The sequence below is a fragment of the Leucoraja erinacea genome, chromosome 11 (assembly GCF_028641065.1).
Source record: "Leucoraja erinacea ecotype New England chromosome 11, Leri_hhj_1, whole genome shotgun sequence".
Classification (NCBI taxonomy): Eukaryota; Metazoa; Chordata; class Chondrichthyes; order Rajiformes; family Rajidae; genus Leucoraja; species Leucoraja erinaceus.
The window spans coordinates 53,764,219-53,836,307 of record NC_073387.1 but is presented as its reverse complement, the minus strand read 5'-3'; the positions used below and the strand labels follow the sequence as shown (position 1 = coordinate 53,836,307).

At 42.8% G+C, this 72,089-nt stretch overlaps 1 protein-coding gene across 1 annotated transcript; it reads right to left on the bottom strand.

The window, feature by feature from the left end:
- Positions 1 to 29,766: 29,766 nt before the first annotated feature.
- Positions 29,767 to 62,644, bottom strand: LOC129701834 (gamma-aminobutyric acid receptor subunit alpha-6-like). Its single transcript, XM_055643303.1, has 9 exons — positions 62,009 to 62,644; positions 61,650 to 61,780; positions 61,255 to 61,322; positions 60,289 to 60,509; positions 60,116 to 60,198; positions 47,988 to 48,131; positions 45,236 to 45,388; positions 42,993 to 43,243; positions 29,767 to 30,624 (listed from the first exon to the last, which is right to left on the bottom strand). The coding sequence occupies exons 1-9, from the start codon at positions 62,137 to 62,139 to the stop codon at positions 30,334 to 30,336; spliced, it is 1,473 nt and encodes a 490-aa protein (XP_055499278.1). The 5' UTR covers positions 62,140 to 62,644; the 3' UTR covers positions 29,767 to 30,333.
- Between the last annotated feature and the right edge of the window lie 9,445 nt (positions 62,645 to 72,089).

Below are 72,089 nucleotides of genomic sequence, written 5' to 3'. Positions count from 1 at the left end.
CTTTGCTTCCTGTTTGCCAGCCAGTTCTCTATCCACATCAATACTGAACCCCCAATGCCTTGTGCTTTAAGTTTGTATACTAATCTCTTATGTGGGACCTTGTCGAAAGCCTTCTGGAAGTCCAGATACACCACATCCACTGGTTCTCCCCTATCAACGCTACTAGTTACATCCTCGAAAAATTCTATAAGATTCGTCAGACATGATTTACCTTTCGTAAATCCATGCTGACTTTGTCCAATGATTTCACCACTTTCCAAATGTGCTGCTATCCCATCTTTAATAACTGACTCTAGCAGTTTCCCCACTACCGATGTTAGACTAACTGGTCTGTAATTCCCATTTTTCTCTCTCCCTCCCTTCTTAAAAAGTGGGGTTACGTTTGCTACCCGCCAATCTTCAGGAACTACTCCAGAATCTAAAGAGTTTTGAAAGATTATTACTAATGCATCCACTATTTCTGGAGCTACTTCCTTAAGTACTCTGGGATGCAGCCTATCTGGCCCTGGGGATTTATCGGCCTTTAATCCATTCAATTTACCCAACACCACTTCCCGGCTAACCTGGATTTCACTCAATTCCTCCAACTCCTTTGACCCGCGGTCCCCTGCTATTTCGGGCAGATCATTTATGTCTTCCTTAGTGAAGACGGAACCAAAGTAGTTATTCAATTGGTCCGCCATATCCTTGTTCCCCATGATCAACTCACCTGTTTCTGACTGCAAGGGACCTACATTTGTTTTAACTAATCTCTTTCTTTTCACATTTCTATAAAAACTTTTGCAGTCAGTTTTTATGTTCCCTGCCAGTTTTCTTTCATAATCTATTTTTCCTTTCCTAATTAAGCCCTTTGTCCTCCTCTGCTGGTCTTTGAATTTCTCCCAGTCCTCCGGTATGCTGCTTTTTCTGGCTAATTTGTACGCATCATCCTTCGCTTTGATACTATCCCTGATTTCCCTTGTTATCCATGGATGTACTACCTTCCCTGATTTATTCTTTTGCCAAACTGGGATGAACAATTTTTGTAGTTCATCCATGCAGTCTTTAAATGTCTTCCATTGCATATCCACCGTCAACCCTTTTAGAATTAATTGCCAGTCAATCTTGGCCAATTCACGTCTCATACCCTCAAAGTTACCTTTCTTTAAGTTCAGAACCATTGTTTCTGAATTAACAATGTCACTCTCCATCCTAATGAAGAACTCAACCATATTATGGTCACTCTTGCCCAAGGGGGCACGTACAACAAGATTGCTAACTAACCCTTCCTCATTGCTCAATACCCAGTCTAAAATAGCCTGCTCTCTCGTTATGCCCCTGTCCCACTTAGGAAACCTGAACGGAAACCTCTGGAGACTTTGCGCCCGACCCAAGGTTTCCGTGCGGTTCCGGAGGTTGCAGGTGGTTGCCGGAGGTTGCAGGTAGTGGAAGCAGGTAGGGAGACTGACAAAAACCTCCGGGAACCGCACGGAAACCTTGGGTGGGGCACAAAGTCTCCAGAGGTTTCCGTTCAGGTTTCCTAAGTGGGACAGGGACATTAGTGTGGGGGGGTCACTGGTCAATGCGGATTCGGTGGGCTGAAGGGCGTGTTTCCACACTGCATCTCTAAACTAAACTAAACTAAGCTAAAATAAACAGTGATGCTGCTTGTCCCGCTGAGTCCTGCTTGTCCAGCATTTTGTGTCTATCTTCAGTGGAAACCAGCATCTGCAGTTCCTTCCTACACATGTAGACTGTTTAGTTTAGTTCAGAGATAATGCATGGAAACAGGCCCTTCAGCCCACCGAGTCCATGCCAACCAGCAATCCCCACACACTAATACTATCCCACACACACATGGGACAATTTTATAATCTTACCTACAAACCTGTAGTGTTGATGTCCCCTGAGCGAGGGCTATATGTATGTAGTGATGTTTGTATTTAATCTATGAACCACTGTTAGATAACGTTAGTACCTCCACCAATGTAAAGCACTTCGGCCAACGAGAGTTGATTTTTGAATGTGCTATAGAAATAAAAGTGGCTTGCTTTGACTTGACTGTGTGGCTTTGAAGCGTGGGAGGAAACCAGAGCTCCTGGAGAAAACCCACACAGATCACAGGGAGAACGTACAAACTCCGTACAGACAGCCCCCGTAGTCAGGAGTGAACCCTGGTCTCTGGCGCTGTGAGGCAGCAACTCTACCGCTGTGCCACCGTGCCGCCTGTAAGCGTATGTTACGATATTTTCATATTTTATCTATTAGTCTAATTCTGTTTTAGATTTCAACCAATTCATTGAAAAGGTATTTATGTCCAATAAAGAATTTTCTGATAATTACTTGTGAATAATGTAGATTAAAGACATTTTTAATATTGGACCAAATGTATATAATCAAATACTAATAAAATGTCTTCTCTGTTTACTGTGAGTCTGGTAGTCAGTCCTTTAATGCAACAGGTTGTTAGCAGCAGACTCCCATCAGTAAGGATTTTGCTGCCAATAAATAACACTGAGGCAGGCATCTCTTTCCAGAATAACTTCAAATGAAATAATCTGCAGAGCAGAGCTGTTGTTGAATATTGGGGTAAGGGTATTGACATGGATAGAAAATTGGTTGGCAGACAGGAAACAAAGAGTAGGGATTAACGGGTCCCATTCAGAATGGCAGGCAGTGACTAGTGGAGTACTGCAAAGCTCGGTGCTGGGACCGCAGCTATTTACAATATACATCAATGATTTAGATGAAGGGATTAAAAGTAACTAGCAAATTTGCAGATGACACAAAGCTGGGTGGCAGTGTGAACTGTGAGGAGGGCTCTATGAGGATGCAGGGTGACATGGACAGGTTGGGTGAGTGGGCAGATGCATGGCAGATGCAGTTTAATGTGGATAAATGTGAGGTTATCCACTTTGGTGGCAAGAACCGAAGGCAGATTATTATTATATGAATGGTGTCAAGTTAGGAAAAGGGGAAGTACAACGAGATCTGGGGGTCCTTGTTCATCAGTCACCAAAAGTAGGCACGCAGGTACAGCAGACAGTGAAGAAAGTGAAAGGCATGTTGGCCTTCATAACAAGAGGAGGTGAATATGCAAGGAGGTCTTCTGTAGTTGTACAGGGCCCTAGTGAGACCAGACCTGGAATATTGTGTGCAGTTTTGGTCTCCAAATTTGAGGAAGGACATTCTTGATATTGACGGAGTGCAGCGTAGGTTCACGAGGATGGTGGGACTGTCATATGTTGATAGAATGGAGCGACTGGGCTTGTATACACTAGAATTTAGAAGGATGAGAGGATATCTTTTCAAAATATATAAAATTATTAAGGGATTGGACATGCTAGAGGCAGGAAACATGTCCCCGATGTTGGGGGAGTCCAGAACCAGGGGCCACAGATTAAGAATAAGGGGTAGGCCATTTAGAATGGTGGTGAGGAAAAACATTTTCACCCAGAGAGTTATGAATCTGTGGAATTCTCTGCCTCAGAGGAGCTCTTAAAGATAGCGGAGTCAAGGGATATGGGGAGAAGGCAGGAACGGGATACTGATTGTGGATGATCAGCCATGATCACGGTGAATTGTGGTGCTGGCTCAAAGGACTGAATGGCCTACTCCTGCACCCATTGTCTATTGTTTATTTACCTGCAGATGAAATTCTAATAATCTTGCAGTGGCTGCATCTCAAATATTATTCTGTAATGAAAATGCTATTATCTATCAATTCTTTGGAGTATTTCAGTCATTTATAGTGGATGACATCCACTTATGAAAAAATACCAGCAGTAAATGTAACGTTTATAAGATTAAGAGTAATTCTGCACATATTAGCGAAAGTAATTCCACGCTATGATTACAAGGCAAACAATTATATGAGGGTCATCTGACAATAAAAATCTTAAACCTCAGATTTCTGGTTAAACTGTTTTCGAATCTTTCATTGATATTAGTTTGTTATTATTCCACCCAGCCATTATTTTCCATGATAAAACACAAGCCTTTGGAGTAGCAATTCGGCAGAAGGAATGGATAGGCAACATTTCGGGTAGGGATCCTTCTTCAGGCTGACGTTTCGGATAAATGGCCTTGACTTTAGAGATACAGCGTGGAAACAGGCCCTTCGGCCCACTGAGTCCGCGCCAACCAGCGATCACCTCGTACATTAACAGCGCCGCAGCTTGCCGCCACCCCGGAGCATGCGCCCTTTTTAGGGCGAGCACCTACGTATGTCGAGCCGGATGGTATCGCCCTGCTGCGGACTTCTGCTGCCTCAAACGCAAGAAGAAGAAGAACATTAACACTATCCTGCACAGTAAGCACACTTTACCATTTTTACCAAAGCAAATGAACCTACATACCTGTACGACTGTGGAGTGTGGGAGGAAACTGGAGCACCCGGAGAAAACCCACGCAGTCACGGGGAGAACGTACAAACTCCGTACAGACAGCACCGATTGTCAGTATCGATCCCGCTCAGTATCGATCCCTCAACTCTACTGCAGCGCCAACTTGCCGCCCCTCTCAACCAAAATGGCACCTATCCATTCCTTCGACAGACGCTGCCTGACCCACTGAGTTCCTCCAGCACTTTGTAGTTTACTCACGATCCCAGCATCTGCAGTTCCAGGCGTCTCCATTTTTTTTCGCAGCCTCTCAGAAGAGGGAGAAAATGGGCATTACAGTGGGGTGCGTCAAACTGGGCAGGTTGGCTAGACTATCATCTTCTCACTGAGTCCACACACACAGGCACGGAACTTGCATCAAAATATGGAGGGGCTGGGGGACTGGCGGGACAGGCAGAGTTGAGCTGGGTTTAGCGCTGCTTGTCTGCGCTGGCTGTGGGCCTGGGGGTACCACACCCGTCTGACTCCCGACCTCTCTGGCCACCCGTGGGGGGGGGGGCACTCGGGTTGGGACAGGACAGTGCCGGAGACTCGGTCGGGATCGATCCTGGCTGCGGATGAGGCGCATGTCTGTGCCACGTCCCCCTCCTCCCATCACCGCACCCTATCCTCCGCCCCCCCCCCCCCCCCTCCCTCCACTACTCCCTCCTCCAATCATCGTGCTGAATCATCATGTCCCGCCCCCATTGCCTGCTGACTGACGTCTCTCTCATCCAATCGGCGCCCTCGATCAGCAGTCCCACCTCCACTGTCTCGTGGAAAGCGGAGATTTTAAAATCCGGATGACAAAAACTTGGGGGGGGGGGGGATGTCCCCCACCCTCGCAAAACATGGGGGGGGGCGTGTCTTCTCCGTGCCCCCCCCCCCCCCCCCCCCCCCCCCCGCCCCTTCACACACAAGATCGGAAGTTGTTCAGCCAGAGCAGGACACATTTCTTGCCATCTACACACACAATAGTGTCTGTCTCGTAGCTTGTTGTGCCTCGTGTGCGTGGCGGTGGAACGATTGGTGGAAACAACGCCGCGACCTGAACGCTCGTTCCTTGACCCCACTAGATTATCATGAAATATACAGAGTGAAACTTTTGAGTAATATCACACGTTTATTCACACAACCCAGCACCTTCCTTCTCTACACAGTTTGATGGGTTTTTTTTAAAGCTATTAATGACATAATTAGAGAAGCCGACTGGAAGTGAAAACTGAGCTTCATAGAGTTGAGCTGACATCTTCACAGTTGAAATGGCATTTGATCACTGAAATAAGGCAGGATAATGACTGTGTTAATTCAGCTCTCCTGCAAGAGCTGTTAAGGCTCAGTAACTCCTGCATGCCTGTTTACTTCGTGCCATTAGTGTTGGGGTATTAAAATTAAAATATCGGCACCAAAAAAAAAAATCCCCCGCCTCAATCTATCAAAATCCCATCATAGTTACCCCCTGGGTGGGTGAACTGGGGCAATGCCTCCAGCAGCTTTAGCTAGGCTTGCATGGGACTTCCCCCTGGGACACAGGATGCCTGGGAGAAGAGAGGAGAGGGACGACGGTTTGCGGGCCAAGCCGGTCGAGGGCGATGGGGAAGAAATTGCAGCGAATTGTGGACGCAGCCCAGACCATCGCACAAACCAACCTCCCTTCCATTGACTCCATCTACACCTCACGCTGCCTCGGCAAGGCCAGCAGCATCATCAAGGACGAGTCGCACCCCGGCCACTCCCTCTTCTCCCCTCTCCCATCGGGCAAAAGGTACAGAAGTGTGAAAACGCACACCTCCAGATTCAGGCACAGTTTCTTCCCAGCTGTTATCAGGCAAACTGAACCATCCCACCACAACCAGAGAGCAGTGCTGAACGTTTCAGCCCAAAACGTTGCCTATTTCCTTCGCTCCATAGATGCTGCTGCACCCGCTGAGTTTCTCCAGCATTTTTGTGCACCTACCATCTACCTCAGGCTATCTTTGATCGGACGCTGGCTTTACTTAGCACTGAACCTCATTCCCTTGTCATGTATGTATGCAATGGGGATGGATGGATAGTGATCATGTGTTGTCTTTCTGCTGATTAGTCAGCACGCAACAAAAGCTTTTCACTGCACCTCGGCACACGTGACAATAAACTAAACTGAAACTGAACTGAGAGTATCGAGGGCAGCTCCGGTAGAACGAACAAGCGGGAATCTGAACTTTGAACTTGATGAAATGGCGCCAAACATGGTGGCAGCGGCATTATTATCTGCAAAATGAATTTCACTGTGCAACGTTTCATTGCATATGTGACAATAAATATCCATAGAACCATTGAGCCACCGATATTTCCATTTAACGTACCCTTTCTTAGCCAATTCCTTGCGATTTTGAGCGACTTACCTGGTAGCGGTTAAGGGGGAACGTCCGGTTGAAATGGATGAGTACTTTATTTTCACATGTGACAAGTCACAGTGATATTCTCTCAAGTCAAGTCAAGTCACTTTTATTTCTAGAGCACATTTAAAAAACAACTCTCGTTGGCCAAAGTGCTTTACATTGGTGAAGGTACTAACGTTATACAACAGTGGATCATAGATTAAGTACATACATAAGTATATACATATAGCCCTCGCTCAGAGGACGTCAAGAAAGGCTTGGGAGTAGAGATGAGTTTTAAGTCTCGACTTAAAGGAGTCGATGGAGGGGGCAGTTCCGATGGGAAGGGGGATGCTGTTCCACAGTCTAGGGGCTGCAACCGCAAAGGCGTGATCGCCCCTGAGCTTATGCCTGGACCGCGGGATGGGCAGTAACCCCAAGTCGGCCGATCTGAGGGACCTGGATGTGGTGTGGTGGATAAGCAGATTTTTGATGTAGGTGGAGGCAAGTCCGTTAAGGGCTTTGTAGACATAAAGGAGGATCTTGAAATTTATTCGGAACCGCACAGGGAGCCAGTGGAGAGAGGCCAGGATCGAGGTGATGTGATCCCGTCAGGAGTCTCGCTGCGGCGTTTTGGACCAGTTGCAGGCGGGACAGACAAGATTGGCTGATGCCAGTGTAAAGAGAGTTGCAGTAATCTAGGCGGGAGGAGATAAATGTGTGGATGATCTTTTCGAGGTCATCAAACTGGAGGAATTGTTTTATTTTTCTGTGTTGCGAACCCAAGGTATGCAAAGAGTTGCCACGTAAAGGGCACCAACAATGTTACAAAGTATTCTGCGGCAGGTCGTCCTTTGATCTACGCTCCCCTCCTCTCTCCCGGCAGTTCCCACACGAGGGTTCCCCACCCGGGACCACCTTTGTTCTTCTGCCCCGCCCCCCCACAACCCCTCATGGTGGGTCCCCCTTAGTCCTTGGCTCCGTGACCTCCGGCTCCCACGTGGCCCATCCACGACCGCTGGCACCCTCAACCGCTGCTGCCAGCCTCGACCATCGGCGCCCTCGAGTAGGGCAATGCTAAGGATGCCTGAGAATGCTTTCTAGGGTATGTTAGCTTTCATAGCAAAAGGATTTGAGTATAGGAGCAGGGAGGTTCTACTGCAGTTGTACAGAGTCTTGGTGAGACCACACCTGGATTATTGCGTACAGATTTGGTCTCCAAATCTGAGGAAGGACATTATTGCCATAGAGGGAGTGAAGAGAAGGTTCACCAGACTGATTCCTGGGATGTCAGGACTGTCTTATGAAAAAAGACTGGATAGACTTGGTTTATACTCTCTAGAATTTAGGAGATTGAGAGGGGATCTTATAGAAACTTACAAAATTCTTAAGGGGTTGGACAGGTTAGATGCAGGAAGATTGTTCCCGATGTTGGGGAAGTCCAGGACAAGGGGTCACAGCTTAAGGATAAGGGGGAAATCCTTTAAAACCGAGATGAGAAAAACTTTTTTCACAGAGAGTGGTGAATCTCTGGAACTCTCTGCCACAGAGGGTAGTTGAGGCCAGTTCATTGGCTATATTTAAGAGGGAGTTAGATGTGGCCCTTGTGGCTAAAGGGATCAGGGGATATGGAGAGAAGGATTCTCCAGCAGGTACAGGATACTGAGTTGGATGATCAGCCATGATCATATTGAATGGCAGTGCAGGCTCGAAGGGCCGAATGGCCTTCTCCTGCACCTAATTTCTATGTTTCTATGTTTCTAATACTTCTACCAGCTGGTCCACGCAGGTCCTGAGGCCACGACTGGGGTCTCGATCCAGGCCAAGTTGCATTCCCATGTGTTCGCCATCAGGAACGCTGTACTGACTTCCGCTACAGCGACTTCGAGGCCAGGTACACCTGAGGCTATCAAGGTGAATGACAGCACCCCACTGATCCACTGTTCGAAACAAGCACGGAAAGGTGCTCATTGGACAGGCTAAATGCAGGAAAAATGTCCCCGATGTTGGGGGAAGTCCAGAACAAGGGGCCACAGTTTAAGAATAAGGGGGTAGGCCATTTAGGGTTGAGATGAGGAAAAACGTTGTCACCCAGAGAGTTGTGAATCTGTGGAATTCTCTGCCACAGAAGGCAGTGGAGGCCAATTCTCTGGATGTTTTCAAGAGATAGTTAGAGTTAACTGTTAGGGCTAACGGAATCAAGGGATCTGGGGATAAAGCAGGAACAAGGTACAGCTTTTGTATGATCAGTCGTGATCATATTGAATGGCGGTGCTGGTTCAAAGGGCCGAATGGCCTACTCCTGCATGTAGTTTTCTGTTTTTAATGCATTGAATTCATGTGGGAGAGACCCGTTGCTGCCAGCGATACTGCCCGACCTATCTTTGTAGCCTCTTACAGCATGCAAGCCTTGCTACAAACAGGTGACCATGTGGTTAGTCTGAGACACGAACCAGGTCTGGCATTGTGTGTGTCAATGAAGGTTCACCTTTCGTTTAATTTGATAACAGTGGTTGGTGGCATTCCTGGGAGCTCGGCAAACATTGCTGATCCCAAATAGCAATACAGAGCACCAACGCAAATTGGAGGAACAGCAGCTCATATTTCGCTTAGACAGCTTACCACCCGGCAGTCTAAATATTGCCTACTCTAACTTCAAGAAACCCTTGCTTTCCCTCTCTCCCCATCCCTCCCCCATCCCAGTTCTCTGACCAGTCTGCTTATCCTCCTGATTAAATTTTATCTGTATATACCTCGTTGTCACCCAGCTAACAATGATCTCCATTTTCCTTGAACCTCATCTCCTTTGATGTCTCATTTTCACACCTTGCCCTTCCTTATCTCTGTTCCCTTCTACCCTTACTCTCGGTCTGAAGAAGGATCTCCACCCGAAACGTCACCCACTCCTTCTATCCAGAGATGCTGCCTATCCCGCAGAGTTTCTCCAGCATTTTGCGTCTAGCCCTGGTGAATGTCTAAAGGAGGGTCCCTACCGGAAACATAATTTATCCATGTTCTCCAGAGATGCTGCCTGACCCACTGAGTTACTCCAGTACTTGGATGCCATTTTTGGTAAACCAGCATCTGCCGTTCCCGCTTTCTCTGATGAATGATTGCCTGCAGAGCATAAAATGAGGAAACGTCAACAACGAAATAATAATAATAATAATAAATTTTATTTAATGGGCGCCTTTCAGACATCTCAAGGACACCTTACATAGTAGTCGGAATAAAAACATATAATCGGAATAAAATAAGTAATAAAGACATCACAGAGACACAAATTAAAAACAGAATTCAATCCAAAAACAGAAAATCAAAAACACAGTGTGAAGAGAGAGCAGCGGCAGCCAAAGCGCGCCAGCGTCCACTCTCTCGTCATGGCAGCCATCTTGGACACAGACTTACAGGATTACAATTAGACAAAAAAATCATCCCCCCACAGTGGATAGCTGTCACAGTCTGCCCTCTCCTCATTCACATCCACTTCACCTCCCAGTACTTGACCACCGGACCCTCCTTCTCCTCACCTGCCTGCCTGCCACTCCCCTCTCATCAGCCCAACTCTCCACACCTGTTGCACTCAGTGGCCTCTGATCACCTATTAACCCGGTTATATAGACTCTCCTCACCGTTCACAAAGTGCCAGATTGTTCTCAGCATTCATGCAAGACTCTCCAGCGATTTCCCGACTGCCTACAGGGATTTGAACCTGCCTGCCCCTGACCATTCCATCCTGTCGTTTTCCCGGATATCACCTCAGCCTTCTGTCCCTGACCACAGCCTTCGTCCCGTACCTCCTGGTTTCTGTCTGCCTCTCTCCTGGGCTGTTTGGTGTATCCCTGCAACGGCTCCTCGAATTCCTGCCTGGCTTCGACTCTCCTTTCGTCTGTCCCTCGCTGGTTAGTTTGCATCATGTGTTGGATCTCCTGGTTACCGGACCTTCTGCTACCCCGACTACGTCTCCTGCCTGCCCCTCTTCGGAACCCTCGCTCAATCCTGAGCCTCTGTGTGAGTACGGTGTACCCATTCCTGTGTTACTACTCTGTGTTACAGTATCGTAATAAAGTTCATGACCAATTATACCTGCCTGATTCTGTGCTGCTATTGGGTCCAAGCTATACCCGTTACAATAGCACTGTGGGGGAAGGCACAATGTCCAGTCCCCACCCCATGTTCACCCCAAAGTCAGGCCTATTGAGGCCACCGCAATTGCCTCTACGGAGGCCCGATGTCCCTGGCCGTTCTCACCGGGTGGTCTTGCCCCGGCGCCGGGAGAGTCCTTTCGGCGGCTGGGCCACCTGGAATGGCCGCTTCCTGGTTGGAGACCGCGGCTGCCGAAGCCGATAAGGCCGCGCCGGTTTGGAGCTCCCAGGCTCCCGATGAAAAAGTCGGCGGCGCCTCTCCAGCGCGGTGACCCAGGCAAGGCATCGCCCGCTCCGCGCCAGCGCTGTGCCGCCGCCGAGGTGCTGGGCGGTCCCCGCCAGGAAAAGGCGCTCCAAGCCCGCTGGTAGGCCACGAGGACGGGTCGACGGGCAGCCCGGAGAAAAGGCTGCCACACCGACCAGGTAGGGACCTAGAAATAAAGTTCACACCTACCCCCCCCACATTAAAAAGTCCATATCCCCTACAAACAAAAAACAGGACTCACTAAAAACTATTAAAAAAAAACAAATTTAAAACCGTTCACCAAGATGGCTCCTCCCCCGATATCATGGGAGGCACCTCTGACACGGTTTAATAATCGGACACTCAAGGTGAACTATATGTTCACGGGCTTGACATTCACCTTGCCGATGTTGGAAATTCTTGCAGAAGCTGCCCTTGTCAATATAAATGATGCAGGTCGGGTTTCCACTGAATAAGCTTTGATGCGTTGCTGCTGTCCTCGTTGGTTCATGTTGCAAACTGCAGGAGTTTTGTCAATATTGAGCTGTAGTGAAAGTTCAGTTTGGTTAACGGGGCAGGCAATGCTGTTTGATCAAGGGTGTGCCATGTTTGGCATGTTTAGAGCTGCACACTGGCAGTAGACAGTCAGAACGTTGTTGCCAAGGTGGCGCAGCAGTAGAGTGAATGTTACAGCGAATGCAGCGCCAGAGACCTGGGTTCGATCCCAACTACGGGCGCCGTCTGTACGGAGTTTGTACGTTTCTCCCCGTCACCTGCGTGGGTTTTCGCCGAGATCTTCGGTTTCCACCCACACTCCAAAGACGTACAGGTTTGTAGGTTAATAGGTTTGGTAAATGTAAAAATTGTCCCTAGTGGGTGTAAGATAGTGTTAACGTGCGGGGATCGCTGGTCGGCGCGGACCCGGTGGGTGTGTTTCCGCGCGGTATCTCCAAACTAAACTTTAAAAAAAAAATGTCAAGGAAGAGAGAGGGCATAGCTTTAAGGCAAGAGGAACAAAGTTTAAAGTAGGTTTGCAGAGCAAATGTTTTAACACAGAGTGGTGGGTGTCTGGAAGACACTGCCAGGAGTGGTGGTGGAGGCAGATATGGTTGTGGCATTTAAGAGGCTTTTTAATAGACATGTGGATATGCAAGGAATAGTGGAGTATGGATCATGCACTGGGATTAACGGGATCATGTTCGGCACGGAGATTGTGGGCTGAAGGGCCTGTTTCTGTGTTGCACTGTTCCGTGTACTCTGTTCTTCCAGTATCATGTACGGCAATGTGATCTCCCCTACATTGGAGACCAAATGCAGATTTGATGATTGCTTTGTCGAATATCAGCAGTCAGTGCATGAAGCAATTCTGAGCCTCCTGTCACTGCCAATTTAATTCCTCATTCCCCAATTCTCTTCTGTTCTAAGGTAGTCCCTTAGAGTCAAGAAGATTTGCTTCAACTTGTGTGGTTTTAAAACAAGAAACATAGCAAGTAGGTGAAGGAGTAGGCCATTTCGCCCTTTGAGCCAGCACCACCATTCAATATGATCATGGCAGGTCATCCAGAATCAGTTCCTGCTTTTTCCTCATAATCCCTTGATTCCATTAGCCCTCAGAGCTCTATCTAACTCTCTCTTGAACACAACCAGTGAATTGTGCTCCACTGCCTCCTGTGGCAGAGAATTCCACAGATTCACAACTCTCTGGGTGAAAAAAAAAAAATCCTCATCTCGGTCTAACCCCTTATTCCTAGACTGTTACCCCTGGTTCTGGACTCTCCCAACATCAGGAACATTTTTCCTGCATCAAGCCAATCCTTTAAGAATTGTATATATGTCTATAAGATCCCCTCTCATCCTAAATTCCAGTGAATGTAAGCCCAGTCGATCCATTCTTTCATCATATGTCAGTCCCGCCATCCTGGGAATTAACCTGGTGAACCTACACTGCACTCCCTCAATAGCAATAATGTCCTTCCTCAAATTAGGAGATCAAAACTGCACACAATACTCCAGGTGCAGTCTCACCAGGGCCCTGTACAACAACAGTAGGACCTCCTTGCTCCTAAACTCAAATCTTCTCGCAATGAATGCCAATATGCCATTTGCTTTCTTCACTGCCTGCTGTACCTACATTTAGTGACTGATGTACAAGGACACCCAGGTCTCGTTGTATCTCCCCTTTTCCTAATCTGACACCATTCAAATAATAATCTACCTTCTTGTTCTTGCCACCAAAGTGGATAACCTCACATTATCCACATACTGCACCTGCCTTACTTCTGCCCACTCGCCCAACCTATCCAAGTCGCCCTGCTGCCTCATAGCATCCTCCTCCCAGCCACCCAGCTTTGTGTCATCTGCAAACTTGGAGATGTTACATTTAATGCCTTTGTCTAAATCTTAAATATATATTGTAAATAACGTGTCCCAGCACTGAGCCTTGCGGCACCCCACTAGTCACTGCCTGCCATTCTGAAAAGGACCCATTAATTCTTACTATTTGCTTCCTGTCTCAACCAGTTCTCTATCCATGTCCATATCCTACCCCCAATACCATGTGCTCCAATCTTTCACACTAATCTCTTGTGTTAAAGTAGTTAACAAGGTCATTGTGGGATGGAAACGCCCTACTGAAGTGGCAAAAAGTACCTGATAGGGTGAATGGATGGGTATAATATCATAGGAGATACAGCATGGAAACGGGATCTTCAGCCCATCGAGTCCATGCTAACCCATATACACTAATCCTACCATTGTATTAATGTTATCAACTTGCTTCAGACTTTATCATTCACCTAAACACGCGGGCAATTTATAACTTGCCGATATGCAGGCATTTGGCTTGTGGGAGGAAACCAGAGCACCCAGATGAGAACCAAGCGTTCACAAGAAGAACATGAAAACTCCACATGGACAGCAGCTGAGGTCAGGATTGGTGATCTGCATCATGATATCCCAACTTTTGTACTCAATGGCCTTCCCAATGAAGACAAGCATGCCAAATGCCTTCAACACGTTGTCTATCTGACCCACCACTTTTAGGGAACCATGCACCTGTACACACAGATCTCTCTGTTCTTCAACACTCTCCAGGGATCTACTATTTACTGCGTAAGTCCTGCATCGCAAAGTCTGACATAGCAAAGAACACCTCAGACTTGTCTGAATTGAAACATATAAGATTGTTAAGGGTTTGGACACGCTAGAGGCAGGGAATATGTTCCCGATGTTGGGGGAGTCCAGAACCAGGGGCCACAGTTTAAGAATAAGGGGTAAGCCATTTAGAAAGGAGACGAGGAACCACTTTTTTTTATCACAGTGAGTTGTGAGGAATTCTCTGCCTCAGAGGGCGGTGGAGGCCGATTCTCTGGATACTTTCAAGACAGAGCTAGATAGGGCTCTTAAAGATAATGGAGTCAAGGGATATAGGGAGAAGGCAGGAACGGGGTACTGATTGGGGATGTTCAGCCATGATCACATTGAATGGCGGTGCAGGCTCGAAGGGCCGAATGGCCTACTCCTGCACCTATTGTCTATTGATTATTGTCTATTGGATTAAATTCCATTTGCTATTCCTTGGAACGACCTTCCCAACTCGATCTCGATCTTGTTCCAATACCTCACTGTAGGCCACGCCACCAACTTTGATGTCATGAATAGTGACTGATATCTTTGATTACAATTTTTATTGGATATGCATGGTTAACTGGATATCGATATCTAGGACTATTTATTTTGCTTTGGGTTCCAGAATGAAACGATTTTCATATAGGTCTCAATAAAGCCCTGCTGAAACATAAATTAGTATATGGATCTTTTGAAATTTAATCTTGTCGAAGGGAAAAGGGAAATTAAACGACAACCTCTCACATGACACTGAAAAAAACAAACATTTGTTTAGTTTAGAGATACAGAGTGAACTGGGCCCTTTGTCCAACCAAGTCAACGCCAACCTGTGATCCCCGCACACTAACACTACCCCACACACTAGAGACAGTTTACAATTATATCAAGCCAATTACATAGAAACATAGAAAATAGGTGCAGGAGTAGGCCATTCGGCCCTTTGAGCCTGCACCGCCATTCAATATGATCATGGCTGATCATCCAACTCGGTATCCCATACCTGCCTTCTCTCCATACCCCCTGATCCCTTTAGCCACAAGGGCCACATCTAAAATATAGCCAATGAACTGGCCTCAACTACCTTCTGTGGCAGAGAGTCCCAGAGATTCACCACCCTCTGTGTGAAAAATGTTTTTCTCATCTCGGTCCGAAAAGGATTTCCCCTTATCCTTAAGCTGTTACCCCTTGTCCTGGACTTCCCCAACATCGGGAACAATCTTCCTGCATCTAACCTGTCCAACCCCTTAAGAATTTTGTAGGTTTCTATAAGATCCCCCCTCAATCTCCTAAATTCTAGCGAGTACAAGCCGAGTCTATCCAGTCTTTATTCATATGAAAGTCCTGACATCCCAGGAATCAGTCTGATGAACCTTCTCTGTACTCCCTCTATGGCAATAATGTCCTTCCTCAGATTTGGAGACCAAAACTGTACGCAATTAACCTACAAACCCTGTATGTTTTTGAAGTGTGGGGGGGAAACCAGAGATCCTGGAGAAAACACACACAGATCACAGGGAGGACCCACAAATTCCGTACCGACAAGCGCCTGTAGTCAGGATCGAACCCAAGACCCTGGAGCTGCAAGGCAGTAACTCTACCGCTGCGCCACCGTGCCGCCCTTAATTAACCAGATACAGAAATCCAGGAAAATGTCTTCTGCTTCGGGCACCAGAATGAAACAATTTTTATGTAGTCTCAATCAAGCCCTGCGGAAGCAAGAATTAGAATACGGATCTTTTGAAATTTAATCTTGTATATGGGAAAAGGGTAAATTAAACATCCCCTCCCATGGCACGGGAAAAACGGAACATACATGCCGCCTTTGCAATTCCTACTTCCCAATCATCTTCACTGCCAGCTGCATAATTTAGACTTTTTCAATTCTTCACACCAAAAACACATAGTACATCAGTACAGGACTACGAGACACCTTCTCTTTTCAATAATATATTCCCTCGCACAGCCAATTAGTTCAGAAACGGCTTGCCACGTTTGTCCCAGGACTGTGCACGTTCAGAGAATATCAAAGTTCTATTGCTACAGAATTCAATTATAATGGTGATACAACATTCCCTCACATTCCTGTGTCTGAAGGCTCGGATCTTGGCTGGGATTCTGTTACAATATATATTTTTTCCGTTTGATGTATGTCAGTTTTTGAAGTCACAGCGTTGGAAACAAGGATAAATACAGTTCTAATGATGAATTGATGATGCAGAGGTTCGTAGTGAAATAAATATCCCAGGAAAATGTAACATCCTGATCCATATTCTGTATATTACAGTACTCGTAGTGTAAAGTGACGTTGACTGCTACTATACTGGACCTATATTCACACAAATTGATGTAGCCTAGCTCTTTGAAATATTCTCATTCTGTAAACTACTCTGATGCTGCCGTTTCTAGTGTACGCAATAAATCAGCTCCATGTAAACTGACACGTATATATTATTGCACTGTGATAGCTGTCATTGAGAGGTACAGTTATTGCAATGCTAATTGTGAAGGAACAGTCCCTTACTGCTGCGTGCATCACTCATAGTACAGTCATTTTATGTTTAATTATGTATCAACAACATAAACAGCCTTCGGTAATGTGTGTTAAACAACACTGACATCCTTACATAATTCATTTCACAATGAATGAATGATTCTTCATTGCCACATGTGACGGGTCACAGTGAGAGTCTTTGTTTTATCCATCCAGGGTATGCAAAGAGTTGCCACATAAAGGGCGCCGACAACGTTACGAAGTATCCCGCGCTGGGTCCTCCTCTGTTCACCTCCCGCGCTCACGGCGGTACCCCCACGCCGAGCCCTCCTTTGTCCTCAGCGGCACATCTGTTTTGCGGCCCCCACGTGTCCCATCGTCGATCGCCGGCCCCCTCACTCGACAACTCATTTAGCAATCAATAATTTATGAAGATCAGATAATAATTTTTTTTTTTGTTTCACTCCTTTTCACTTGTGATTGTCATCCTGAATTGTATCAACGGGATGATATTTCCAGTCCGATTTTATAAGTTTATTTCCTCCAGCAGCATGAATAGACAATGCCAAAACTAAATTGAACATACAAAACGTAAGTAAAATATCAAAAATTGTTGGCTTTTGAGGACCAAACAATGATCTATGATCTGGTTGATAAACACAAAAAGCTGGTGTAACTCATGGAGTCGTAGAGTTATAGAGTGATTCAGTGTGGAAACAGGCCTTTCGGCCCAACTTGCCCACACTAATCCCACCTGCCAGCATTTGGTCCATATCCCTCCAAACCTTTTAAATCTTTCCCCTTCACCTTTAACCTATGTCATCTGATCCACGATTCACCAACTCTGGGCAAGAGACTCTGTGCATCTATCCAATCTATTCCTCTTATGATCTTATACACATGTATAAGATCAGCCCTTATCCACCTGCGCTCCATGGAATCGAGTCCCAGCCTACTCAACCTCTGCCTATAGCTCAGACCCGCTGTTCCTGACAACATCCTCGTAAATCTTCTCTGTACACATCCAACTTGACAACATCTTTCCTATAACATGGTGCCCAGAACTGAACACAATATTATAAATGCGGTCTCACCAACGTCTTACACAACTGCAACATGACCTCCCAACAATATGAGTTGGATGATCAGCCATGATCATATTGAATGGCGGTGCAGGCTTGAAGGGCCGAATGGCCTACTCCTGCACCTATTTTCTATGTTTCTATGTTTCTAACCTCTATACTCAATACTCTGGCTGATGAAGGCCAATGTGCCAAAAGCCTTTTTGTCCACCCGATCTACTTGCGACTTCACCTTCAGGGAGCTTTGCACCTGCACTCCTTGATCCCTCTGCTCTACAACACTCCCCAGAGGCCTACCGTTCACTGTGTAGGTTAGGAGTCAGCAACCTACGGCGGCCCGTATTCCGCAATCATCCGGCCCGCAGGTGGATTTTTTTTTCCGCAATCATCCGGCCCGCCGAACGCCCGACCCGAGCAGCGGCCGAGCTCTGGCTGTACCACATCCTGCGCAAAACCGCCAGCACGATCGCGCACCTTCTGCAAACACGTTTAGAAAGAACTGCAGATGCTGGAAAAATCGACGGTCGACAAAAATGCTGGAGAAACTCAGCGGGTGAGACATGCAAGGATCGCACGAGGCTGCCTCATCCGCTGAGTTTCTCCAGCATTCTTGTCTACCTTCTGTGAACGCGTGATTTGATGCCTACCATCCGGGGCAGGACGGGGCGGGATCCATGTGTACACGTGATAGATGTGGCCCGCCATCCGCTCACAGATATGCGTCCCGGCCCCTATGCGGAACAAGGTTGCCCACCCCTGCTTCCTTCCATGAAGCCAATTTTCCTATCCATTCAGCTACAGTATCCCATGCGATCTAACCTTCCAGAGCAGCTGACCATGACGTACCTTGTCAAATGATTTACTGGAGTCCATATACACAACATCTACAGCTCTGCCCATGTCGAACTTTTTGGTCACGTCTTCAAAATCAGATTTGTGAGACACGACTTCCCACGTACAAAACCACGCTGACTGTCCCTAATCAGCCCTTGTCCATCCAAATCCCTGTATATCCTATCCCTCAGAATACCCTCTATTAACTTTCCAACTAGAGAACTCAGCGGGTCAGACAGCATCCCTGGAGGAAAGGAATAGGCGGTGTTTCGGGTCGAGACTCTTCTTCAGACCCTTTTTCGGACCCAAAATGTTACCTATCCCTCTTCTCCAGAGATGCTGTCTGACCCCGCTGGGTTACTCCAGCTTTTTGTGTCTACCTTCGGTTTAAGCCAGCATCTGCAGTTCCTTCTGACACACCTATGATCTGGGATACGTCTTTGGGTAAATGGACAATATGTTTGATCAACAAACATTTCAACAATGGGTTCTAGTCACAAATGAGTCACACGCTGGGAACATGGTAATAAAACATGAACAAAGATTCAAAAATAGCAAGTACAGAAATATAATGTTATCTTTTCTGTTGAAGTGGAGGCGAGAGAATAAGGACGCTAGCCAAAATGCAATATTCCAAGCAGAATGTAGACTTAATGGAAATGTGAAGAGCAATGTATTTGACTAACGGATATATAGATCCAATGGCAGTAAATGGAAAATCATTTTGACTTTTCAATTTACACTTAACATAGGTGAAAGGCACACTTATTTGATAATAATGTAAGTGAAATTGGCTGGATCTTAAATGTAGGGCTCTGAATTTTCTTGTTATGTAGTCAGTTCACATCTTTCATTTTCATGCACCACAGCTGATGCACAGCCTCGGTGTATCCATAGAAACGGCAAAGATGTCAAATAGGTAGCGCTACAATTTCAACACCTTCGCACTCATTTACATAAGAAGTTAAAGTGCATCTCCTAAGATGTAGCACCCATTAAAAGTTGCAGTAAATTAATATGAATTTGGTGCTATGGAGAACTGCATACATCCCCTTCCTCCAAGGGCAGTTCACTATTCAGCTCTGTGTAGCTTAAGAAATGAGCCTATGATTAGTAATTAAGCAATCTAGGTTTTACTCTGATGACTACAATAGCTTCTTTATGGGGTTTGCAACTGAATCTTTGTGTCATAACTGTTCACCATTCTTTAGAACGCCCTATTGTCAGATGTTCCCTCTTCGATTCATTTATTTTTAATTCAATTCAAACAATGGTTATTGATGAGTCAAAATTCAAGTGGGTTCACTTCTGTGTATTGGAATGGACGTACAACATCCGGGTGATCATCGTCATAGGATGTTTCACTCCAGGCAATAATTTTGAAGAGAGGGATGAAAGATTAATTAACAATTCCCCTATTTCCCCCTCGTGCCTTTCTTCAAAACAGCACGAGCCTTGAACCTTATATCAGCCATGAATGGCATCATGTACAGGCGGTCGAATAAATGTACACAGATAAACACGAAATGCTGGAGTAACCCAGGCAGCATCTCTGGAGAAAAAGAATAGGTGACGTTTCATGTTGAGACGGTTTAAGGTCACAGTTTAAGGATAAGGGGGAAATCTTTTAGGACCGAGATGAGAAAAACATTTTTCACACAGAGAGTGGTGAATCTGTGGAATTCTCTGCAACAGAAGGCAGTTGAGGCCAGTTCATTGGCTGGATTTAAGAGGGAGTTAGATGTGGCCCTTGTGGCTAAAGGGATCAGGGGGTATGGAGAGAAGGCAGGTACAGGATACTGAGTTGGATGATCAGCCATGATCATATTCCAATCCAATCCAATCCAACTTTATTTGTTAAGCACTTTAAAAACAGCCAATGTTGAGCAAAGTGCTGTACAGAAGAATAAACAAGACATCATAAACAGACACCATAACAGCTCACATGAGGCCCAAAAATTACATATGAAATACAACAATAAATTAAAAGACATAAAACATAAGTAAAAATAATAGCCACGGAATAAAAGCAATCAAAAAATAAGAAATTAAATCAAGTAAATAAATAAAGTCGACATCTTACTGGGTATCAAAGGCCACGGAGAAGAGATGGGTTTTAAGAGTGATTTAAAAACAGACAGAGAAGAGGCCTGTTTAATGTGGAGAGGCAGATCGTTCCATAATTTGGGTGCCGACACAGCCATATTGAATGGTGGTGCAGGCTCAAAGGGTCGAATGGCCTACTCCTGCACCTATTTTCTATGTTTCTCTGTTTCTATGAATGGAAATGGCTGTTCTTGAGAAAGACAGATCAACGAGCGCTTCATTTCCCTGATGTCCACCCATGGACATTATTCTGCAAGTTATACGATGGTGGCTCACAGATTGTTCAAGTTCAAGTTCAAGTGAGTTTATTGTCATGTGTCCCTGTATAGAACAATGAAATTCTTGCTTTGCTTCAGCACACAGAACATAGTAGGCATTTACTACAAAACAGATCAGTGTGTCCATATACCATAATATAAATATATACATACATGAATAAATAAACTGATAAAGTGCAAATAACAGAAAATGGGTTATTAATAATCAGAGTTTTGTCCGAGCCAGGTTTAATAGCCTGATGGCTGTGGGGAAGTAGCTATTCCTGAACCTGGTTGTTGCAGTCTTCAGGCTCCTGTACCTTCTACCTGAAGGTAGCAGGGAGATGAGTGTGTGGCCAGGATGGTGTGGGTCTTTGATGATACTGCCAGCCTTTTTGAGGCAGCGACTGTGATAAATCCCCTCGATGGAAGGAAGGTCAGAGCCGATGATGGACTGGGCCGTGTTTACTACTTTTTGTAGTCTTTTCCTCTCCAGGGCGCTCAAGTTGCCGAACCAAGCCACGATGCAACCGGTCAGCATGCTCTCTACTGTGCACCTGTAGAAGTTAGAGAGAGTCTTCCTTGACAAACCGACTCTCCGTAATCTTCTCAGGAAGTAGAGGCGCTGATGAGCTTTCTTGATAATTGCATTAGTGTTCTCGGACCAGGAAAGATCTTCAGAGATGTGCACGCCCAGGAATTTGAAGCTCTTGACCCTTTCAACCATCGACCCGTTGATATAAATGGGGCTGTGGGTCCCCCTCCTACTCCTTCCAAAGTCCATAATCAATTCCTTGGTTTTGCTGGTGTTGAAGGCCAGGTTATTGCGCTGGCACCATATGGACAACTGCTCGATCTCTCTTCTATACTCTGACTCATCCCTATCAGTGATACGTCCCACAACAGTGGTGTCGTCGGCGAACTTGATGATGGAGTTCGCACTGTGACCGGCTATGCAGTCATGAGTATAGAGTGAGTACAGTCAGAGACTCAAATGCCAGCAGAATTACCCAAAATGTTATCATAAGGAAAAGTTTCATGAAATCAGGAAAAACAAATTAATCTTTCCATTTTTCCATTCCCATTAAGAACAAATTGCAACACTCTTTCCGCCCACTCTCACTCTCAATGTTCTTGACAATCTACTTTTCTCTGACACATTTATCAACAATCATAAACACAGGTTATAATCTTTCACTCAAAAGGAGCACATGCCATCCTCTGTGTCGGAAGTAGCTGACGAGGGAAATTGAGACTTTGGTCAAAAACAAGATGGATGCATGGGACAGGTATAGGCAGCTGAGATCAAGTGCATCCCTGGAGGAGTTTTGGGAACTAAACTGAGAAAAGGAGATCAGAAGGGCAAAAAGGGGCCGGGAGATAGCTCTGGTGGGTGGCATTAAGGACAATCTCGAATGATTTTGTAAATAGATAAGGGAGAAAAGGGTAACTGGAGAGAGAGTGGGAACTCTCAGGAATCAAAGTGGTCACCTCTGTGTGGAGACACAGGGGATTGGGCAAGATCCTCAATTTCTTCTCTATATTTACCAAGGAGAAAGACAGTAGGATGGGGCAGTCAAATGGAAGTGTCTTGAGAGCAGTCAGTGTTACTGTCGAAGAAACATAGAAATTAGGTGCAGGAGTAGGCCATTCGGCCCTTCGAGCCTGCACCGCCATTCAATATGATCATGGCTGATCATCCAACTCAGTATCCCGTACCTGCCTTCTCTCCATACCCCCTGATCCCCTTAGCCACAAGGGCCACATCTAACTCCCTCTAAAATATAGCCAATGAACTGGCCTCGACTACCTTCTGTGGCAGGGAGTTCCAGAGATTACCCACTCTCTGTGTGAAAAAAGTTCTTCTCATCTCGGTTTTAAAGGATTTCCCCCTTATCCTTAAGCTGTGACCCCTTGTCCTGGACTTCCCTAAAATCATCGGGAACAATCTTCCTGCATCTAGCCTGTCCAACCCCTTAAGAATTTTGTAAGTTTCTATAAGATCCCCTCTCAATCTCCTAAATTCTAGAGAGTATAAACCAAGTCTATCCAGTCTTTCTTCATAAGACAGTCCTGACATCCCAGGAAACAGTCTGGTGAACCGTCTCTGCACTCCCTCCATGGCAATAATGTCCTTCCTCAGATTTGGAGACCAAAACTGTACGCAATACTCCAGGTGTGGTCTCACCAAGACCCTGTACAACTGCAGTAGAACCTCCCTGCTCCTATACTCAAATCCTTTTGCAATGAAATGCAAAGAAGCACCAAAGGTAGACAAATCTCCAGGGCCTGATCAGATATATCCGAGGACATTGTGGGAAACCAGAGAGGAAATTGTCGGAGCCCTGGTTGAAATTAGACACAAAGTGCTGGAGTAACTCAACAGGAAAGGCAGCCTCTCTGGAGAAAAGGATCAGGTGACGTTTCGGGTCAGAACCTCTCTCCAGACATTTCTTCATCTCCTCTCCTCAAATGTTGCATAATAGTATTGTCTTCCCATGACTTAAATATCCACCAGCTTCTTCCAGAACTCTTTTGCCTCTGCAATTTTCACGTACTTGTTCTTGCATTCCTCAACTTTTTCTCCAGCATTCAATGCACATGTTATGCATGCAGGCCCCTATGCATGTCCACTTACCTTAATGGTCAAACAAAAACCCTCACTCAATACAACAATACAAAACCATACGGTTTATTTGTCACAAATTGCACATAAGTGCAAGTGAAATGAATATGTCAGCAGCGGTACAATGATAAAGAACACACACAAAAACACAATAAAAAGTTAACATAAACATCCACCACAGCATTCATCACTGTGGTGGAAGGCACACAATTTGGCCAGTCCTCCTCCATTTTCCCCCGTGGGAACTCTCTTCCTGCTGGATGAATTAAGATCATAATACAAGGGTAAAGATCAAGACATTTTATGCCCTTCCTTGGTATACAAGCATCTGCCGTTCCCTGTTTCTACATAAACTGGGGTTGCCTGGGTTACGGAAACCTGGCTGTGTGCGAATTCTCCGGCGTATTTTTAAAACATTTTTCAACCTTGTAATAATAGTAATAATATGTTTCATGGTATTCATTAGCGACTGGAAACAGTATATATTTCATTAGGTTAATTATGGCTAGTGTTAGCGTGATTGCTCAATGAAATGAAAGAATTGCAGCAAGTGGGTAAGAGGAAAAAACAATATGGATTACTGCAGAAAACTAACATTTCTAACTTACAGAGAAATCGGCTTAGGGATAATTCTCAGGAAAGGAACACTTAAATAAGATAGACACAAAATGCTGCAGTAACTCATGGGGGCAGGCAGCATCTATGGTGAGAAGGAATGGGTGAATCTGACGAAGGGTCTCAACCCGAAACGTCACCCAATCCTTCTCTCCGGAGATGCAGCCTGCCCTGCAGCGTAGGTTCACAAGGTTAATTCCCGGGATGGCGGGTCTGTCATATGCTGAGAGAATGGAGCGGCTGGGCTTGTATACTCTGGAATTTAGAAGGATGAGAGGATATCTCATTGAAACATATAGGTTTATTAAGGGTTTGGACACGCTAGAGGCAGGAAACGTGTTCCCGATGTTGGGGGAGTCCAGAACCAGGGGCCACTGTTTAAGAATAAGGGGTAAGCCATTTAAAACAGAGATGAGGAAACACTTTTTCTCACAGAGATTTCTGAGTCTGTAGAATTCTCTGCCTCAAAGGGTGGTGGAGGCCAGTTCTCTGGATACTTTCAAGAGAGAGCTAGATAGGGCTCTTGAAGATGGTGGAGTCGGGGGATATGGGGAGAAGGCAGGAACGGGATACTGATTGGGGATGATCTGCCATGATCACATTGAATGGCGGTGCTGGCTCGAAGGGCCGAATGGCCTACTCCTGCACCTATTGTCCATTGTCTAGTGTTATCCCAGCATTTTGTGTCTATCTTTGGTGTAAACCAGCATCTGCAGTTCCGTAACACCGAGCACTTCAAATCACTCGGGACTGTCGGGATATGAGAATGATTATTTCACCACTTTCAACAATTTCACTTAATTCTGCAAGCATATAAACGAAGAACAATTATTTTTGATTCATGATTATTAATTTTGTTGGTGCCTTTAAAAAAAGAAAAAAACACATAGCGACAGAGAATCAGCAGTGAGTGTTTTTCATACAATGTAATTTCCCTCGAAATCCCTGAAGCTCGCAATAATGGGAAATGTGGATAATTTGCACAAATGTGTTTTATTGAGATACAAGCGTCTGCACAGACCACGTGGTTGCTGAAAATAATAATAAACAGAAAAATAATATCCTGGTTGTGAATACTTCAAACACTCATTGATATAGGTTATTGTTTATTTTAAATGCTATCACCTTCATCAGGGTCTATTATTATCTTTGAAGTATTAAGGATTTTGCTAGGTACACAAAAATGCTGGAGAAACTCAGCGGGTGCAGCAGCATCTATGGAGCTAAGGAAATAGGTAACGTTTCGGGCCGAAACCCTTCTTCAGACTGATAGATGGTGGCGGGGAGAAGGAAGGAAAAAGGAGGAGCCCGAGGGCTAGGGGATGGGAGGAGACAGCAAGGGCTAACAACATTGGGAGAATTCAATGTTCATGCCCGCAGGATGCAGACTCCCCAAGCGGAATATAAGGTGCTGTTCCTCCAATTTCCGGTGTTGCTCACCCTGGCAATGGAGGAGACCCAGGACAGAGAGGTCGGATTGGGAATGGGAGGGGGAGTTGAGTGCTGAGCCAAGTGCTGACCGAGCGGAGGTGTTCGGCGAAACGATCGCCCAACCTCCGCTTAGTCTCACCGCTGTAGATCAGCTGACTTCTAGAGCAGCGGATGCGTTAGATGAGGTTGGAGGAGATACAGGTGAACCTCTGTTGCACCTGGAACGACTGCTTGGGTCCTTGAATGGAGTCGAGGGGGGAGGTAAAGAGACGGGTGTTGCATTTCTTGCAGTTGCAACGGAAAGTGCCCGGGGAGGGGGTGGTACGGGAGGGAAGGGAAGAATTGACAAGGGAGTTGCGGAGTTCTTGAACACAAGGATTTTACTATCTTGAACAATATGAATGAGCAGAATTAACATTGTGTGTGATGTCCTGAACCGAAACCTCTGAGACCATCTGTTGCGGGCCCTGGTTTTCCGAGCTCCAGTTTATTCCCCCTCCCCCCTCATCTCTACTTTCAGTCTGAAGAAGGGTTTCGACACAAGATGTCACCTACTCCTTTTCTCCAGAGATGCTGCCTGTCCCGCTGAGTTACTCTTGGTATTTTGTGTCTATCTTTGATGTAAACCAGCATCTGTGGTTCCGTCCTACACTTACATATGCATGTTAAGAAGAGGCGTTTTTCTTGGTAATGTCATTTGCACTCATTTAAAACAGATATTTAATAGAATATGTGACTTCATTCACTTCTCAATGTTCTGCTGCCCACACCCTGTGATTTAGCATTTCAGTGGAACAGATAATAGATAATAGGTGCGGGAGTAGGCCATTTGGCCCTTCGAGCCAGCACTGCCATTCAATATGATCATGGCTGATCATGCCCAATCAGTACCCCGTTCCTGCCTTCTCCCCATATCCCCTGACTCTGCTATTTTTAAGAGCCCTAACTAGCTCTCTCTTAAAAGCATCCAGAGAACCTGCCTCCACCACCCTCTGAGGCAGAGAATTCCACAGACTCACCACTCTCTGTGAGAAAAAGTGTTTCCTCCTCTCCGTTCTAAATGGTTTACTCCTTATTCTTAAATACATGTAGCCTGTACAATATTCACCTTTGTTAGCCATCCAAATGCTTTGTTACATCTCCCTTTGGTAAACAGTGGGTAATTAGAAGTCAGGAATCAAAATGTACAGGGTTTCAAATGAATAATGAAGTGGTGCTGATAAATTAGCCCATTAATGGTGATGAGAATTTCCAGACCAGTGTTCTTCAGGTGTCTTCCTTTGTCCATATCTGTGGCCTTTCCCATTATGGTTGCAAGGTGTTCGTGAGTTTCCTCTATATTCCACATTTCTTCTCTCGCCCGCTCACCTCTTACCCAAGACGCAGTCTGGATTCTCCGCGCGCTTATCTTCCATTCCATCTACCTGTATATTCACCTCCACATCATCCTCCATAGTTTTACCACCTCTCCCGAAACTGCTCTATGACTCGTCCAGTTGCAGCAAAATGAGGGGACTGTCTACTGCTCCCTCCCCCACCAGCAACTCCCTATTCACGGCACTTTCATGAACAAGGGAGAGAGAGATACATCATCCACCCTTTCACCTCTTTCAGTGTGAAGCAACAGTTAGAAACATAGAAACAATAGGTGCAGGAGTAGGCCATTCGGCCCTTCGAGCCTGCACCGCCATTCAATATGATCATGGCTGATCATCCATCTCAGTATCCTATAATGAGGGATAGACTTGGCTCCAAGATGCATGTAAATTTTCGTGTCTTATTTTTGGGTAAAAATTAGCGTTTTCATTGCCGGGAAATACGGTAGTTGCCTGCCTGGTTCCGATAGTGACTGTCAATAGGGAGTTTAACTCCAGTACTCCCTCCACAAATTCGTGGGCAAAGTCCTCACCCTAAAATCAGCTTGCAAGGCAAATGATTAACGTGAGCACCACATGTAAAGGATGCTGCATATTGGTTACCGTGGAGTAAGGTGATGCGAAAATTGAACTATAAAGCAATATATTACTTGTTGCTTTATACTAACTTGTTCACTTGTACTAACATCATATGCATTCAGTGCTCATGTTATGGTCTCCTCCACATTGGAGAGACCAAATGCAGATTGGGTGACTGCTTCTCAGTCTGTGTGGGTGTGTGGACCTGAGAACTCTGGGATCTTCGGTTTCCTCCCGCACTCCAAAGATGTACAGGTTTGTAGGTTGTTTGGCTTGGTATAAAACCGTACAGATCAAGAATCTATCTGTCTCTGAATTCGTGAACTCTCTTCTTACATGGTAATCTCCTCCCAGGACTGAGCTTGGAACAGTATGTACGTAGGTTCTGGGAGTTTGGAGTTGGGTTTGCAAATGGAATGGCTTGATGGAGTGTAACAATTTCATCAATGTTCACCGACCACATCAACGTGACAGTCAGGAGGGCGCATCAACGCCTCCACTTCCTGAAATTTGGCATGTCTCCAATGATTCATACAATCTTTCACAGATGCACCATAGAATGCATATCATTGGGGTTGCATCACAGCATATGCTGGGAACAGCTCAGCCCAAGGACCGCAAGAAATTGCAGAGAGTTCTGGATGTAGCCCAATCCATCACACAGACCAGACTTCCCACCACTGACTTCATCTACACTTCACGCTGCCTTGGAAAAGCAGCCAACATAATCAAAGATTTGTCCCAGCCTAGTTATTCCTTCTCACAGCTCCCATCCGGCAGGTACTGAAGCTTGAAACCATGCACCACCAGACTTAGGAACAGCTTCTTCGAATATAATAATATCAGGCTTCTCAATGATTCTTCCATAAGCTAGGGAAATGTTCAATTCATCACTATCCCATTCAGGACATTTGGACTTTATCTAAGAATTAGATGCTATAATGTGCTTTGATGCTGAGAACTGTATTCTGCGCTGTGTATCTTCCCCTTTGCTCTATTGTACTTCACCTTCAACTGCTTGTATATATGTATGATATATCTGATCTATTTGGATAACAGGCTAAGCTTTTCACGGTACACGCAATAATGAACCTAAATATCAAAGTTGGGAGCATTGGCCTTGGAGATGATACTTGAAGGTCTCGACCTGAAACGTCACCCATTCCTTCCCTCCAAAGATGCTGCCTGTCCCGCTGAGTTATTCCAGCATTTTGTCTCTACCTTGATTTAAACCAGCATCTGCAGTTCTTTCTTACACACGAGAGGATACAGATGTTGGTCTGCTCATCCTTCCAGTAAATTTGGAGGAGTTTGTGGTGTTGGCATTGGAGGTATCTTTCCAATGCTTTAAGGTGCCTATTTGTAGATAGTCCAGAGTCAAAAAACTGCAGTTGGAGGCAGTGAGAACTGAGACATTTCTGTGAGTTTGGTGGAACTATGAGATTGGTAGAACTAACTGAAATAAAAATAAGAAATGTGATCATAAATGGAATTGGATGCTGGCAAGAAAAACTGCACAGTAGCTAATTTCATCAAATCTTCCAGATCATGCCAATTCTAACATTATTAAAATAGCTTTGCTTCTTAAAAAATTAAACATATAATACTTAAATTTTGGAAGCAGACAACAGTCCCTACAGTGAAGATGTGGATCACAGACATGTCTGAGACACTACATTTGGAAAACATTAGGCTTGTCTTGGCGGAAAAACCAGATCAATATCTTAAGACATGGACACCCGTTACTGAATTGGTAGTTTCCCTTGTTCTCCTTTATCTTTTCACTTTTTACTTCCTTCCTTTCTTTCCTTTTTTCCACTTTTATAACTTTGGTTATAAGGTTAAAAATGAAGCTGTACAATAATTGTATAATTCTAGATGCCGCATGTTTTATCTTTGTACAATTGCTTCTAATAAAATAAAAAAATAAAAAATAAATAAATGAACATAAACAGATCGAAAAATGTATTGTGTTTCTGCTGTAACTGATCGATTTTTCGAAGCAATTTCCGATTGAGCAGTTTGTCTTTGATTTGTGATTCCTTCGGAGGTAAATGGCTGGAGCATATTTACTGCAATTCAAATTTTGGATTGCTGTTTTTTAAAAAAAATATATATAGTTTTATAGAACATTTTCACCAAATGTGAACAAATAAAGCCTTGAATATAAACAAAAAGAAGATGGTATAATAAATTGTAGTCGTTTACTCAAATCACAGTGAACAGACAAATAAAGTATTTTCTAAAATCTCGCAGTACTGAACCTGAAAAAACAAATATTTTACATGGTTCCAATACGTACTGTATAATTCACAAAATGTCCCTGTGTACAAGTCAAATGGAAATTTGCTATGTGTTACAGACTGAATCAGTTACTATACTTACATCATATTCCATAACTATAGAATACATAAAACATACAAAGCTGTCTTTACACATTAAAAAATACAATTAACTTCAGTTGTTGTTGTTGCCATGTTGGTCCTTGTCTTTATGCTCGGTATAAGTTTTTGTGTATCATACGAAAAAAGGAACATTTGGAATAGTTTATCAAGTCGGTAACATATTTTGTCTCCAGTTGCTTATATTGTCGTCCGAACACTTCTTTGTGCTTCTGAACTAATATACTCTTTAATATCCATTGTTTTTGAGTATACACTAATATAACAGGTATACATATATATTACATAGCACAGAAAGTTATATATTACTTCCCATTTCCATCGTATCCTTTGAAAGGTACACTATCCAGTACACCAGATTGAACGCACCAAATGACAATGGGAAAAGGATTCTGGCATATTGGTCTATTTTGCTGGTTCCTGTATCGGGTGATGGTTGAGGCGATGAAGTGAGACCAGCATGGGCGCACAGAATAGATGAGACATTGTCGGCACGGCTGTTTGCATCTGCTCCTGCATTGGCCGCCGACTCCTTCTGGGATGCCAACGTTGGAGTTCGCTTCTTTAAGCTGCAATTAGAGTCAGACGGCTACAAAAGAGAAAAAAAAGGAAAAAAAATTAGGAGAAAGTAAAATTAGCAAAATTGCTTTATTCTCTGATAAAAAATATACTGCCATGTTTAATTTGTTAACAATCATGCCAAGGAAACGTGACGGTTTCGAGAACCACTAATCAATAGAGTCACTTCAATTTAATCCAGGGCCAATAATATAAATAATGACATTATATTGATTAAGTGATACTCAACGTAAAATGTACTTTTTTGTAAAGGCTACAATTTGATTTACATTGTACAAATACAATAGTAGAAAATGTATTTGATAGATAAACACAAACAAATATACATTTAAATATATTTTATGCAGATATTAACTGTACATATGTGCATTGGTGTCGTGTTGTATTTCTTTTAACAGAGGAGAAGCAAATTGAATTTCGTTGCTCAGATTTGTGCAATGACAATAAACATATTCTATTCTATTCTATAATCTCCCATTTAGATGGTGAAGTGACCTAATAGTTATATACTAGAAGGGATAATGATCTAAAGACATGTGTTAGGTAATGATAATGATTTGAAGCCAAGTTCAAATCCCACTATAGGAATTAATATTCAGAGAATATAAAGCTGGTGTCGGTAATCGTGACCTTTAAGCTACTCGCTAAGTATAAAAAGTCACCCGCTTCACCTGTCAGAGAAGATAGCCAACAGGTCTTAGTATAATTCCAGACCCAGGCCAGAGGTTGATTTTTAATAGTGTTTTGAAATGCCCAAGAAAGCCACTAATTTACATCAAGCTGTTATGACTGGTCCAAGTTGGTTCATTACTCGGGTAAATATGAGTTTGGTGACAAATACCAATCTTGTCCGAAATACCTATATCGAGTGAATGAGTGGAAAACACCTTTGCAGTCTGAAGAAGGGTCTCAACCCGAAACGTTGCCTATTTCCTTCGCTCCATAGATGCTGCCTCACCCGTTGAGTTTCTTCAGCATTTTTGTCTACCTTTGATTTTCCAGCATCTGCAGTTCCTTCTTAATCATTTTGTCTACTCCACTGCAAAATCTCCTCAAGGTATGCCTCCTTTGAAGAAGATCTCCTCCCCAATCTGAAGAAGGGTCTCGACCCGAAACGTTGCCTATTCCGTTCGCTCCATAGATGCAGCCGCACCCGCTGGGTTTCTCCAGCATTTTTGTCTACCTTGCAGAGGATACTGTCACGTCTTTTAATAAAGAAATGCAAATATTTTTTCACACAAATATTTCAGCGAGCATTTGCCAATATTTGGGGAGGGTGATTTCAAGACAAACTGGTGTATATAAATAATACTCTCCAGTTGTGAGACTGTGAGATGCAAACAGAGTTTAAAGTCAACATATGTTCTTGTGCAACAACTGTTTATTGAATACCAAAGTGCCTTCTTAATCACTCCAATGGCAGGCAGAAAGCATTACTCATGGGTAAACCAACTGAAGGCATCCCACTGTACTAGGACAGCCAAATAGATTAATGTCCAGAACCTACATTTAAAACAGGCAACTGATGGGAAACAAATCTTTCTTCAACACTGTCTCTGCAGCCATGGTTTGCTTTTGGACTAATGACATTCAGGGCAATAATGAAATAGAAAATCGCCCTCAAAGCACAAGCATCATAGTGTATGCAAGCTATATCTTGCTCTTCATAAAATAATGGAACTAAATTAGTGGAGTGTCCCCTACATACACCACTACAATGTGTATCAATGAATGTTAACCAAGTTTGCATATGGTGTATTGGGCGATCCAGAAAAGGAAACGCCCAGTAATAATTTTTTTATTATTATTATTATTATTATTATTTATAATAATAAATAAATAATATTATTTATTTATTTCTTAAATCGTTGAAATCATTATCGAGGAAGTGATACTGGTTTCCGACAGGCACGGTGACTGACGCACCACACATCTCTGTCCTCCGTGCCCCTAGCAAGCTCCTCTTTTGTCTCCACACATAAGATTTTAAAATATTCTTCTTTGTTAGAAAAGTAAGAATGCTCCTCACATTCAAAATTTAAATCAAACGGATCACTAATTGTGCCACTGCTAATAACACTCATACTTGCCACAATCACTAGTCAAATAAAATGTTTGGATTCTGGAGAGTTTTCTCAGCAGTAGGAAGTCTGGATGGATTTTCTAAGTTTATTTGGACATTTCTAAAATGCCGTGTTAGCTATTTCAGTGGCTCCAACTTTTCTCGTTTTGGACTGATTTTGTTGAGTCTTGCAAAATTCTTGAGTTATCACAACAGGTTCAAATTGAGGCTTCTGTCAGCTTTGGAAGTCACCATTGTTCTTTACCAAGCAATTCAACTAGTTGCAGAAAGGATGAAAATGCTTTTACACGAATAGAATAAAATCCAAAGTTATGACCAGCTTTCTTCCCAGCTGTTATCAGGCAACTGAACCCGATGTTGGGGAAGTCCGAGCACAACTAAGGAAAGGGGGAAGTCCTGAGAGGAGAACTTTTCTCACACCAGAGAGTGGTGAATTGAATCTCTGGAACTCTCTGCCACAGAGGGGATAGTTGAGGCCAGTTCATTGGATCTATCTTTAAGACTTTATCTGTGGCCCTTGTGGCCAAAATCGTTACTCCCTGATCATATCATGTATCTGTACAATTTCTATGTTTCTATGAACCATCCGTGAATGCAGTCCAATTGTATCATGTATTGAGACCTTTGGGATTCTTTGACCGCTGACTGACTTAGCATGCAATGTTAAAATAGATGTATCTGTATTTGTGAAATCCTATTCTAATCATGTCGCTCTTCCAGCTGACTGCTAACACGCAACGTCGTTAGATTTGTACTGTCGCACTGGGACAATGACATTTAAAGTCTCTGTATGTACTGACATCTGAATCTGAATCTGAAAAGATTTTCCCTGTACCTCGGTACACGTGACAATAAACTAAACTGAAACTGAACTGAAACTGAAACTGAGAGTTGCATCAATTTGGGAATGATCCTAAACATTGTCAATTGAGCACCCTTACTTCCTAATGTATAATTATCATTTACATAGGAGATGTGTGAGGCAAGTTTAAAATCAGTTGTACAGTGAGCATAGATACTGGGAGGTCATGTTGCAGTTCTATAAGATGGTGAGGCCGCATTTAGAGCTCAGTTCTGTGTAGCATGTAGGAGGAAAGATGCTGTCAAGCTGGAAAGGGTACAGAAAAGATGTTGCCAGGACTAGAGGGTGTGAGCTATAGGGAGAGGTTGAGTAGGCTGGGACTCTATTCGTTGGAGTGCAAGAGGATGAGGGGTGATCTTAGAGAGATGTATAAAATCATAAGAGGAATAGATCGGGAGATGCACAGAGTCTCTTGTCCAGAGTAAGTGAATCGATGACCAGTGGACATAGGTTTAAGGTGAAGGGGAAAAGATTTAGTAAGAATCTGAGGGGCAACATTTTCACACAAAGGGTGTTAAGCTGCCAAAGGAGGTATGTTTAAGAAAGAACTGCAGATGCTGGTAAAATCGAAGGTGACGTTTCGGGTCGAGACCCTTCTTCAGACTGAGCATCAGGGGAGAGGGAGATACAGAGATAAGGAAGTGTAAAGTCCGAAACGTCACCCATTCCTTCTCTCCAGAGATGCTGCCTGCCCCGCTGAGTTACTCCAGCATTTTGCATCTATCTTTGGTGTAAACCAGCATCGGCAGTTCTTTCCTACATATTTAATCTATGCGAGCACACTGGATAACTGAGCAGATAGATATTGAAAGACTGGATTGATTGAACTATGCAGCATGGGAGCAGGCCCTTTAGCCAACTCCATGCCGACCATCGATCACCCGTTCACATTCATTCTTGGTTTCTTGGTCCTCTAAAATATTCCAAATGGAATTTAAACTGGAGGTGGTGAAGGGAGGACTTAAGCCAGAAAAGGTTATTGGGAAGAAAGAGCTACTTTAAATTTAGTTGCATCTGGTTGGGTAACTATAGTTGGGTGGAGATTATTCCATGCTTTAATTGTGCGGGGGAAGAACGAATTGCTGTACACGTCTGTCTTTGTAGCTGGGATCACAAATTGGATCGAATGCCCTCGTCTGCATTATCCCACTTACGCATCATCTCCCTACACACTAGGGGCAACTTACAGAAACCAATTAACCTGTAAGCCTGCAAGACTTAGTGGGAGGAAATCGGAGCACCCAGAGGAAACCCACATGTTCACAGGGGGAACATGCAAACTTCACGCAGAGAGCACCCGAGGTCGGGATCAAAGCCATGTCTCTGGGGAGGTGAGGCCGGCCACAGCTCTACAATGCCGCCCTAAAGTAAAGTAGAAAAAGATTGCTTATTAAAAAGCAGGCTTAATAAAGAACGTTCAAAACTGGAGTAAAACCAAAAATCCGAGGCAAAGACAGGGCAGTAGAAATGCCATAACCATTTTGTGATTCTGTGCAATGAGATTAACTAAGATTGGCCAATAGAGACAGATTTTGGACACAGATTAATGAGTCTTGATGTCTTTCCAATTTTTAATATTCTGGAAGGAGTTGGCAGTGGCGATCCTGAGAGGTTGTTTTCTCTACCTGGCATGTCCAGTGTGCAGCTGCACAGGGCGTTGGTTGGGCCACATTTAGAATATTGGGTGCATTTTTGGTCCCCACGATGTAGAAAAGATGGGGCACTGCTGGAAAGAAGCAGAAGAGTTTCACCTGGAAGACCTTGCCTGGAATGGTGGACTTTCGTTACAAGGACAGGTGGATTGTTCTCTTTGCAGGAAGCTGAGAGGTGACATTACAGAAGGTTTATAAAATTAAGGGGGGGGCATAGTGTATGTCGTTACATTCTTTATCCAAGAGGTGGGTGGTAAAAACAATTAGAGGGCGGAGGTTTAAGGCGAGAGAAGAAATATTTAAAGATCTAAGGCACAGTTTTTTTTACTGATGTTGTGTGGAACAAGTTGCCTGAGGAAGTGGTAAGTATTTGGATAGGAAAGGAATAAAGGAATATGGGCCAAATTCTGGGAAATGGGATGAGCATAGATAGGATCTTGGTCAGCATGGATGTTTCAGCTGAAGGGCTTGTTCCCGTTCAATGCATCTATCAAAATCTCCTAATGATGTTCCCTAATGTTTAGAAGAATGAAGGGGGGACCTCATTGAAACATACAGAATAGTGAAAGGCTTGGATAGAGTGGATGTGGAGAGGATGTTTCCACTGGTGGGAGAGTCCAGAGCTAGAGGTCATAGCCTCAGAATTAAAGGATGTTCTTTTAGAAAGGAGATGAGGAGAAATGTATTTAGTCAGATCATGGTGAATCTGTGGAATCCTTTGCCACAGACAGCTGTGGGGGCCAAGTCAGTGGAGATTTTTACGGTCGAGATAGATAGATTCTTGATCAGTACAGGCGTCAGGGGTTATAGGGGGAAGGCAGGAGAATGGGGTTAGGAGGGAGAGATAGATCAGCCGTGATTGAATGGCAGAGTAGATTTGATGTGTCGAATGGCCTAATTCTACTCCTATCACTTATGACCTTCTGACCTAAAGTAGATACAAAGTGCAGAAGTAACTCAGCGGGTCGGGCACCATCTCTGGGGAAAAGGATGGGTGACATTTTGGGATGGGACCCTTTTCAGGCTGGAATATATTGCTTTTCACTGGAATCCACAAGGACTGGTTTACCGAAGGTCTTTGGTGAATAAAGCCTCTTCAACATATTTCCTCTTCCAGCAGGCTACTCTGCTAATATCCATTTGCCTTGACACTCTGGATTAAGAAGAATGGTCACCAAAGCTTCCACCCACTGGATCTGACTGAAGCCTGTAGAATTTGACACATTTCTTACTTATATCAGGCGTCTGAATACATTCAAGTCTGCATCGATACCAAGAATTGTCATAAGATCTTCAGTCGAGAACCAGTCTTTCTCCACAACCAGCACTCCGATAAAACCCTCAAGTTAAGAGGACGGTAGTTTACTGGGTGCAGAGTGGTGGGATACAGAGGCATGCTGCACAAAAACAGGCCCTTTGGGCCACCATGCCCCCCACCAACTTATAGTGATCCTAACTTGTTCTCCGTACATTCACATCAAGCACATTCGGGGCAATGCACTGTGGCTAATTAACCTCCTAACCCAGGGGTGGGGAACCTACGTCCTTAAGGCCGCATGTGGCCTTCTAAGCCATTAAGTGCGGCCTTTTGAATGAATCCAAATTTTGTAGAACAAATCTTTTTATTTTTATTAATATGTTTTTGTTCATCTTTTATTATTTTTTATTTTAATCTTAAAATGAACCTATTTAAAATATTAAAGAGTAAAAGAAGATTCAACAAAATAATCCTCCCTGACTGACGGCCACAATTAAAACATTAGTAAGTCATGAGGGCTATTTTAACAAAATAATGTCTGAAGGGTTTCAGCCCGAAACGTTGCCTATTTCCTTCACTCCATAGATGCTGCCGCACCCGCTGAGTTTCTCCAGCAATTTTGTCTACCTTTGATTTTCCTGCATCTGCAGTTCCTTCTTGAACAAAATAATATGCATTTTGAAGTATATCTAATTGAAGTTTCTTGGATGCTGCCTTATTAGATTACAGCTAACTAAACGCTGCCTTCCACCATGAAAAGGTCCCCCACCCCTGTCCTAACCTGTGCATATTTATGGAAAGAAATCTAAACTTCCAAAAGAACCCACACGGGTGACATGAAACATCAGACAAGATCGGTTATCAGGATTGAACCAAAGTCAGTGGAAGTCAGAGACAGCTTGACTGAATTTACCACTGTGCTACTCTCGCTGCTACGATACTGCACATCTCCAAATAAACACATTCTGGTCTGGTATGGTGCCTTGAACTTGGAAGGTTAAGCAGATTGCAGCAAAAATGAATAGATAATTACTGCTGCCCAAGACTATTAATATGGACAAATGAGTTATAAGTCCTACCATGGCAACTGGGAATACGAATGAAATTAAATAAATGTTTCTGGAATACAAAGCTTATACAGTGACGGTGACCACAAAACCGCCACCAGATTGTGGCTAAAAACTCATCTGGTTCACAAATGTCCTCCTCAAAAAGAAATCTGTCTTTCACCATCTGGTCTGGACCTTGTGCAGTTCTAGGCTCAAAAAATACGGTTAACTCTAAATTGCTCCATGAAAAAGGGCAGACAAGCCACTAATTTCAAGGGAGAATTCATGATGGGGAAATGAATGCTGGACTTATCAGCAATATGTACAGCCACAAAATAATGTTACAAAGTTCATTTAAATTGCACAAGTGGTGATGGTGGATGTGGTGAGTTCTTCTTGCAGATAAGTCCTGGACCCTCCACATGAGTTGGGCAGTAATTTCTTGCCACAGCATTGATGTCCAGCACCTGGGAAGTCAACAACAGGACAGGGGACCTCAAAACACATCATTTTGTGAATGAAGGTTGTACAGGTGGGTTGCAGGTCAAAGGTCCAGCAAGGGAACTTCTTCCCCAGAGGTAGACACAAAGTGTTGGAGTAACTCAGCGGGTGAGGCAGTTTCTATGGAGAGAAGGAATGGTTGAAGTTTCGAGTCGAGACTCTTCTTAAGACTAGCGTCAGTGGGAGGGGCGGGACAAAGATAGAATGTAGGTGGAGACAGTAAGACTGGTGGGAGAACTGGGTAGGGGGAGGGGATGGAGAGAGAAAGCAAAGACTATAACCATATAACCATATAACCATATAACATATAACAATTACAGCACGGAAACAGGCCATCTCGGCCCTACAAGTCCGTGCCGAACAACTTTTTTTTCCCTTAGTCCCACCTGCCTGCACTCATACCATAACCCTCCATTCCCTTCTCATCTATATGCCTATCCAATTTATTTTTAAATGATACCAATGAACCTGCCTCCACCACTTCCACTGGAAGCTCATTCCACACCGCTACCACTCTCTGAGTAAAGAAGTTCCCCCTCATATTACCCCTAAACTTCTGTCCCTTAATTCTGAAGTCATGTCCTCTTGTTTGAATCTTCCCTATTCTCAAAGGGAAAAGCTTGTCCACCTCAACTCTGTCTATCCCTCTCATCATTCTATCTGAAGTTAGAGAAGTCAATGTTCATACTGCTGGGGTGTCAACTGCTCAAGCGAAATATGAGCTGCTGTTCCTCCAATTTGCGCTGGGCCTCACTCTAACAGTGGATGAGGCTCATGGCAGAAAGGTCAGATTGGGAAAGGGAGGGGGAGGTGAAGTGTAGGTTAAGACGAACTGAGCGGAGGAATTATTTCCCACACATTCTTCCCAGAGGCTTTGGAGCAGCTTTTCAAATGCAGTGCGAATGCCATCATCTAGATTTACAATGGAGGTGATTTTTCCCATAAGAAAACATACAGTAAGAAAAATGCAGGGTACCGTGGTAACAATTATAAATATCATCTATTGCCGTCCATTGTGTCAGCTGGAAAGGGCTGTGGCGCGCTTTTCTCAAATTTGGCTGATCTAAAGTGGATGGAAGGAGTAGTCAAAGTGGCTGTTGGACTCTGTGAACCTGCAGTCGATATTGGTCCCCTGTGATGGGGATGGTGAATGTGAAAAGGGCAGTCAGAAATGTGCAATGTGAAAGAGGGGGTTGGGTTTGAAATAGCTACAGTTGTCCTTGCAACATGACAGCACACTTTGCTTTCCCTCCACTTTGTTGCCAAACATGTTGGTTCCATTGCTCATTCTTCAGCTCTCACCTCCTCCTTTTGTACCCAAGGTGAGGATAGGGCTCCCCTTGACCTTCCACCCAGAAGGTCTCTCCATTCAATAGATTATCCACTGTAATGTCTGCTATCTTCCACCAAATGCTACCACCAACACATGTTCTAGTTCCCTCTGAACCAGAATGTTGAAAGGGACAGTTTCATCATTCAATCTTCTGTTCCTACCAACGTCCGTTCCCATTCTCACAGCATCTTCCTTTCTCCATTCAGACATCCAAACCCTCATTCCAATCAAAGCGTTGTGTAGGAAAGAACTGCAGATGTTGGTTTAAATCGAAGGTAGGCATAAAATGCTGGAGTAACTCAGCGGGTGAGGCAGCGTCTCTGGAGGGAAGGAATGGGTGACGTTTCGGGTCACCACCCATTCCTTCTCTCCAGAGATGCTGCCTCACCCGCCGAGTTACTCCAGCATTTTGTGTCTACCAATCAACGCATGGACTGATTTGCACTTCGTTCAACTTATGTTGGGTTCTCACAACATGGCATCCTCGACCATGAAGGAAACAAATGAAGATTGGGATGAGTTCTCCGCAGTTCTAGTCAGTCCACAAGAATGATCCCAAACTTTAGGTTACCTGTCAGTATAATTCTCCATCCCACTCCCACTATGACTTGCAAAGCATAATGTAATCTCAGCCAACAGGATCTCCTGACTAGACAAGTTATAATAGCCTCAAGAACTTGGTGTTGAATCCAACAATTTCAGATAATGTGTGCGATAACCAGTCATTATTATTGAAAACTCATCAACCTGTAATATTAAAAGTAGACAAAACTGCTGGAGAAACTCAGCGGGTGAGGCAGCATCAATGGAGCGAAGGAATAGATGACATTTCGGGTCGAGACCCTTCTTCAGACTAATGTGGGGGTGGGGGGGGGGAAAGAAGAAAGAGGCGGAGACAGTGGGCTGTGGGAGAGCTGGGAAGGGGAGGGGAAGGAGGGTGAAAGCAAGGACTACCTGAAATTGGAGACGTCAATGTTCATACCGCTGGGGTGTAAACTGCCCAAGCGAAATATGCAGTGGGACTCACTCTGGCCATGGAGGAGGCCCAGGACAGAAAGGTTGGATTCAGAATGGGAGGGGGAGTTGAAGTGCTGGGCCACCGGGAGATCAGGTTGGTTAATGCGAACTGAGTGGAGGTGTTGGGCGAAGCTTTACCCAGCATCTGCAGTTCTTTCTTAAACAACTTGTAATATTACCTCTGTCTTTCTATCTCCACAGACGCTGCCTGACTTGCTGGATATTTCCACAGTTTTTTTAGTTCTTAGTTCCACATGTTTACACATAGCCAAGACAACTCAGCACCCTATCTCAGGACCAAACTCATCCACCTCCACAATTATCATAATTCAATAATTCTTTCTTAGTTTCCACCACACCATAGACATTCTATGTTTAGTGCAGGTGTCAGAGGTTATGGGGAGAAGGCAGGAGAATGGGGGTAGGAAGGAGAGATAAATCAGCCAAGATTGAATGGCGGAGTAGACTTGATGGGCCGAATAGCCTAATTCTACTTCTATTCCTTATGACGTCAAATCAAGTCAAGTCAAGTCAAGTTTATTTGTCACATACACATACGAGATGTGCAGTGAAATGAAAGTGGCAATGCTCGCGGACCTTTGTGCAAAAGACGTTATGACCTTCATATTGGTCAGATTCAGTAGCTTACCAAATACTCTACCAAACATCTATAGATGTACACCAGAGAGGGAGGGCATTGACTGCCAGCATCACAGCCTTCTTCAGTAATGTGAAAGCTCAGGATTGAAGACGGCTTCAGAAAGTGGTTGGCATCGCACAGTCCACCACAAGCCTCACCACCACTGAAGGAATCTACAAGAGGCACTGCCTCAAACAGGCAGATAATATCACCAAAGATCCACACCACTCTGCCCACGCTCCATCAGGAAGAAATCACAGGAGCTTGGAAAATTGTGAGTTCCAGGTTCAGAAACAGTTTCTACAGTACATAGCAATCATCAGACTCTTGAACACTGCACTACACTAACCACAACCCTAAATAGGCAACTATATTCTACCATGAACTTTGTTTGGTTGTACAACAGACATGTTTTTGTACTATTGTGATCTGGCTACCTATATTACCGATTATTAATGTATTGTACTTTGATTATTGTATAATTATTTGTCTATTATTGTGCCGTATATCTGCAGCAAGTCAGACGTTCATTCATCCATTGCTGTTTGACAATTAGATACTCTCGATTCCTGCCTTGAGTTCTCTCCCTCCACCTCTCTCCCTTGCTTGGAACTTAAAACATACTTGTTCTCTACTTTTCCTCCTCCTGCAGAAAGGTAAAAACAAGGGATGAAACTTCCCAGCCCATTGCTTTAATCTGCGGCAAGTGTAGCTCCATTGGGGCACTTGAGTTATACCAGATGGTATTCAACATGCAATCATGCATTAAAGCACAAACCAACATCCTATTGTATGGAAAACTGCCATGGCCATGCTTGAATATACCTTTTTCTGCATTATATATGAGATTTTCAACAAAAAAAATTTTTTTTTTATTATGCCAGTTAAGATTAAGACCAATCCAAAGAGTTATGCCACTGTCCCACTAAGGAAACCTGAATGGAAACCTCTGGAGACTTTGTGCCCCACCCAAGGTTTCCATGCGGCCGGAGGTTGCAGGTGGTTGCCGGAGGTTGCAGGTAGTGGAAGCGTGTAGGGAGACTGACAAAAATCTCCGGGAACCTCCAGGAACCTCCGGGAACCTCCGGGAACCTCACGGAAACCTTGGGTGGGGCGCAAAATCTCCAGAGGTTTCCGTTCAGATTTCCTAAGTGGGACGGGGGCATTCTTTTTTAGAAATAATTTGTTTCATGGTTTTATGTTCTATTGTCAATAGGTGTGGGGTCACTCATATGCCCAGGAAGAAAGGAGATTACTAAAAGAGGTGGGCACTGCCCGGTCCAACACTGATAGGCACTGATCTTCCCACCATCGATGGGATCAACAGGAAATGCTGCCTCAAAAAGATTGCCAGCAACATCCAAAACTCATACCACCATGGCCACGCTCCTGCCATCAGGAAGAAGGTATCGGAGTCTGAAACCATGGCCTCCAAGTTCAAGAACAGCTTCTTCTCAACAACCATCGCTTTTGAACACTGCCAAACACTAACTAAACTATTAACTGTGAACTGTCTTGGTTGCTCTCTAAGGACTTAATGCACTGGTATTATTTTTAGTTTAATTTATTGGTCTATTTTGTTTATGATGTATTCATGTAGTTAATACATAATATATAAAGCCGCCACAGCCAGACATAAAAACAACTTTTTTCCACGAGCAGTAGCTCTACACAACAGCCAAAGGTCTGTAACCTCTTTGTGCTCTGGTATTTTATTTCATTCTTCACATGATTAAATTAAAATGTCTTAATTTTAATTGTCTACTGTATATCATGTTGTTACTTGCGAGGAAAAAACCAAGGCAAATTCCTTATATGTTTGCATATTTGGCTAATAAAATGTATTCAATTCAATTCAATTCAAAGTTATTCAATGTGCATTGTATTTACCAGCTTATTTTGCTGCTGCTGCAAGTAGGAATTTCATTGCTCCATTGTCGGTACATAAGACAATTAAACATTCTTGTCTCTCTTGAATCTTACCGAAACGTTCTTCTCTGAATCAGACGCTGCCAACGCTGCTGACAACGCTGCCGATCTGGCTGTTTTTCTGAGATCTCGTTGAGCCTGAAGATTTGTGAAGTAGTTCACGGCTGCAAACTCAATGAGCGCAGAAAAGACAAAAGCGAAACATACGGCAATGAACCAATCCATGGCAGTAGCGTAGGATACTTTGGGTAACGAATGGCGTGCACTGATACTTAGTGTGGTCATGGTTAAAACTGTAGTGATACCTTCAGCAATTTTAAAACAAATTATCATTAGTACTTGAAGTAGATAAACAACAGATTAACACACCAATAATCATGTATTTTTACTTTTATTTTCTTTTATTATAGTTATCAGGGATAAACTTTAATTTTAACTGTGAAGACACAAAAACAAACTATTCCTAAATAGCCACCAAACGGGTTTATTTCTACCCAGATTGGACCCTTGTCACTATAATTTCATACAGGACTCCAACAGTCAGCAAAAGAAGAATATTAGAGCAACAATTAGTCCCCGAAATAGGCAGAATTCTTAATTTAGGATTCATCCCTTCCCACAAACTGATTGTATAGTATTTCACAAAAATCAAAGGAAATAGATAGTTCATGGAAAAACATGCGATAAAATCTATAACTTGTTCTTTGACAATTAAAACTACATACAATTAATTCAGTGACATAAAACCTACATGAACAAAAAAAACACCAGAACACAGACCTCACACTTTGGAATGAATGAATGGATGATTGAATGAATGAATGTATAAGTTTATTGGCCAAGTATCCACATACAAGGAATTTGCCTTGGTGCTCCGCCTGCAAGTGACATGACACATAAAACATTAAACATTAATAATAAAACATTATCGATTAAACATGTGAATTAAATAAAATACCAGAGCAAACGGAGGCTACAGATTTTTGTTAATGAGTAGGGCTACTACTAATGGATAAAAGCTGTTTTTATGTCTGGCTGTGGCAGCTTTGACAGTCCGCAGTCACATTCCAGAGGGAAGTGATTCAAAGTGATTGTGGCCAGGGTGAGAGGGGTCAGAGATGATCTTACCCGCTCGTTTCCTGGCCCTTGCAGTGTACAGTTCATCAATGGAGGGAAGGTTGCAGCCAATAGCCTTCTCAGCTGATTGGCCGATTCGCTGCAGCCTCCGGGTGTCGTGCTTGGTGGCTGAGCCAAACCAGACCATGATGGAGAAGGTGCGGACAGACTCTACGATGGCCGTATAGAATTTGACCATCATTGCCTGTGGCAGATTGTGCTTCCTCAGCTGCCGCAGGAAGTACATCCTCTGTTGTGCCTTTTTGACTGTGGAGTCAAAATGGTGGCCCCCCCATTTAAGGTCCTTGGAGATGATGGTTCCCAGGAACTGAAAAGACTCCACAGATGTGACTGTGGTGTTGTTGATAGTGAGTGGAGTGTGGGGAGGGGGAGCTCTCCTAAAGTCTACAGTCAATTCCACTGTCTTAAGAACATTGAACTCCAGGTTGTTGCGATGGCACCAGGATGCCAGCCGGGTCACTTCCTGTCTGCAGGCAGATTCCTCCCCACCCTGGATCAGGGTTGTGTCATCTGCAAACTTGAGAAACTTGCTTCTAAGTCACCAAGTGCACTGATTTACAAACAAGCATAGAAAAAGTGCCAGACCAGTCACAGTATGGCCAGGGGAAGATTATTTGTTTTTCCAGAACTTGAGACAAAACTACAGTCATGGTGCATGGGATGTTGGTCTGAGTGAGATAATAGCCTAATTTTCTCGTCGCAGAAAATAGACTATCTGCATGGAATATTCACCTGAGATGGATAAATGATGTTTAAGAAAGCACTGCAGATGCTGGTAAAATCTAAGGTAGACACAGAATGCTGGAGAAACTATATATTTTTTGCCCTACCCTCTCCCCTGACATCAGTCTGAAGAAGGGTCTCGGCCTGAAACGTCACCAATTTTTATGTCTGGCTGTGGCAGCTTTGACAGTCCGGAGTTGCCTTTCAGAGGGAAGTGATTCAAAGAGTTGGGTTTTTTTGTTGTTGCCCTATCCCCTCCCCAGTCTGAAGAAGGGTCTCGACCTGAAATGTCGCCAATTCCTTCTCTCCATGGATGCTGCCTCACCCGCTGAGTTTCCCCAACATTTTGTGTCTACCTTGGCTAAATGATGATGGTAAATAAACAAAGACTGGACAATGAATACCGTGGAGAGAAGGTGTGGTAAATCAAGGCGTACCGAAAACTGTTCTAGCTGGGACAGACTCCTTATTAATCCAGAATGACACTTGGGAGAGAATTACTGTCATAATGCATGGAATGTAAGTCTGAATCATAAAGTATCCCATCTTCCTTTTTAAGTGAAAATACACTGTCATCACTATGTATTCACCTGTTCAAAGAAAAATGTGAATATTTTTGTCATCATAACAATAATAATGAACATTTTCATTTTCGGCACATGGGTTTCCATACAGCATATTCTCTAATGTATAATAGATGCAGCACAAAAGTAGAGATATGAGATACAGAGATACAGCACAGATATGAAGAATATTCTAATCACATGCAAATGATGAAGGCCCAAATTATTTTTGCATCTTATCATTGTGATAGAATATATATTTTATGCTTCACGATTATATTCAGTTAGCATAGTTTACATTTGCGTCCATGTTTTTAGAATTACGATTAATGAAGAGTGAAATGGCAATTTTAGTGCCCTTCAATAGGTTCTTTGTATCGACTGCATCTCATCTGAGACAAGTGGCCATCCAACATAATTATATCTTTAATAGCAAAAATAAATCACATCTATAAGATTGTTTATCTGAAGTCAGATGTTGCCGCTCTCAGTCTCACGATAACATTGAGGCAAGCCAAGAATTTCAACTGAGAATAACGCAAAACTCATGCAATCTTCACAGGGGTCACGGTTGAAGAATAAGGGTAAGGGTTAGGGTTAGGGTCTGAAGAAGGGTTTCGGCCCGAAACGCTGCCTATCTCCTTCGCTCCATAGATGCTGCGGCACCCGCTGAGTTTCTCCAGCATTTTTGTCTACCTTCGATTTTCCAGCATCTGCAGTTCCTTCTTAAACAAGGGGTAGGCCATTTAGGACTGAGATGAGGAAAAACCTTTTCACACAGAGAGTTGCGAATATGCGGAATTCTCTGCCACAGAAGGCAGTGGAGGCCAATTCACTGGATGGTTTCAAGAGCGAGTTAGATTTAGCTCTTAGGGCTAAGGGAATCAAGGGATGTGGGGAAAAAGCAGGAACGGGGTACAGATTTTGGATGGTCAGCCATGATCATATTGAATGGCGGTGGTACACAAAAATGCTGGAGAAACTCAGCGGGTGCAGCAGCGTCTATGGAGTGAAGGAGATAGGCAACGTTTCGGGCCGAAACCCTTCTTCAGAGTTCTTCAACCCTTATTGAATGGCGGTTCTGGCTCGAAGGGCCGAATGGCCTACTCCTGCACCTATTTTCTATGTTTCTATGTAATCTTCTTTTAAAAGGCATATCACAATTTTATTCTTGTGCAGATAGAAATTTTAGTATATCTTCGTGTGTCAATATTTCTTTTTTTTGTCATTTACTTTTGAATTGGATGAATTAATTATTTATATTTTTCACCTCGCTACCGGAGATATTTCCTCAGTGGTGGTGGAAAATATTATTCACATCATTGGCAAGACACGTTGAACGTTGAAATTTTGTCAAAGCAGATTTATCAAAAAATCTGCGATTTTCTTTAACATTACGTGACATTTTTCATGCAACATATTTTCCTACCAGGATCACCTCATATCACAACAGATCAAATCATGTAGCTATGAGAGCAATTCTGGTTAAATTAGATCACATAGTATCAGCAAACAATGATGAGAATCTGCTGTTAATTGATATCCATCATGTATTGTGCCAGTAACTATGCCCCTGTCCCACTTAGGAAACCTGAACAGAAACCTCTGGAGACTTTACGCCTCACCCAAGGTTTCCATGGGGTTCCCGGAGGTTGCAGGTGGTTGCCGGAGGTTGCAGGTAGTGGAAGCAGTAGGGAGACTGACAAAAACCTCCGGGAACCTTCGGGAACCGCACGGAAACCTTGGGTGGGGCGCAAAGTCTCCAGAGGTTTCCTAAGTGGGACGGGGGCATTAGTTATCACATGCACAAAAATAATTGCACTGCTGCATAGTTTAGTAAAACAAATCCTGTTACATTTCCACATGTTTCTCTTTTATAATTGTTGACAATTATGTTCAACTTCACAAAATAGTACAGTAATTGTACAGGTCTGAAGAAGGGTCTCGACCCAAAACGTCACCTATTCTTTTTCTCCAGAGATGCTGCCTGATCCGCTGAGTTACTCCAGCTATATATCTCTGTCTTCCGTTTAAACCAACATCCACAGTTCCTCCCATACACAGTATAGTACAGGAACTTGCTTTTTGACACACAATATCTGTGCCAAACAAAAGTGATCCCTTCTGACTGCACATGACCAATATCACTCTATTGCCCTCATATTCATGTGCCTATGTAAACGCCTCATAAATGCCACTACTGTGCCATCCACCAACTCCCACCAACGCCCCAAGCTCATTGCTCAATCCACCTGCAGCTCTCTTTAATGGAATACCCCAAGTATAATGCTGTAGAAAACACCAAAAATAGGGCCCCATTAGCCAAATCTGGGTCATTATGTCAACTAATCTCTCAATATCTTTCTTAGAACACTACCTCATATATTATTCTATAATAATCATGTCTAATTAAAGAAAAGCTATTAGATATCAAAATCACAAATTCACCCATTAATATCTTTGGACTAAGATGCCATCATCCAGTATTATCAACATACTGTTCCAATTTCTGTTGGTTAACAATTAAGAACTTTGTGTTAAAAATGTAAACACAGCTAATTTGAAGACGAAAGAAAATGAGCTTCGAAAATCGAAAACCCATAACAGCAAAAGTAAATGCACTTGCCAGTGTTGGACTTCATAGTTTCACTGGATACGGTTTGGCCCACAAGGTCATACTGAAGCAGACTTGAAGATTCATCTGGTACTTCTACTGAGTACAAGGGCCCCTTCGTCCATGTGTAAATGATTTCACTTCTTGGGTAGGCATCTGTAAATTGCATAACATTTTTCAGCTGATTCTGCTCCTGGTACATGATTGTTTTTTTTTATATTAATTTCCCAAGAAACCATTTTTGTCAATTAACAACATTGCATGTTCATTTTCGTCATTAGTGATTCACAAACACTGCGACAAAAAGCTTACAGGAGCACCAAATAACAACAAAATTAAAAAGTGTACAAGCACCAGAATTGATTCAAATCTTTTAATAGTTTCTTTCTATCAATCTGATGACAGGAACTTCATAGAATAATCTTGTGTATTACTTTTTGCTTGAAACAAACTTTTTTGTATTTTCCAAATTACAAATATAGTCATTTAAAATCTGATGAGTTACGTAGACAGTGATTTGTGACACGCATTGGGGGCTGCCGGACTATCTTTGATTGGACTTTCCTGCGTTTATCTTGCACTAAACGTTATTCACGATTTTCCCTTTCTAATATATCTGTACACTGTGAATGGCTCGATTGAAAACATGTATTGTCTTTCCGCTGACTGGTTAGCACGCTACAAAAGCTCTTCACTGCACCTCGGTACACATAACAAGAAATAAACTAAACTGTTTCCAAATAATAACCTGAAACGTCACCTATACCTTCACTCCATAGTTGCTGCCTCACCCGCTGAGTTTCTCCAGCATTTTTGTCTACCTCCAAGTAATAATGTCACTTTAAGCATCCTTTCGGCTTTGATCTTGATTTTAAAATGATTTTCTTTTTATCGTTTATTAGGGCCTATTTAATTTTGTTTTAAAAAAAAGGCCAATTTATATTGTATTAAAAATCTCTCAGTGAAGTCTTCCAATGCCAAATAGTTGCTTATACCCTCTCGTAGTTGCTTATACCCTTCCACCTCAAATTAGATGGGCACTGACAAGTTAATTGCATCAAGTATAACGATGTGGCTCAAAGATGAATATATGGCTACCATGAAATAAAAATGCTTAATTGTGTTATAATACATTATTGTAAACGTCCCCACTTATTTCTACTTTTCTGAGTTTATAAGCCACAGTTTCCTTGTAGCATCGTGTTATTCTATGGTGCAAATATGTATTGGCATGAGTAAGAAAAAAGTAGCTTTATGCACTTTTTCTCTGTTTTCATTCAAATTAACCAAATATATGACCTTTATTGCAAAGGGAATGAAAGTAATTTGGGTGAGGCTCAATAATTGGAGCAAACTACCTCTTAACAAAAGTTGCCCTCGAATGGTTTTTAAATACTTGAGGCACAAAATACAACTTTTACAAACTTCCACAGATGTACTGTAGAAAGCATCCTGTTGGGTTATATCACAGCTTGCTTTGGGAATAGCTCTAACCAAGACCACAAGAAATTGCAGAGAGTTGTAGATATGGCCCAGTTCATCACACAGGCCAGAATTCACACCATTGATTCCATCTACACTTCACTCTGCCTCGGAAGAGCACCCAACATAATCAAACACATGCCCCACCCCGGTCATTCCTTCTTCTCCCGTTCAACAGAAGGTACAGCAGCTTGAAAGCATGCATTACCAGACAAAGCTTCTCCCCCTTTGTTATCAGGCTTCTGAACTGCCCATAAGCTCCAAAACTGTCCAATTCACCTGTTACCCACTGGACTTTGTCAATGGGACTGATGTGCTGCAATGCTGAGAAATATACTCTGCACTCTGAATCTTGCACTTTGCTCTATCCATTGGACTTGAATTTGACTTGATTGTACTTATGTATGGTATTTTCTGATCTATATTCACCCTGTTGAGCTTTGTGAGAACTCTGTATGTTTCATTGAGATCACCTCCCATTCTGTGAAACTGGACAGAGTATAGGGTCGATTTGCTTCATTATTCATGTGACAAACATGCCATTCCACAAATCAATAAGGCATTCCCTTTCCTGTAGAAGAGTCTGAAGAAGGGTCTTGACCCGAAACATCACCCATTCCTTTGCTCCGTAGAAGTTCCTCCAGCATTTTTGTCTACCCCTTCCTGTACTGTGAGTATATCCTATCTCGAGGAGGGAGATTGGATTTCTAGATAATATTCCAGATGTTTATACGTCAGCACTAAAATCTTCTTACAATAAAATCCAACCTACCTTTTCCTTCTTATTTGCTAGCTGTATAGGCTCATTAATATTTAGTGGTTTGCTCACTGGAAAACCCACATCCCCCTGAACAGCAACACCTTTCAATTTCTCAATATTTAAAAAATATTCCACTTCTTAAATTGTTTTTTGACCTCAGATTTAGTTTACATTATATTCAACCAAGTCTTGTGACATGTATATTCTTTGCTTCCTCTTTCCAACACAACCTGCCACTTAGTTTTGTATTATCAGCACATTTGGGTGGAATACAGCAAACCACAGAAAGATCATTGACTGGAAATGGTATCTACGTTTGTCTCTCCAGAGATGCTGCCTGACCCGCTGTATATTTAAAACTCCGTGCTCTCATCCAAAGTTGTGTGACCTGCCGTGGCCTTGTGACATCCTACTAATCACCAACTCTCAAGCTGAAAATAGTTATTACTCCAATTCTTTGTGAATCGGTCCTCAATCCATCCAGGTAACTAGCTCTACACCAATGCCATCTCATTTTGTTTAAAATCCTTTTGTGCAACATTATTTTGAAGGCGTGTAAGAAGGAACTCTGAGTTTCTCCAGCATTTTTGTCCACCCATATTATTTAGTAATTTGTACCATTTAGGGATGTTATATGAATTTTTTTTTAAATAAGTTTATGTGTGTTGTTTTCTCTCTCACCTTCAAGGTTAGTTCCAGGACTGCACTGGAAAAAGGTATCAAGGCAGCGAAACATACCTATGCAAAGAAAATCCAGGGACACCTCTGTGACACAGGAAACACCAGGAGGATGTGGAAGGGAATCCAAACACTGATGGGGTACAAGGCAAAGCAGCAGGTAACTGACACCGACATTTCTCTTCCAGGTAAACTGAACAATTTCTTTGTACGTTTTGATGCAGCAAACACCACACCCAAGGGGAGAGCCAGCCCCTGCTTACAAACCGACCAGCCAGTCCTGACCATAGACTCAATGGACACACGGAGAAACTTGTCTAAGGTCAACCCGTGGAAAGTAGTTGGACCCGACAACATCCCAGGACGTGTGCTCAAGGAATGTGCTGATGAGTTAGCAGATGTGCTAACAGACATCTTCAACATCTCCCTTAGTCAAGCCATTGTCCCCACATGCCTCAAAACGTTCACAATAATCCCAATAGCAAAGAAACCAGTTGTTGACTGCCTAAATGATTACCACCCTGACCCCCATAGTAATGAAGTGCTTTGAACGCCTGGTGAAACCCCACATTACTGCCAGCCTCCCCTCATCGTTAGACCCCCTCCAGTTTGCCTATCGCCCCAACCGTTCTACAGAGGATGCCATCTCTACCACGCTGCACACAGTACTCACTCATCTGGAAAACAAAAACACCTACGCCAGAATCCTGTACATTGACTTCAGCTCAGCCTTTAACACCATCATCCCACAGAGACTTGTGGAGAAACTAACCCTGCTGGGTCTCAACACCACCCTGTGTCACTGGATCTTGGACTTTCTGACAGAGAGACCGCAGTCAGTCCGTGTTGGCAAGAACACCTCAGGCTCGATCACGCTGAGCACCGGCTCCCCTCAAGGCTGTGTGCTCATCCCGCTGTTGTTCACATTGCTCACACATGACTGTGCTGCCAGATTCAGGGACAATAAGATCATAAAATTCGCAGACGACACAACAGTGGTGGGACTCATCAGTGGAGATGATGAATCAATGTACAGGGAGGAAGTGAAACACCTAGTGGACTGGTGCCGCAACAACAATCTAGCATTAAACGTCGACAAAACAAAGGAGATGATTGTCGACTTCAGGAGGTCGCAGCCAAAACACACACCCCTCAACATCAATGGCACTACGGTGGAGAGAGTGGAGAGCATAAAGTTCCTCCGAGTGTAAATTACAGACAGTGTCACCTGGTCCAGGAACAACACTGGGATTGTCAAACGGGCCCATCAGCGACTGCACTTCCTGAGGAAACTCAAACAGGCCTCACTCCCCACCAACATCCTCAGGACTTTCTACAGGGGCACGGTGGAGTCTGTACTCACGTACTGCATGAATACGTGGTACTCCAACTGTAACTGCTCAGACAGGAAGGCTCTGCAGAGGGTAGTGAGGGGAGCAGAGAGGATCATTGGCGTCTCCCTACCCTCGGTACAAGAACTGTTCCAGAGCCGCTACCTCAAAAAAGCTCTGAGAATAGCTAAGGACAAACTGCACCCCCTCCACACACACCTGGATCTCCTGCCATCAGGCAAGAGATACCGTAGCATCAAAGCCCGGACTACCAGACAGATAAACAGCTTCCTGCCACAGGCTGTGAGGCTGCTAAACAGTCACTCCACCTGATTCTGCGGCTTTGCACTGACATTTTAATAACTCTGGCACTGGCCACTCAAATCAGCTGCCCTGGACATTTTAATGACTGTTGTTACTGTATTTTAATGTTGCTGTTTTACCTGCTTTTAACTATTTATACTGTTTCATCAGGGACTGGATTGTTTTTACTGTTATTATGTGTGAAATGTTTAAGTTTCATGTGCGATGCTCCAGTATTCCCTGGGAAACGTCTTCTCATTTTGCACTGTACAACTGTTGCTTTGCAAGATGACAATAAAGGTTGATTTGATTTCTGTTTGCCTTTATTTGCTTCAGTTTTATTTAGTATTATTTATCACGTTGTGGTTGTAGCTTTTGAACGATTTAAACGTATCGGGTTTTTAAAATTCATATAAATTCATAGCGTTGCCCAAGCGGGAAATCCCTTCAGCTGTACCTGCAACTGAAGCTACGGCCGGATTCGTAGACCTTGAAGAGGCATTGACACTTTGTTTTTATGTAGAGAGGTAATAGAGGAGAGCTCTGGACTGAGAGCTCACTGATTGAATGATACAGACGTCCTGACTTAAAATCACACGCTTCCAATCAATTGTTTTAGGTGCTACATGCTACTTTTTGCTTTGCCCATTTTCAAAATGTAGAATTTTGAATTTGGCGTTTGATTGGTACAAGGAGACTACAAAGCTCGTAATATCTATTTTTTTTACACACTGTAACCTACTACATTTCTACTTTTGGGTATGTATGTGGCAATTATGGCTCATGGAATTTTCTCCCACACAACTAGTTACATTCGTAACAACATATTTAAATACGTGAAAGTTTCGATCTTTCCCAACCTCTTAAAAAATGCCTGAAGAAGGGACATACTGATAGAATGTGTATGTGCATACCCAGTGCATATAGACACAAAATGGCCCTGAAATTCTGAAATTTACCATATTACAAATATTTTCTCATGGGGGGCTAATAGCGTCTACCCCCCCCCCCCCCCCCTCTGGAGCCCTGATAGAGGTCTTTAACTCAAGCTTCCCAACAAGAGGACAGCCTCACAAACCTTAGCGTACCCCTAATTCCTAAAACCCATTTCCATCACTGGTTATATTTGCCACCTTCTCATCTGTGGAAATTATTCAAGGAATGGTGCAACTTTGGAAGATGACAACCAAGATGACAATGCAACGTGAATAATAATAATAATAATAATAATAATAATAATAATAATAATAATAATAATAATAATAATAATAATAATAATAATAATAATATATTTTATTGTCATTGCACATAAGCACAATGAGATTTGATATGCAGCTTCCATCCGATGTCATAACTTAAATAACTAATAAAATTAAAATTTAGATACCCCGAGAACATGGAACATGTAAAAAGAACATTACAACAGTAAAATAGTCAAAACAGTTGACTGCAGATGTTGGTTTATATTGAAGGTAGACACGAAATGCTAGAGTAACTCAGCAGGTTAGGCAGCTGGATAGAAGGAATGGGTGACGTTTCGGGTAAAACCCTTTGGGGGCCTGTACCACCAGGCGATTTTTTTGGCGACTGTCAAAGTCGCAGCAGGTCGCCGAGAAAACGGCGACTGGACTACTTCAGACTGCATCCACTATCTTCACAGTCATCTCTTTCAACCCTTATAGTGCATCATCAAGTCCTGGTGGTTATTTTGCCTTTTTCACACTTTATTTTTTCCCATTTTACCCACGTACCTATGTTAATTTCATTTATCTCCTCATTCTTCAAATCTGATGTTCTCTTCTATTTCCAAAAGGTTTGCTGTGTCTCCTTCCTTATTCCCCAATGTAATTTATGTTCACTCACTATGTAAGAGACCCAAATTAACTGTGATAATAATTTCCTTGCTACACTTCTAAATAATCTTACACTATGTCACACAAATGTAACAATTTTAATGCAATCTATTGACGTTAACTGATTTATCCATTATGTATGTCAAAAGCACAGCAGATCAATTGAAAATGCACTAAAATTATTGAATTACAGTAGATACGTTATATAATTTTACTGCTGCCGTATAATGAATAGAGTATTGACTACGAATCAACATATATTTTGTTTAAAATACAAATCAGCGATAAATGCAATTTCCCAAGTATTGTTTTCACTGAATTTATTTCTGAATTCACGACGTTTTGGAGCAAAACCGTACTTTCAAATTTCAAAATAGAATGGGAAAATTGGATTCTTGTTGTGTATTTGCTTGACCTACCAATCATATTCACAGCGAAAGAGAAGCTAGCACCATAAACTCCCCTTAGAGAGAAAATCTGGAAGAACAGCTTGAAAGGGAACATCAAGCTGAGTTGCACGAACAGAAAGATAAGAAGCCAGCCAAAGTCTGCGAATGCCACAACAAAAAGAAAACAATCAAAGGGAGGCTGATATAAAGGGGGAGGAAATTTAGAGAGGAATGGAAAATAACAGGTTATAGAAGGACCAGAGGACAAGGGTTTGAGGACATGGGTTTAAGGTGAAGGGGAAAAGATTTAGACAATAGACAATAGACAATAGGTGCAGGAGTAGGCCATTCGGCCCTTCAAGCCAGCACTGCCATTCAATGTGATCATGGCTGATCATCCCTAATCAGTACCCCGTTCCTGCCTTCTCCCCATATCCCCTGACTCCGCTATCTTTAAGAGCCCTATCCAGCTCTCTCTTGAAAGTATCCAGAGAACCGGCCTCCGTTCTAAATGGCTTACTCCTTATTCTTAAACTGTGGCCCCCAGTTCTGGACTCCCCCAATATCGGGAACATGTTTCCTGCCTCTAGCATGTCCAAACCCTTAATAATCTTATACGTTTCATTAAGATTCCCTCTCATCCTTATAAACTCCAGAGCTTACAAGCCCAGCTGATGCATTCTCAGCATATGACAGTCACGCCATCCCGGGAATTAACCTTGTAAACCTATGCTGCACTCCCTCAATTGCAAGAACGTCCTTCCACAAATTTTTTTAGGAAACTGTGGGGCACCTTTTTCACACAAAGGGTGGTGGGTGTATGGAACGAGCTGCCAGAGGAGGTAGTTGAGGCTGGTACTATCCCAATATTTAAGAAACAGTTAGACAGGTACATGGATGGGACAAGTTTGGAGGGATATGGACCAAACGCGAGCAGTTGGGACAAATGTAACTGGGACATGTTGGCCGGTGGGGGCGAGATGGGCTGAAGGGCCTGTTTTCATGCTGTATCACTCTATGACTCTAAATGAGAATGGAAATTCAATAAACGCAACAATAATGGGTTGAAGGCAAAACATAGGTAGCTGGTGCATATGCTTACGTCTGAATGTTATTAGAAAAGACAGGAATGAAAGGTGATAATAAGTGTAAATATTGCAATGAAACATTGATGTATAAACCACTAGCAATAAACAGTACTGAGGATTTACACTTTGCTGTGTTAAATTCTGCAATTAATAATGTGATTCCTTTATTATTATTATTGCATTTGATTACCTCATCCAGCCTTTCCTGGGTTGTTTGATGTTAGTTAATACAGGAGTAATGGTCTTCTGACTGTGTGATCTTTACCACTGCTAAAATGTGTGTAATTACACTGTGAATTGGTGCCTTTGGAATGAAGCATATATCAATTCTAAAGAATTTCTCCATCTCCTAATCAGTGGCAGAAAATGTGAATGTTTAGATATCAAAGGTTAAAATGATAGTATGTTCAGATCGCACATAAATACAAATACTGAACATAAAAGATAACAGAATGTACTTTCCTTTCTCTGCATGAATTTTTATGGCTTCAGTATAATAATGGATACATAGATACGATTGTGGCGTTTACAGTGTTTTTAGATAGGCACATGGATGTGCAGTGAATGGAAGTATATGGATGACATGCAGGTAGAGTAGAATAGTTTAACTTGGCGTCATGTTCAGCATGGATATTGTCGGCTGAAGGGCCTGTTTCTGTGCTGTACTGTCCTGTGTTATTTGTGCAATGTTTACATTGAAAACAGAACATCTTCCATTAGATTGGCTTGCTTTTAAATATTCTACATTCAATAAGCAAAGAGAATATTTAGGCTTCAAACTTTAATTTCTGTACTATAAAGAAGGAACTTACTATTTATGTTGATTGCTGGTTGTTCCTGCTAATTTTTACAGTTTCGTGCATTTTAATCATTTCATGGTGAAACTTGGGTGAATAAATCAATTTTTGGGAAGGCAGGATAACATCCTACTGTGAATTCACCTCAAGACTCATTCTATCAATGCTCAAGGAAGATAAGAAACTTACAGGAACTTACAAAATTCTTAAGGGGTTGGACAGGCTAGATGCAGGAAGATTGTTCCCGATGTTGGGGAAGTCCAGAACAAGGGGTCACAGTTTATGGATAAGGGGGAAATCCATTAAAACCGAGATGAGAAGAACTTTTTTCACACAGAGAGTGCTGAATCTCTGGAACTCTCTGCTGCAGAGGGTAGTCGAGGCCAGTTCATTTGGCTATATTTAAGAAGGAGTTAGATGTGGCCCTTGTGGCTAAGGGGATCAGAGGGTATGGAGAGAAGGCAGGTGCAGGATACTGAGTTGGATGATCAGCCATGATCATATTGAATGGCAGTGCAGGCTCGAAGGGCCGAATGGCCTACTCCTGCACCTAATTTCCATGTTTCTATTTTTCTATGGATACATAACAGAGAGAAGTACACAGAGAGAATCAGCTCCTGTAATCCACATTGCAGCATCTATTATAATTTTCAGGAGAGGGAAGAAGATTAAAAATGAAAAATAAAACACCATAAAATAGCAAATTGTCATGAAATTCGTCATACCTGACGTAAATGAGTCTCCAACCTATTTTCACTAATTTACTTATCCATCAAACTTAGTGGAAAATAAAACAAATTGGGCACAAAGGATGCAGTGTTGTTGCCAGTATTTTTACACTACCACCCAAGGTGAGATGCAATTCTGCACCCTACTCTATTTTGTTTGGGAAAGATAATGCAACCACCTTTGGATCAGACATTGAATCTAAGTCTGACAGTTGTGGTTTAATTTCCAACCAGACTAAAACAAAATGTTTGATTTGGCCGACTTTGGTCTCAGAAGAAAGCTGTGTTGATTCTAAATGTGAGAGTGTGGGCAGAATGATTGCTTTGAACCTAGAAGAGAGAGAATCTTTCCTGTCCAAACAATCAAAATAAAGTTCAATGGCTTTGCAAAATATGGCAGGTTAAACAGATTTTGTCCCACATCCGATTTACAGTAAAGTTTGATGCAAATTAAAGAAGTGAGATATTAGCCACTTTTTTTCACTTGGAAGTTGATAAGTTATAGGAGCAGCATTAAATCATTATGTCTTCTCCCCTTAAGCCCCGACACCCGTAATAAGCAAGAATCTGTCAATGTTCGCCTTAAAAAATATACATTTACTAGGCCTCCACAGCCTTCTGTGGCAATGAATTCCACAGATTCACCACCCTCAAACGAACAAAATTCCTCATCATCTCCTTTCTAAAGGTGTCCTCTTATTCTGAGGCTATTCTGAGGCTAATATGCTCTCCACATCCACTCTATCCCGGCTTTTCACTATTTGGTAAGTTTGAATGAGGTCTCCCTTCATCCTTCTAAACTCCATCGAGTGCAGGCCCAGTGCCATCAAACGCTCATCATATGTTAACCCAATTTACATTGATAATTGTATACTTCTGAACAGCTGCCCACAAGTTATTTTATATAAAACCATGACCACAAGGTTCAAGATTAGCTCCAACAATCGTTGGGCTGTTGTACACAACACAACACTATCCTCAATAATAATTAACTTCTATGGACTGGTGTTGGTTACAGGAAAGACTTTGGTTTTGTGCACTAGGGTTACAGGTCTTAATTAATTGGGTTTTTAAAAAAATTATTGTGTGCATTGCATTCACAGGCCTGTTAAACTGCTACAGGTGAGAATTTCATTATTCTGCTGTTGGTACATATGACAATTAAACATGCTCGACTCTCTCTTGACCCGAAACGTCACCCATTCCTTCTCCCCAGAGATGCTGCCTGTCCCGTTGAGTTACTCCAGCATTTTGTGTCTAATTTCAGTTTAAACCAGCATCTGCAGTTCCTTCCAACACATCTCTCTTGAATCTTAATCCCTTGATGAATTCCTAATGAAAATATATTCTTGGACAACAAGGTATACAATACACTAACACTGGAAATTATTGCCAGTGTGCTTAAGGATGCAGTCTGTGGTATATGGTTCAGCTAAATCATAGTGTACGAAGGAACTGCAGGTGCTGGTTTAAAGTGAAGATAGACACAAAATGCTGGAGTAACTCAGCAGGACACGCAGCATTCCTTCTCTTCAGAGATGCTGCCTGTCCCACTGAGTTACTCCTGCAGTTTGTGTCTATCTTTAGCTAAATCATATATTTTTCCAAGGATGGGAGAACCAAATCCTAGAGGGCATAGCCTTAAGGTGCCAGGGACAAAGTTTAAAGGCGATGTGCGGTGCAAGTTTGTTTACACACAGGGTGGCGAGTGGCTGAAATTTTCTGTCGGTAGTGGTGGTTGAGGCAGAATGATAGTGGCATTTAAGAGACTATTGGATAAGCATATGGATATGCAGAGAATGAAGGGATATGGATTATGTGCAGGCAGATTTGGTCTTAGCATCATGTTAGGCACATACATTGTAGGCCAAAGGACCTGCTATTGTGCCCTGCTGTTGTATGATAAATCATCTTCTGCTGAAACGTCATACTTAAAGTGATGAGCTTATCAAAAGCGGTGACAGTGTATGTGTTACATATCGAAAGGGTATATAAATCAGTAAGGGCAAATTAGGTTGTAACAAACAAATGAAGATCAAAGAGATGCTGCCAGACCCGCTTAGTTACTCCAGCACTCTAAACAGTGTTCTAAACAAGATTCCACATCTGCTGTTCCTTGTGTTTCAATTTAAAAAATAGTTTACATTCAGGGCTGCACTAGTAATCGCAACAAACTTCTTAGATGACCAAGTACTTATTTCTGTCATGTAGAAAATGTGACAGAAACATACACATGGCAAACTCCCAAGAAAACCAATTGATCATTATCAAATAATCTGTTAATGTTGATGAATAAATATTGACTGGGGCTATGGGACAACATCCTGCTCAACTCTGAATAGAACTAGCAGATATTATACATTCATTTGAGTGGGTAAACTAAATTTACACATAGTGTAACAGCAAGTATCAACTGAGATTCATAATCTCACACTCAAATCTCTCAATTCAAATTTTAACCCATAACTCCTGACTCATAAAATGAATACAGCGTTTAATCTCGACCAAGCTCCAGCCTCTTTTCATACTGATTCAGAGTTTGTAATCTGCAATTTGTCATTGGTATATTGTGAGTAGGCCTTTACACTTCCTGAAATAAACACAAAGACGAGATTCCCAAATCTTAAACCCTGTGTATGTATCCAGGCTCGTTTGACCAAACGTTGATGTTCTCTCGCTGGTTAAAACAAAAACAAAAAAACGCGCTACACCGCAGAGAATGTCAACTTACAGCTGCCGAATTTCAAGGGACATGCATGCCCGTCCATTGGGAAGTTCACGAGTCTCATCGGACACGCAGCATTTATGGTGAGTCTGAAATTAGAGGGGAACATGTCTATTTAGCGTGAGTTGTTACACTGGCAATGGGACAATAGATTGCCTCGCCAAACTATAATGCCTAACCTCATGGTGTAAAGTACTGTCCCGTTTTGCATGATCCGGAAAAGCCTGTTGGGGGTCGTCATGTTGTGAGCGATAGATTTTTTTCCATTTCTGAAAAAAGTATCCGGGGTCCAAATTTTGCTGACCATTAAATTATTCAACCTAAGGATTTCAATGGGCCCCTCAAATTCCAGCCTCTTGTCAATCCAAGTTTGTCGAAAGAAGACATCCATCGTATATTCCTATAAAAGTGCAATAACAGGTTTTTAAAACAGTTCATTGCATTTACTTTTTTAATGCCCCTGTCCCACTTTGGAAACCTGAACGGAAACCTCTGGAGACTTTGCGCCCCACCAGAGGTTTCTGTGCGGTTCCCGGAGGTTCCCGGAGGTTTTTGTCAGTCTCCCTACCTGCTTCCACTACCTACAACCTCCGGCAACCACCTGCAACCTCCGGAAACCGCACGGAAACCTTGGGTGGGGCGCAAAGTCTCCAGAGATTTCCGTCCAGGTTTCCTAAGTGGGACAGTAACTGTAGGGGCGGGAAATGGTCACTGGGTTTGATACACATAATCTAAAACCTCTAATACCTACCCGACACAAAGCCTCAACAGCTCAATGGATTACTAAGTGTCAATGTCCGCTTTGGCTAAATACCCCCCCCCCCCCCCCCCCCCCCCCCAGTCATTTGACCTGTTTCTTAAAAATAAAAGGTTTTGTTTTCCAACCGATCGGGGTAGTTTAGTGGAACATTAATCATTGAATAAAGATGAAAGATCACTGATACTTTAGGCGGCGGGGATTGTCAAACAGATTAAAGAGAATAATCTTCTCATAATATTCTCCCGAGATGCCTGTACACTAAGCAATACCAACGTGCCTACGCTGGCGCGTGTATATCACCGAGCATTTCTAGCTTATGCCGTTCTTTGGAAGAGTAAATATGCTGATAACTCTCTAGTTAATCTACCGTTGCGAATATTCATACCATTTCGACGTCAGATACGGGACCGAAACTTGTCACATATATGTCGGTTTTCACTTCAGTGACAGGACCTACAACAAAAATGAAACCACGATTAAAACGACTGCTGTGTGTTCGTGGGGTACACGATTCATGCTGCTGTCACGTGGGAAGAATGGAGAAAAAAAAGCCCCCTCAAAGTTAGGGGAACAAAGTTTATGAAGGGTACTGAGTTCTAAAATTACTTTCTATAAAAATCACAAACGTATTAAATGCCAGCACGTGACTAATCAATTGAAATATTTGCCATTGGCTTAGTCATAATATCATATCGACTGAAAAGTACGTCATTCGAGGCTGAAAAGGGGTTTGAGTGTTAATACTAGACGAATGGTTATTTGATAAAACGTAAGGTTTACCTCCAAACCCTGGTCGGAGCCTGTTGTCATATCCATCAAGAAGTCTGTCGAGAATACGTGTGATGTTTTCCGAATGGATCCTGACTTCATTGGCGCGATTGGAAGACTTTTTATCCAGCGCCTCTCCTATACTGTAAATGCAAATTTAATATTGGGGGCTAGGACGCCTTTCGCAATCAAAGTGTGTGTGTGTGTGTGTGTGTGTGCGTGTGCGTGTGTGCGTGTGTGGTGTGTGTGTTTGCCTGCACTTACGATGATTCGACTCGAACATGAAGTGCGTACATATAAAACAAATCTAAATCCAAATAAAACGCGTGAGGATCTAACTTAGCAGAGAATTGTAAACGAGATAGACTCACCAAGACAGCGCCGTGCACAAGACAAAGATCAGCAAACCCACACGGCTGGTAGACATTGCAACCACACTTCCCATGTCAGCCGTTACCATTTGCGTGTCCCATATTTTAAGCCTCCTCACTTTTGCCGTCATTGTGTCATTTCAGGAGGAATGAAAGGAAACGGTTGCAAAAACACTTTGGTGCCCCCTCAACGCTGAGCCCCTTTGGCGTTTGAAGGAAGGCAGTTCTCCAGCCTCCTTATTATTATTATTTTTTTTACCGTTGGTTTATTTCTCCGCTGCTGCCTGGGCTCAAGTGAATGCCTCCGTTTAAAACTAAAGAGTTTAACAGCCGGTATGGGATGGCGAGCATTGACAATAATCGAATAAGGCATCATGGGAGATTAAAAACAAGAAATCCACTGATACTTTTGGCAGGAATTTAGCGAGGAGCAGTCAGGAATCCTGGCAAGACACGGGCGGGCGGGCGGTCAGCCGGCTATGATTGCAGTCCAAATCACAGCACCTCTTCTATCACTATAACCATTTAACATTCTATTGATATTCCTTCTCGTAATGTATCAGTGTTTTACATTACCAGCCTCTGGATGAAACTGGGATTTATCACAACGTTTCAATTGGCCTCTCTCTCTCTCTCGCTCTATCCGCCCCGCCCCAAAGAAATGTGTGACGGCTTGAGATATTGAGGTGACATTGTTAGTTCTTTATTTTATGTAATCTAGGTAATCAGAATTAGTAAAGGGGAACGTTAGCGTTTACGTTGTCACGTCTTATTCATTGCATTCTGCAGTGATCTCCAGACCTGTTGGTGAGCATTCAAAATGTTGCTGCTGTTTATCTTCCCATTTAACTTATCAATTGGGCATTTGTAACAATATTCTAGTCAACGCATCTATTCCATCGCTCGAATGTGTCAATTTGACGCATCTATTCCATCGCTCGAATGTGTCAATTTTGTTACTGAGGCAGGTCGCTTTTAAAAACAAATGTTTTCACGTTGATAGTTTTATAAGGTTGGACGCAAGGGGTAATTTTGGTCCAGATCCTCAATAAACGACCTTCAATATTATAGGCCAGTTGCCCGAATAGCCATTTTCCGCGCTATAAATTAAACGCAATACTATAAATACAAAGTGTTAAGAAGGAACTGCAGATGCTGGAAAATCGAAGGTACCCAAAAATGCTGGAGAAACACAGCGGGTGCAGCAGCATCTATGGGGCGAAGGAAATAGGCAACGTTTCGGGCCGAAACATTGCCTATTTCCTTCGCTCCATAGATGCTGCTGCACCCGCTGAGTTTCTCCAGCATTTTCGGGCCGAAACGTTGCCTATTTCCTTCGCTCCATAGATGATGCTGCACCCGCTGAGTTTCTCCAGCATTTTCGGGCCGAAACGTTGCCTATTTCCTTCGCTCCATAGATGCTGCTGCACCCGCTTAGTTTCTCCAGCATTTGTGTGTACCATACTATATACACAATTAGGTTTGCAATGCATATGAGGAGGTACAATTCAATAAATGGATTGAATGGCGTGAAGGAACTGAGGGACTTTGGAATGAACGATCACGGATGAAAGGTAGCAGGACAGATTCATAAGGGTGATTAAAAATACATATATGGGGCGTTTTTCTTTATTTGCCATGGCACAGAGTTTAAGATAGACACAACAAGCTGGAGTAACTCAGCGGGACAGGCGGGGTCTCGACCCGAAACAACACCCATTCCTTCTCTCCAGAGATGATACCTGTCCCGCTGAGTTACTCCAGCTTTTTGTGTCTATCTTCGGTTTAAACCAACATCTGCTGTTCTTTCTTACACACAGAATGTAAGAGCTGTTGGTGTTGTATGCACCATTAGTTCGGCCACAGCAATGTGTCAAGTATCCATTTCGGACAAGAAACGTTCCAGACAAGAAGCTATTTCAATGGGGAAATACCGAAGGGATTTAGGAAGATATATGATAAACCAGGAAATTATTGTTATTGGGAAAGATCGGATAGGCTACAATACCGGAAATACTTAGGCCTGTCAACGTTTGTAGGAGGGGAAACAGAGTTGTATAGGAACAAACTGCAGATGCTGGTTTAGACCGAAGATAGATACAGAAGGATGGAATAACTCAGCGGGTCAGACAGCATCTCTGGAGAGAAGGAATAGGTGACGTTTCGGGTTGCTACCCTTCTTCAAATTAAGAGTCAGGGGGGAAATAGTTAGCGTCTTAGAGTTTATTTGAGCTTAAACGTTAACTATTTATCTTTCCAAGAATGTTATCTGCCTTTCTGAATGTTCGAGCATTTTCTGATTTTATTTCACATTTTCAGCATCTGCAGGTTATTGGATGGGCCAGTGCTGTATTCTTTGGAACGAAAAGATTGTACTGAATTGAGTCGAGTACAGATATGAAGAGACCAGTGGCGGACTGGCCAGGGTGTCAGCTTGCCCGATGGCAAGTGGGCCCCTGATGAAGTGGGCCCCCTTTGTCCCCTGGCAACCAATATTTTTATTTTAGAATTTAGGAGATTGAGAGGGGATCTTATAGAAACTTACAAAATTCTTAACGGGTTGGACAGGCTAGATGCAGGAAGATTGCTCCCGATGTTGGGGAAGTCCAGGACAAGGAGTCACAGCATAAGGATAAGGGGGGAAAATCCTTTAAAACCGAGATGAGAAGAACTTTTTTTTCACACAGAGAGTGGCGAATCTCTGGAACTCTCTGCCACAGAGGGTAGTCGAGGCCAGTTCATTGGCTATATTTAAGAGGGAGTTAGATGTGGCCCTTGTGGCTAGGGGGGATCAGAGGGTATGGAGAAAAGGCAGGTACGGGATACTGAGTTGGATGATCAGCCATGATCATATTGAATGGCGGTGCAGGCTCGAAGGGCCGAATGGCCTACTCCTGCACCTAATTTCTATGTTTCTATGTTTAGACCCAGTCCGCCACTGGAAGAGACTACGTGAAATAAATAAAATAAATAAATAATGAACATTCAAATCCTGGAAGGTGGACCCAATAATTCAAATTAGTGGGAAGAGGAGGAGAAATAAGTCTTGGTCAAAGAGTGGTAGGAACATAAACTTCTATCACATTTAAAACACGGGCGTGCTCTTCGAGACTCTTGTTCAGTTTGAACGTGGGATTGGATTTCCCTTATGTTCGATCGTAAATGTTGTGTTGTAAATTTTCCCGATTCTACCATTGACACCAATAGGGGATTTTGGAATTCATCATTTCATGATAAACATCAAACCACGATTTAATCCTAATTAATCCATATTGATGATAACCAATGCCCATTACTGTGTGGATTAACAGTTCATGAAAAAATAAGACGATAATCATCTTAACGTATTTCCCTTCCCTGTCCCTACTGCCATTGCCAAGATCACACCTCGGGTAGAACTTACACACACTAGGCTAAAATAAAGTAAATCATGTCATCGTATGTCTTTCTACGGCTGGGTAGCCGCTAGTGTTAATTTGAGCCTCTACAAATGAATTTGCAATGATCTTCTGGGTATTAATGGACACTTTAAACGCTGACCCAATTTTTTACGTTAGTTTTTATCTCCTAGTTGCTGGAATAAATAATGCATTCTCAAGGACAGACAATAATCCAGGAAGCATTCATGTTTTACAGATGGATACACATGCTATTGTAGTAACCTTGCATAAAAAGACGACCAAGAGGCGATATATTCTGCCCACGTGATGACATTCAGCGTGCTACTCAGGATTGTTCTAAGTTACTTTTTTTTTCTGGAAGCAACTTGAAATGGATGATGTGTAGGAAGGAACCGCTGATGCCGGTTTAAACACAAAATGCTGGAGTAACTCAGCGGGATATGCAGCATCTGTGGAGAGAAGGCATGGGGGACGTTTCGGGTCGAGACCTTTCTTCAGACTAGACAGGGCAAGATATAGACAGTGATGTAGAGAGATATAGAACAAATGAATGAAAGATATGCAAAAAAATACCGATGATAAAGGAAACAGGTAATTTTTATGGGGCTGTCCCACTGTGGCAACCTAATTGGCGAGTTTAGAAGAGTTTGCCCTCGACTCATACTCGCAGCATGGTGGACAGGAGGTCCTAGAAACATTGGCATAGAAATTAGGTGCAGGAGTAGGCCATTCGTTTGCCCTCGACATGGCGATCATCCAACTCGCCCGTACCTGCCTTCTCTCCATACCCCCTGATCCCCAGCCACAAGGGCCACATCTAACTCCCTTTGTAACTGGCCTCAACTACCCTCTGTGGCAGAGAATTCCAGAGATTCACCACGACATGGTCGACAGGAGGTCCTAGAAGGTCTTTGTAACTCTCCTTCATGCTCGAGAGTAGTCCCCATGTACTCGAGGCCTCAGCTAGGTCGCGGCGTATTTTTCAACATGCTGAAAAATGCCTGCGAGTAAAAAAAGGTCGCTATGGAAAAAATGTATACTTATTTTACTCGCAGGTTTAGTCGAAGTAGGTTGTAGTAGGTTATTCAAAGATAATCGAGGGTAGTCTAAGGTAATCGAAGGTAGTCGGAGATAGCCTTCAACATAATCAAAGGGAGGTCGAAGGAGATCGAATGAGGTTGTCTTCACTCTCCACTGTTCGGTGTCCAATTTTCCCGAAGCTAGTCGAAGCTAGTCTTCAACATAGTCCAAAGCGGTCTTCTGCATAGTCAAAGGAGGTCTTCAGTATGACACTTTTTCAAACTCTCCTAAACTCTTAGGTTGCCGCAGTGGGACAGCCCCTAGCTGTTTGCTAGGTGAGAACGGAACCTGGTGCAACTTGGGTGGGGGAGGGATGGAGTGAAAGGGAGTGCAGGGGTTACTTGAAGTTAGAGAAATGGTTGATGTTCTTGGTCTCACTCTGTTTTTAAATGCGAAGATATTTTATTACGATGGCTACGAATGGTGTATCTGCAGGGAAAAAAGATGGTATTCTAGAAGTGACGTTTAAAACAAGCTTATGCAGTTCACAAGTTGGTAGACCATACCATTCAGACTTGCCAGGATTTCTTAGTAGTGATCCTTCGTATGTGATGTTTTTGATGCCATAAATCTTCCAAACATTGTCAACTACATACTTTTGAGGGCAAACTTAAGGATTTCACCCACCTTGTGTGAAAACAGTGCTGAATGAATTGGATCCAAATAGTTACTCTCGTGTTAAAAGTATGTCCTCTTGCCCTGGACTCTACAACAGAGGACATTTTTACCCAACTTTTTTTAATTCCTTTATTAATTTATGAAACATGCTTGACTAATCTTCAGGAATCTTTTGAGGATGTAACAAGTAGAATGGATAAGGGAGAGCCAGTGGACGTGGTGGATCTGGACTTTCAAAAAACCTTTGACAAGGTCCCACCCAAGAGATTTGTGTGCAAAATTGGAGCACGTGGTATTGGGGGTAGGGTATTGACATGGACAGAGAACTGGTTGGCAGACAGGAAGCAAAGAGTAAGAATTAACGAGTCCTTTTCAGAACGGAGGGCAGTGACAAGTGCATTGCCGCGAGGTTTGGTGCTGGGACTCCAGTTAATTACAATATGTATTAACAATTTAGACGAGGGAATTAAATGTAAGTTTGTGGATGACACAAAGCCGGGTGGCAATGTGAGCTGCGGGGAGGATGCTATGAGCCTGCAAGGAGACTTGGATAGGTTGGGCGAGTGAGCAGTTGCATGGTAGGTGCAGTATAATGTGGATAAATGTAAGGTTATCCACTTTGGAGGCACAAACAGGAAAGCAGATTATCTGATTGGTGTCAGATTAGGAAAAGGGGCGGTGCAATGAGATCTGGGTTGCATGTACATCAGACACTGAAAGTAAGCATGCAGGTACAGCAGGCAGTGAAGAAAGCTAATGACATGTTGGCTTTGTTGCGAGTGGATTTGAGTTTAGGAGCAAGCAGGTCCTTCTGCAGTTGTACAGTGCACTAGTGAGACAACACCTGCCATATTGTGTGTAATTTTGGTCTTCTAATTTGAGGAAGGACATTATTGCTATTGAGGAAATTGAGTATTGAGGGAGTGCAGCGTATGTTCACCAGATTAATTCCCGGGATGGCGGGACTGACATATGACGAAAGAATGGGTCGACTGGGCTTGTATTCATTGGAATTTTGAAGGACGAGAGAGCATCTTATAGAAACATATAAAATTCTTAAAGGATTGGACAGGCTAGATGCAGGAAAAATGTTCCTGATGTTGGGGGAGTCCAGAACCAGAGGTCACAGTTTGAGAATAAGGGGTAGGCCATTTAGGACTGAGATGAGGAAAAACGTTTTCACCCAGAAAGTTGCGAATTTGTTGAATTCTCTGCCACAGAAGGCAGTGGAGGCCAATTCACTGGATGTTTTCAAGAGAGAGTTAGATTTAGCTCTTAGGGCCAAAGGAACCAAGGGATATGGGGAAAAAGCAGGAATGGGGTACTGATTTTAGGTGATCAGCCATGATCATATTGAATGGCGGTGCTGGCTCGAAAGGCTGAATGACCTATTCCTGCACCTATTTTTTCTTTTTTTTTTTTCTGTATTCTCAATGAGGTCATTGTCCAAAGTTAGGAGACACTTTACAAATAGTAGCAGAGGGTTGAAATGGCATTCAAAGCAACCATATGATACCAAATCAGTTCCTAATATTAAATATGAGATGAATGTATTTTTGTTCACCAAAACATTAAAAAAGCTTGGACAAATGTAGGTAGATGGAGAGAGTCAAATATGACGAATGATGTCCATGCTGAAACAGATTTGTCGGGCTAAATGCTGAACATGCTCTATTTTCTTATTATCTCACTCTTGTAAACTCTGAACAGCCTATTGCACTTTATCTGTTTATTTCGAAACAATTTCATTCAGACTTCGGTCTGAATGACAAATAAAAGGCTATTCTATTCTAGAAACATAGAAAATAGGTGCAGGAGGAGGCCATTCGGTCCTTTGAGCCAGCACCGCTATTCATTGTGATCATGGCTGATCGTCCCCTATCAATAACCCGTGCCTGCCTTCTCCCCATATCCCTTGACTCCACTAGACCCTAGAGCTCTATCTAACTCTCTCTTAAATCCACCCAGTGACTTGGCCTCCACTGCCCTCTGTGGCAGGGAATTCCATAAATTCACAACTCTCTGGGTGAAAACGTTTTTTCTCACCTCAGTCTTAAATGAACTTCCCTTTATTCTAAGACTGTGGCCCCTGGTTCAGGACTCGCCCAACTTTGGGAACATTTTTCCTGCATCTAGCTTGTACAGTCCTTTTATAAATGTATATGTTTCTATAAGATTTTCCCCTCATCCTTCTAAACTCCAGTCAATACAAGCCTAGTCTTTTCAATCTTTCCTCATATGACAGTCCCGCCATCCCAGGGATCAATCTTGTGAACCTACGCTGCACTGCCTCAATCACAAGGATGTCCTTCCTCAAATTAGGAGACCAAAACTGTACACAATACTCCAGATGTGGTCTCACCAGAGCCCTAAACAACTGCAGAAGAACCTCTTTACTCCTATACTGAAATTCTCTTGTTATGAAGGCCAACATTCCATTAGCTTTCTTTACTGCCTGCTGTACCTGTAAGCCAACTTTCAGTGTACAAGGATGCCCAGGTCTCGCTGCAACTCCCCCTTACCTAACCTAACCCCATTGAGATAATATTCTGCCCCCTTGTTTTTGCCGCCAATTTGGATAACCTCACATTTATCTATATTTATGTGTGTATATATATATTCTATGGTATATGGTCGCACTGATCTGATCTGATCTGTATTTATGCCTACAATATTCTATTATGCTGCAGCAAGCAAGAATTTCATTGTCCTATCTGGGACACATGACAATAAACTCTCTTGACTTGACTTGTAATAAGCCAACGGAACACATTTTGAGTAGGGGGGAACTGCATTACCCATTCCTTCTATCCAGTGATGCTGCCTGTCTCGCTGAGTTACTCCAGCATTTTGTGTCCATATAGAACTCATGATGAGTCTGAATGTACAATATATAAGGCCAAAATATATCTTCTAGAGTTTGAACTCAGTGCTCTAGTTTCCATGTAACTTAAATGTCACCTCATCACTTTTTGTGATTACCCTCTCTTGAAACAAAACTCTATATTTGCATTTTTTATTACATTTTTTCACTTTTAGTGACCTCTGCAATTTATCCCATAATTCCAAGACTCTTACCAATGGAAAAATAACATTTTCAGGTTTGACTTTTGATTCGAATGGATGCCATTATAATTCTCTGCACCGTGCTTATTGTGCTATAATTTTCTTTGGCCTCCTGACCTATATTTCTTTACAATTTGCTTCTATCAAAAGTAACTGCACCTCCTCTGAATTTACTGTGACCTGCAAAATTGGATAAACAAATCTGAATAAATGGACAAAAGTTGAGACCTCAGTCCAGAGAAACCTGGAGAATATTCTACTAAACAAAAAAAAAGATTCCTTTTATGCCACTTTTCTCAAGAAAATCTAAAATATAATTCTCTATCGTTTGATTTTGTTTCATAATCCCTTGCATTATGACATAAAATGTAAGAATAGAACCCATATGTCACCAATAGACTACAACGTCTGTTCTACTTAACAGGTTTGCTAATGTTTGAAGCCAACAATGCTTACTTCCCATTTTCACCTAAAAGGAATTGGTTTATTGATGCTACTGATCACACTGTTCTCCAACTATTTACAGTTGGCTTGTTAGTTCAGCCTATACTTGCCTGGTTGCATTTCAACTATCCAGTGGTACCATATAATCAATCACATGCAATGATTTCTCTTTGAAAGTTTCCACATATATCGGGTGTTTGCCGAGCATATTTGCTGGGCAGAGATAGATAGATTCTTGATTAGTACAGGTGTCAGGGGTTATGGGGGGAAGGCAGGAAAATGGGGTTAGGAGGGAGAGATGGTCCAACCATGATTGAACGAGGGAGTAGAATTGATGGGCCGGTTGGCCTAATTCTGCTCGTATCACTTATGACCTTATATGTTAGGTTCATCCTATTTATTATCTACACACAGCCCTACTGCTTTCATAAGACATTTCTCAAAACTTGAATAGGACGAGCATGATTTGGGGAGCTTCAAAAAAACTATAGAATTCAATGGTAAGAAATTTGCAAATAATTAGGTTCAAATTAAAATAGTAACACTATAGTTCCTCACAAATCAATTATGGGTAAAATGCAGATGGCTGAACTCTTCTAACCTTTAACTCCAGTTTTCATTCTGATCCCTTTAAACCTTGATTTTCAGAAGGCCTAAAAATCCATTTCATGCTTGAATATATTCAATGACAGCATCTACACCACGGTCATACAGAATTCAACGTATAATTCAATTACTTCAATCCTTAAACCAGTTTATAACGTGTATAGGAATTTGTGGACTGTATTCGTCTGTAATTTAGATATAATAACAATGTTGAAATGTTTCAGACTTATGCTGAAATAAAATGGAAAATTCAGCAAATGCATCTCTGGAGAACATGGATAGGTAATGTTTCGGGGCTGGAAAGTTACCGAACCAAACCGTCGATCATCCGCATTCAGCCGAGATGCTGCCTGACCCGCTGAGTTACTCCAGCATTTTGAGTCCTTTATTTTGCCTCCCTCTGCAATATCAATAAAAACAGTCAGTTACCAGATCTTTGGGCTAGCAAGAACCTTACCTACTGCTTTGATGTTGTGGGATTGCTTTCCTGATATCCATCAATAGAGCATCAGAATTTATTTTTAAGTAAATGTTCAAAAGAAAAAAAACTGTCTTTTGGATCCATTACAAATCCTGGTATCAATTCTATATTTTTCCTATGTAACTATATCAGGTTATTTTTTAACTTTGGTGTAATCATTTTTGGATGATACATCCATGATGTCAGTAATGCTACTTATTTCCACCACCATTATGTTGCTTGATTATCCCTGCTCATCTCATTTGTTGTTGAACACTCCATTCATCCCCTGTGATGTTGAGAGTTACTGTAACTATTCCAACATAATCTTGGCTGGCCTCTCTTGCACTCTGATTGGTAATCTCAAGGTCATCAAAACTCTGTTGTTAATGTTCTAACTCATAAA

What these genes read in the sequence shown, in the direction of transcription:
- LOC129701834 (XM_055643303.1), bottom strand. Translation starts at nt 62,139, where the DNA reads ATGACGGCAAAAGTGAGGAGGCTTAAAATATGGGACACGCAAATGGTA. An exon ending in TCCCTTGAAATTCGGCAGCT is followed by an intron (nt 48,132 to 60,115) that starts GTAAGTTGACAT and finishes TGCAATTTACAG; the next exon opens with ATGCCTACCCAAGAAGTGAA. An exon ending in AACTATGAAGTCCAACACTG is followed by an intron (nt 45,389 to 47,987) that starts GCAAGTGCATTT and finishes TTCTTTGAACAG; the next exon opens with GTGAATACATAGTGATGACA.